The sequence below is a fragment of the Arachis stenosperma genome, chromosome 4, assembly GCF_014773155.1.
Source record: "Arachis stenosperma cultivar V10309 chromosome 4, arast.V10309.gnm1.PFL2, whole genome shotgun sequence".
In the NCBI taxonomy this organism is placed as follows: domain Eukaryota; kingdom Viridiplantae; phylum Streptophyta; class Magnoliopsida; order Fabales; family Fabaceae; genus Arachis; species Arachis stenosperma.
The window spans coordinates 89,143,469-89,215,557 of NC_080380.1; the positions used below are offsets into that span (position 1 = coordinate 89,143,469).

General features: G+C 38.6%; 1 protein-coding gene and 1 non-coding gene across 3 annotated transcripts; both read left to right on the forward strand.

Moving 5' to 3' along the window:
• The first annotated feature begins 36,531 nt into the window (after nucleotides 1–36,531).
• On the forward strand, nucleotides 36,532–49,357 carry LOC130974234 (pectin acetylesterase 5-like). Of its 2 annotated transcripts, XM_057899023.1 has the most exons (12): nucleotides 36,532–36,813; nucleotides 36,911–36,993; nucleotides 37,141–37,270; nucleotides 38,029–38,108; nucleotides 38,247–38,336; nucleotides 39,499–39,623; nucleotides 39,918–39,978; nucleotides 40,110–40,163; nucleotides 40,277–40,354; nucleotides 40,439–40,544; nucleotides 46,883–47,028; nucleotides 48,621–49,344. In XM_057899023.1, exons 1-12 carry the CDS (start codon nucleotides 36,588–36,590, stop codon nucleotides 48,732–48,734), a joined length of 1,293 nt encoding a protein of 430 aa, XP_057755006.1. In that variant the 5' UTR covers nucleotides 36,532–36,587; the 3' UTR covers nucleotides 48,735–49,344. The 2 variants fall into 2 exon arrangements, with proteins under 2 accessions (XP_057755006.1, XP_057755007.1); XM_057899024.1 differs by lacking the exon at nucleotides 46,883–47,028 and having other exon boundaries at nucleotides 48,621–49,357.
• Nucleotides 49,358–71,180: 21,823 nt separating this feature from the next.
• LOC130977284 (small nucleolar RNA R71) lies at nucleotides 71,181–71,288 on the forward strand. The gene has a single exon (XR_009084984.1). It is a non-coding gene; the product is annotated as a small nucleolar RNA R71 (small nucleolar RNA).
• The last annotated feature ends 801 nt before the right edge of the window (nucleotides 71,289–72,089 follow it).

Here is a 72,089-nt window from a genome sequence, read left to right on the forward strand (position 1 = left end):
TTAGTAAGTATCTTTGAAAAAGGAAAGAAATTGATTTTGAAAACATTTGATTGAAAAGATATGATTTGAAAAAGATTTGATTTTGAAAAACTTTGAAAACTTGAAAAAAAATTGATTTTGAAAACAAAATCCTCCCCCTTGTGCCATCCTGGCGTTAAACGCCCAGAATGGTGCACATTCTGGCGTTTAACGCCCAAAACTCTACCCTTTTGGGCGTTAAACGCCCAGCCAGGTACCCTGGCTGGCGTTTAAACGCCAGTCTGTCTTCTTCACTGGTCATTTTTGAATGCCCAGCTTTTTCTGTATAATTCCTCTGCAGTATGTTCTGAATCTTCAATTCTCTGTATTATTGACTTGAAAAGACACAAATTAAAAATATTTTTTTGGATTTTTAATAATGAGGAATAATCAAAATGCAACTAATAATCAAATAAACAATGCATGCAAGACACCAAACTTAGCAGTTTGTATACTACTGACACTAACAAGATGAGAATGCATATGAGAAACAACAAAAATACTCAAGTCAATAGAATTCAAAGATCAAAACAAGAGAATCATCAAGAACAACTTGAAGATTAATGAAGACACATGCATAAATTCGAAAAATGCAAGAAGAACAGAAACATGCAATTGACACCAAACTTAAAATGAGACACTAGACTTAAACAAGAAATATTTTTTTGTTTTTATGATTTTGTAATTTTTTGGATTTTTCGAAAATTAAGTGGAAGAAGAAAATAAAGGTATCAAAATTCTTAATGAGAATTCCAGGAATCATGCAATGTTAGTCTAAAGCTTTAGTCTAAAGGAATTAGACATTGCTAGCTAAGCTTCAGCAGGACATTGCATTCAAGAGCTAAATTGATGATGATAAATCAGCTTTGGTGATGATAAGAACATCACCTTGAAACACTAGAATTCATTCTTAAGAACTCTGAAGAAAAATAATACCTAATCTAAGCAACAAGATGAACCGTCAGTTGTCCATACACAAACAATCCCCGGCAACGGCGCCAAAAACTTGGTGCACGAAATTGTGATCAATACTTTTCACAGCTCAAATAATCCCCGGTAATGAATCCAAAAACTTGGTGTTCAATACCATGGCATAAACACAACTTCGCACAACTAACCAGCAAGTGCACTGGGTAGTCCAAGTAATACCTTACGCGAGTAAAGATCGATCCCACGGAGATTGTTGGTATGAAGCAAGCTATGGTCACCTTGTAAATCTCAGTCAGGCAGACTCAAATGGGTATAGATGATGAATAAAACAAAGATAAAGATAGAGATACTTATGTATATCATTGATGAGAGCTTCAGATAAGCGTATGAAGATGCCTTCCCTTCCGTCTCTCTGCTTTCCTACAGTCTTCATCCAATCCTTCTTACTCCTTTCCATGGCAAGCTCATGTAGGGTTTCACCGTTGTCAGTGGCTACCTCCCATCCTCTCAGTGAAAACGTTGCCTATGCTCTGTCACAGCATGGGTAATCAGCTGTCGGTTCTCGGTCAGGCCGGAATAAAATCCATCGATTCTTTTGCGTCTGTCACTAACGCCCCGCCTGCTAGGAGTTTGAAGCGCGTCACAGTCATTCAATCATTGAATCCTACTCAGAATACCACAGACAAGGTTAGACCTTCCGGATTCTCTTGAATGCTGCCATCAGTTCTCGCCTATACCACGAAGATTCCGATTAAAGAATCCAAGAGATATTCACTAGAGCCTCGTATGCTTGTAGAACAAGAGTGGTTGTCAGTCACCTTGTTCATAGGTGAGAATGGTGATGAGTGTCACGGATCATCACATTCATCAAGTTGAAGAACAAGTGATATCTTGGACAAAGAACAAGCGGAATTGAATAGAAGAACAATAGTAATTGCATTAATACTCGAGGTACAGCAGAGCTCCACACCTTAATCTATGGTGTGTAGAAACTCCACCATTGAAAATACATAAGAACAAAAGTGATCATTGGTTTCGGCCCCAAAGAGGGAACCAGAAGAACCAAGATGAAAATACAATAGTAAAAGGTCTTACTTATAGGAAACTAGTAGCTTAAGAATTACAAAGGTGAGTAAAAGACATAAAAATCCACTTCCGGGCCCACTTGGTGTGTGCTTGGGCTGAGCAATGAAGCATTTTTCGTGTAGAGACTCTTCTTGGAGTTAAACGCCAGCTTTTATGCCAGTTTGGGCGTTTAACTCCCATTTAGGTGCCAGTTCCGGCGTTTAACGCTGGAAATTCTGAGGGTGACTTTGGACGCCGGTTTGGGCCATCAAATCTTGGGCAAAGTATGGACTATCATATATTGCTGGAAAGCCCAGGATGTCTACTTTCCAACGCCGTTGAGAGCGCGCCAATTGGGATTCTGTAGCTCCAGAAAATCTACTTCGAGTGCAGGGAGGTCAGAATCCAACAGCATCTGCAGTCCTTTTCAGTCTCTGGATCAGATTTTTGCTCAGGTCCCTCAATTTCAGCCAGAAAATACCTGAAATCACAGAAAAACACACAAACTCATAGTAAAGTCCAGAAAAGTGAATTTTAACTAAAAACTAATAAAAATATACTAAAAACTAACTAGATCATACTAAAAACATACTAAAAACAATGCCAAAAAGCGTATAAATTATCCGCTCATCAAGAAACTTCATCAAATCCCTCCGAATGCTACCTAAAATAAATAAAATTGCATAAAACTCAAAATAGCATCCATAGTGGCTAAAATATAATTAATTCTTAATTAAACTCAACAAATTAGATGCAAATTCACTAGGAAAAGATAGATAAGATGCTCACGCATCACAATACCAAACTTAAACTGTTGCTTGTCCTCAAGCAACCAAGGCTAATATAAGCTTATGATGTGAATTTGCATGAGAATGAGAGTTCGATTAAACTCATGTCTCTTTTTATAGTGGGGTTTATAACTGTAATCCTGAATAGGTTTGGCATCTCACTCTCCTTTGAATCAAGAATGTTATTGTCATTCAGAATTAGAATCCGGATGATATTATGAATTCTCTGATCTTTACATTTCAGTTTAATCCTTGAACACAGCAACATTTACTTTAATTTATTTTTCTTTGGTGCTTTGTACCTTGAGCCTAGCCGTGACTTTAAATGTTTTGTCTCAAGAGTTACTTGACACAAAAACACCACAAGCACTTAATTGGGGAACTCTCTTTGAGTTCTGATTTTTCTTTTAATTACTCCCAGACAGTGGTGCTCAAAGCCTTTGGCATACTCTGTTAAATGTAATTGATCTCGACTCTAAGTGTTCTGTCTCAAGGATTATTTGACACAATCACACCACAAGCATATGACTAGGGAAACAACTCTTTGAGCTTTTAATCATGTCTGACCTCCCTAGTCATTGATGCTCAGAGCCTTGGACCTTGTTTTTATTTTATTTTATTTTATTTTATTTTCGCTGTTTCTTTTGCCTCAAGGATTAAATTTTTATTTATTTCAGAGAAGGCATAATAATTCTCTAAATTCCTGTTCCTTATACATCAACATCCCTTGATTCAAATTCAAATATACACTGTTCATATCATGCATTCAAAAATCACAGAAAATACCACCACATTTAAGTAAATAAGACTATTCTTAAAATTAAACTCAATTTCTCATGCAATACATCACTTTTTTTTTCTTTTTAGATTCAAGTTCAGTGAGTGGTACATGAAACATCTTTTTAGCATTAAAGAAATTAAAAAAAACTAGTCCTAGAATTCTAACTAATAAAAGATCCTGCAACAAACAAAGTAAAATAGCAGAAAATCGGAACATAACATAGAAAAAGAAAGGAGGAATAAAAATGAAAGGAACTCAACCACCTTAGTTATCCTAGCGGTCGCTTTATTTTTTAGGTTGTGATCCTCCATGAAGATGATTCGCCTCCCTTTTGGTGCCAGAAAACCAATACGCGCAGCGTCAACACCAAACTTAAAGGTTTGCTTGTCCTCAAGCAAAGAAGTACTGAAAATAGAAGAAACAATTATTAAGAGGTGAGAAAAATAAGAGGAGAAAAGAATAAGAGAGAATTAGGATTGGGAGAGAGAGAGAAAGAAATCTGGGCGGCGCAAGTGATGCGGCCGCGTGGGGCACGCGTTCGCGTGGGGCACGCGTTCGCGTGATTGCGTTTTAGTTAGTTGACGCGGTCGCATCGATCATGCGGTCGCGTAACCCATGTTATGCTTTGGGCACGAGTGCAGCCTCGCACCTGCACAACTCTCTATTCGAATTTAAATATTTGCCAAATCTGGGGTGACCCGATCGCGTGGGGCATGCGATCGTGTGAGTGGCTTCAGAAGGAAATGACACGGATGCGTCGGCGATGCATTCGCGTGATAGGGATTATGCGTCTAGCACCAAGCCAGCACCACTCCAGCACAATATTTGGTTGTGCACCCTTATTACGTCGAAAATCAAGGCACGCGGCCGCGTGGGTCACGCGGTCGCGTGGGAGGCTAATATTCCCACATGACGCGGACGCGTCGGCGATGCGGTCGCGTGGGGTGATTTGTGCCACTGGCACGCCTCCAGCCACGCTCCAGCGTGACTCGCTATTTGTTTTTATTTTCTCCCCTCTCCTTGCGACGCGGACGCGTCGCTGATGTGGTAGCGTCGCGTGGCATTTTTTTATATAGCTTGAGGTGTTCGGTTCCTGAGATATAATAGCTGCATGATCAGAAAATTAGTAAAAACTCAATAAAAATAAAATAAATGCAAAAACTACTACTACGAAAAACAACTAAGAATGCAAAGAAATGATCATACCACGGTGGGTTGTTTCCCACCAAGCACTTTTAGTTAAAGTCCTTAAGTTGGACATGTGGTGAGCTCCTTGTCATGGTGGCTTGTGCTTGTACTGATCTAGGAATCTCCACCAATGTTTGTAATTCCAATGGCTACCGAGATCCCAAACCAGGCGTATAACGCCTTTGAGCAAATTGAAGCAAGTGACAAGGCCCCAAGAGAGTTTATTATGGGGATGAATTCCAGGGTCCCAAATCTTGCTTTTACGTCCGTCTTCTTGTGGATCACCATTATTTTCACCTGGTGGCAAGCAATCTGAATTCTCACAGAGACATCCAAACAACCTTCTAGACCCATTCAATTTAGATCTATACAAATCCTTGCACTTTAATTTGGAGCATGCAACCATATTGAACCTTGCTTGATAACTCTTACCATTAACCATCTTCTTCTTACTCTTAATGCCACAAAGAGCTCTAAGTTGACCATCCGTCTCTAGTAGCCCATATTCAAGTGGGAAGGTAAGGATTAAGGATAGGAATTTTACCCACTTGAATGTTGTATTGGATGGTGATGGCTTTGGAAGAGGTCTTGCAAGCTCCACTCCCTTGTGTTCTTCTTTGAATTCTTCTACCTCTTTGCAAGCTTCCTCAATTTCAACCTCTTCCTCTTGGTAGCTTTCTTCTAATGCAATCTCTTCTTCATTACTTACCAAGGGCATTGGAGGTTGTGCATCTTCCTCTTCTTCTAATTTCTTGCTTATTTGGCTCATTTGCACTTCCAAGTTTCTTATTGAGGCTCTGGTTTCATGCATAAAACTTTTCAAGATTGCTTCTAAATCATTGTTCTGTTGGGACTGAGAAGACTGAAACTGGTGGTTATTAGAATTATTCTGTTGAAAAATACCCTGAGAACTATGATTAAAATTATGTGGTCTCTGAGGTTGCTCTCCCCACTCAAAATTTGGGTGTTGGGTGTTGATAGTTGGGACTTGCATGCCACTCATCTGTTGAGTAAGTAGACTTAATTGCTGAGTCATAAGCTTGTTCTGGGCAAGAATAGCATTAAGAGTTTCTACTTCCATAACATTCTTCTTCTGAGAAGTCTCAATATCTGATGGCTATTGACATGGGTAGAAAGATGATGGTTCTTGGTAGTTGGAACATGGAGCACTGAAGTTTCTTTGGTTTTGGCTTTGCCAACCAAAATTTTGATAGTTCCTCCATCCACCATAGTATGAATCACTACTTGGATGTAAGTAGTAACCCATGTGATCTCTTTCCATTATTTTTCCTTAACTCAAAACACCAAAAAGGATTAAACGCACCATGTGGTAAACAGGAAAGCAAAGAAGACAAAACAGAAATATTTTTTTTTAGAGAAAAATCACTACGAGAACACCAAACTTAATTTCAAAAATTACCAAAAATATTAGTGTTATTAAATAAGTTTTTTTTTAATTTATTTTTAAAAAAAAAAACTAAATAATAAAGGAAAAGGAAAGGGGAACGAATCAGAGGAGGGGGTTAAATGAAAAGGGGTAAAAGAAAAGGAAAAAAAAATAATGTAAAGGAAAAAGAAAAAATAACATTAAAGAAAAAAAAATACCGTGAAAGATTTTTTTTTTTGAAAATTCAAAGCAAAATTTTTAAATAAAAATAAAACTAAAACGCCTAATCTAAGCAATCAAACAACTAATAGTTGTTAATCACTATCAATCCCCGTCAACGGCGCCAAAAACTTGGTGCGGTATTTTACAACCCACACTTACTAACCGGCAAGTGCACCGGGTCGTACCAAGTAATACCTTACGTGAGTAAGGGTCGATCCCACGAGAATTGATGGATCAAGCAACAATGATTGATTGATTGGATTAGTTAGGCAAGCAAAAATTAGTTTTGAGATGTTCAAAAGGTTTAAGTGCAAATTCAGAATATCAAAGACAGGCAGATAAATAAATTGGGAATAAAATATGGAGAAAACAGTTAAGGTTTCAGAGTTATCTATTTTTCAAATTAACTTTTATTACTAATGATGAGCGGATAATTTATACGCTTTTTGGCATTGTTTTGAGTATGTTTTTAGTATATTTTGGTTAGTTTTTATTATATTTTTATTAGTTTTTAGTTAAAATTCACTTTTCTGGACTTTACTATGAGTTTGTGTGTTTTTCTGTGATTTCAGGTATTTTCTGGCTGAAATTGAGGGTCCTGAGCAAAAATCTGATTTAGAGGCTGAAAAGGGCTGCAGATGCTGTTGGATTCTGACCTCCCTGCACTCGAAGTGGATTTTCTGGAGCTACAGAAGCCCAATTAGCGCGCTCTTAATGGCGTTGGAAAGTAGACATCCTGGGCTTTCCAGCAATGTATAGTAGTCCATACTTTGCCCGAGATTTGATGGCCCAAAACTGCGTTGCAAATCAGCTTCAGAGTTCCCAGCGTTTAACGCTGGAACTGGCATAAGAATTGGAGTTAAACGCCCAAACTGGCATAAAAGCTGGCGTTTAACTCCAGAAAGAGTCTCTATACGAAAATGCTTCAATGCTCAGCCCAAGCACACACCAAGTGGGCCCAGAAGTGGATTTTTCTGTCATTTACTCAATTCTGTAAACCCTAGGTTACTAGTTCACTATTAATAGGATCTTTTGACATTGTATCTGTACCTCATGACACTTTACACGTTTCTCATTGTATCTTCTACGGCATGAGTCTCTGAACCCCATGGTTGGGGGTGAGGAGCTCTGCTGTGTCTTGATGGATTAATGCAATTACTACTATTTTTCATTCAATCATGCTTGCTTCTATTCTAAGATATCACTTGTTCCTAAACCTGATGAATGTGATGATCCGTGACACTCATCATCATTCTCAACTATGAACGTGTGCCTGACAACCACCTCCGTTCTACCTTAGATTGAGTAGATATCTCTTGGATTCTTTAATCGGAATCTTCGTGGTATAAGCTAGAATTGATGGCGGCATTCAAGAGAATTCGGAAGGTCTAAACCTTGTCTGTGGTATTCTGAGTAGGATTCAATGATTGAATGACTGTGACGAGCTTCAAACTCGCGATTATGGGGCATTAGTGACAGATGCAAAAGAATCACTGGATTCTATTCCGACATGATCGAGAACCGACAGCTGGATAGCCGTGCTGTGACAGGGTGCGTTGAACATTTCCACTGAGAGGATGGGAGGTAGCCATTGACAACGGTGAAATCCTACATACAGCTTGCCATGGAAGGAGCCTTGCATGTTTGAAGAAGAAGACAGTAGGAAAGCAGAGGTTCAGAAGACAAAGCATCTCCAAAACCTCAACCTAGTCTCCATTACTGCAAAACAAGTACTTATTTCATGTTCTTTTGCTTTTCACAATCAATCCTGATAATTTTTGATATCCTGACTAAGAGTTACAAGATAACCATAGCTTGCTTCAAGCCGACAATCTCCATGGGATCGACCCTTACTCACGTAAGGTATTACTTGGACGACCCAGTGCACTTGCTGGTTAGTTGTGTGGGATTGCAAAAGTGTGATTGCAATTTCGTGCACCAAGTTTTTGGCGTCGTTGCCGGGGATTGTTCGAGTTTGGACAACTGACGGTCTATCTTGTTGCTTAGATTAGGACTGTTTTATTTTTGTTGGTTTAGAGTCTTTTATTTGAGTGTAGTTTCATATTTTAAGTTTGGTGTCAATTGCATGCTTTTGTTTTTCTTTTAATTTTCGAATTTGCATGTCCTTAGTCCCTTTTTGATCTTTTAAAAATTCTAAGTTTGGTGTCTTCTTTGTGTTTTTCTTTAGGTTTTCGAAAATTCATGTTTGATTTTCTGAAAAATTTTAAGTTTGGTTTCCCTTTGTTGTTTTTATCTTTCCTCTTTTCAAAAAAATATATATACATATATATCTTGATTACTATTCACATCAATTCCCTTTTCTCCATCATGGACATAAGTGGGAATGAACAGTCCAAAAGGACTCTGGGGTCATATGCTAACCCCATTACAGCTGCATATGGGAGTAGCATCTGTATACCTCCCATCAAAGCAAGCAGCTTTGAGCTAAACCCTCAACTCATTATCATGGTACAGCAAAATTGCCAGTATTCCGGTCTTCCACAGGAAGAACCTACTGATTTTCTGGCACAATTCTTACAACTTGCTGACACAGTACGTGATAAAGAGGTGGATCAGGATGTCTACAGATTATTACTGTTTCCATTTGCTGTAAAAGATCAAGCTAAGAGGTGGTTAAATAACCAACCTACAGCAAGCATAAAGACATGGAAACAGTTATCAGACAAATTCCTGAATCAATTTTACCCTCCAAAAAGGATGACACAGCTAAGGCTGGACATCCAAGGCTTTAAACAAGAGGATAATGAATCCCTTTATAATGCCTGGGAGAGGTATAGAGGTATGCTAAGAAAATGCCCCTCTGAAATGTTTTCAGAGTGGGTACAGTTAGACATCTTCTACTATGGGCTTACAGAAAAAGCTCAGATGTCTCTAGACTACTCAGCTGGTGGATCTATACATATGAGGAAGACGATTGAGGAGGCTCAAGAGCTTATAGATACTGTGGTTAGAAATCAACATTTGTACTCTAGCAAGGAGTCCTCTACACAAAAGGAAGTTATGGCATTAGCCACTGATCCTAATCCTCAAGAACAAATGGTTGAGCTTAATCAACAATTACACCTGATGACAAAACAGTTAGCAGAATTTAAAGAGATGCTCCAAGAGAAATAAATTGCTAACAAGAACATAGAATCACAGTTGAATCAGGCAAAATAGCAGCTATCTAAACAGATAATAGAAGAATGCCAAGCAGTTGACAGATGATGGACAAACCACTATCCAAAAAGTCAATAAAGGAGCAATTGACAGAGGATGGACAAACCACTATCCAAAATCCCTCTAAGGACAGTAAGAGCCCAGAGAGGAATACTATTGGCGTTCAAACGCCAGAAAAGGAGGGAAAGCTGGCGTTAAACGCCCATTCCCTGCCCAGTTCTGGAGTTCAAACGCTAGAAAAGGGGGAAAAGTTGGCGTTAAACACCCATTTTCCACCCAATCCTGGCGTTCAAACGCCAGAGGGGAACCAGACACCTGCAAGTGCTGATAGTAACACCTCTAAAAAGGCTTCTCCAACCACTTCTGTAAGGAATAAACCTGCAGCAACCAAGGTTGAAGAATATAAAGCCAAGATGCCTTATCCTCAGAAACTCCGCCAAGCGGAACAGGATAAGCAATTTGCCCGCTTTGTAGACTATCTAAGGACTCTTGAAATAAAGATTCCGTTTGCAGAGGCACTTGAGCAAATACCTTCTTATGCTAAATTCATGAAGGAAATCTTAAGCCATAAGAAGGATTGGAGAGAAACTGAAAAAGTGTTTCTCACTGAAGAATGCAGTGCAGTCATTCTGAAAAGCTTACCAGAAAAGCTTCAAGATCCAGGAAGCTTTATGATACCATGCACATTAGAAGGTGCTTGCACCAAGACAGCCCTGTGTGACCTTGGAGCAAGCATCAATCTAATACCTGCATCCATTATCAGGAAGCTTGGGTTGACTGAAGAAGTCAAACCAACCCGGATATGCCTCCAACTTGCTGATGGCTCCATTAAATATCCATCAGGCATAATTGAGGACATGATTGTCAAGGTTGGGCCATTTGCCTTTCCAACTGACTTTGTAGTGCTGGAAATGGAAGAGCACAAGAGTGCAACTCTCATTCTAGGAAGACCTTTCCTAGCAACTGGACGAACTCTCATTGACGTACAAAAATGGGAAGTAACCCTGAGAGTCAATGAGGATGAGTTCAAGTTGAATGCTGTAAAAGCTATGCAGCATCCAAACACATCAAATGACTGCATGGGCGCTGACATTATTGACTCTTTAGTGGAAGAGGTCAATATGACTGAAAGTCTAGAATCAGAGCTTGAGAACATCTTCAAGGATGCTCAGCCTGATCAAGAAGAGCTAGAGGAAACAAAAGAATTTTTGAAAATTCCTCAAGAGGAGGATAAGCCTCCCAAACTTGAACTCAAACCACTACCACCATCCCTGAAGTATGCGTTTCTGGGAGAAGGTGACACTTTTCCAGTGATTATAAGCTCTGCTTTAAATCCACAGGAAGAGGAAGCACTGATTCAAGTGCTAAGGACACACAAGACAGCTCTTGGGTGGTCCATAAGTGATCTTAAGGGCATTAGCCCAGCAAGGTGCATGCACAAGATCCTATTGGAGGATAATGCCAAACCAGTGGTCCAACCACAAAGGCGGCTAAATCCAGCCATGAAGGAGGTAGTGCAGAAAGAGGTCACTAAATTACTAGAGGCTGGGATTATTTATCCTATTTCTGATAGCCCCTGGGTGAGCCCTGTTCAAGTTGTCCCCAAAAAGGGAGGCATGACAGTAGTTCATAATGAAAAAAATGAACTGGTTCCTACAAGAACAGTCACTGGGTGGCGCATGTGTATTGACTATAGAAGGCTCAATACAGCCACCAGAAAGGATCATTTTCCTTTGCCATTCATAGACCAAATGCTAGAAAGACTAGCTGGTCATGATTATTATTGCTTTTTGGATGGCTATTCAGGCTACAACCAAATTGCAGTAGACCCTCAGGACCAAGAGAAAACAGCATTCACTTGCCCTTCTGGCATGTTTGCCTACAGAAGAATGCCTTTTGGTCTGTGTAATGCACCTGCAACCTTTCAGAGATGCATGCTATCCATCTTCTCTGATATGGTAGAGAAATTCCTGGAAGTCTTCATGGATGACTTCTCAGTATATGGAGACTTATTCAGCTCCTGTTTTAACCACCTAGCACTTGTCCTGAAAAGGTGCCAAGAGACTAACCTGGTTTTAAACTGGGAGAAATGTCACTTTATGGTGACTGAAGGAATTGTCCTTGGGCACAAAATTTCAAGCAGGGGAATAGAGGTGGATAAGGCAAAAGTAGAGGTAATTGAAAAATTACCACCACCTGCCAATGTTAAGGCAATCAGAAGCTTTCTGGGGCATGCAAGATTCTACAGAAGGTTTATAAAGGATTTTTCAAAAATTGCAAAACCTCTGAGCAACCTGCTAGCTGCTGACACACCATTTGTGTTTGACACATAGTGTTTGCAGGCATTTGAGACCCTGAAAGCCAAGCTGGTCACAGCACCAGTCATCTCTACACCAGACTGGACATTACTATTCGAATTAATGTGTGATGCCAGTGACCATGCCATTGGTGCAGTGTTGGGACAGAGGCATAACAAGCTTCTGCACGTCATTTATTATGCCAGCCATGTTCTAAATGACGCACAGAAGAAGTACACAACCACAGAAAAAGAGTTACTTGCAGTGGTCTATGCCATTGACAAGTTTAGATCCTATTTGGTAGGATCAAAGGTGATTGTGTACACTGACCATGCTGCTCTTAAATACTTACTCACAAAGCAGGATTCAAAACCCAGGCTCATAAGATGGGTGTTGCTTCTGCAAGAGTTTGATATAGAAATAAGAGACAGAAAAGGGACAGAGAATCAAGTAGCTGATCATCTGTCCCGAATAGAACCAGTAGTTGGGGCTTCCCTCCCTCCTACTGAGATCTCTGAGACCTTTCCAGATGAGCAACTTTTCGCCATTCAGGAAGCTCCATGGTTTGCAGATATTGCAAATTACAAAGCTGTGAGATTCATACCCCAGGAGTACAGCAGAGTGCAAAAAAAGAAATTAATTTCAGATGCCAAGTACTACCTATGGGATGAGCCATATCTCTTTAAGAGATGCGCAGACGGAATAATCCGCAGATGTGTACCCAGAGAGGAAGCACAAAGAATCCTATGGCATTGCCATGGATCACAATATGGAGGACATTTTGGAGGTGAGCGAACAGCAACCAAGGTCCTCCAATGCGGATTCTACTGGCCTACTCTTTATAGAGATGCCCGAGAGTTTGTGCGTAACTGTGACAGTTGCCAAAGAACTGGTAACTTGCCTCATGGTTACGCCATGCCTCAGTAAGGGATCTTAGAGATTGAATTGTTTGATGTATGGGGAATTGACTTCATGGGTCCCTTCCCACCATCATACTCAAACACTTATATTCTAGTGGCAGTAGACTATGTATCTAAATGGGTGGAAGCAATTGCCACACCCAATAATGATACCAAAACCGTGCTGAAATTCCTCCAGAAACACATCTTCAGCAGGTTTGGTGTTCCCAGAGTACTGATCAGTGATGGAGGCACCCATTTCTGCAATAAACAACTGTACTCTGCTATGGTTAGATATGGAATTAGCCACAAAGTAGCAACTCCGTATCATCCACAGACAAATGGGCAAGCTGAGGTCTCTAACAGAGAGCTCAAAAGAATCCTGGAACGGACTGTTATTGCCCGTAGAAAGGATTGGGCAAAGAGCTTGGATGATGCTCTGTGGGCATACAGAACAGCATACAAGACTCCTATAGGAACCTCTCCATACCAACTGGTGTATGGGAAGGCCTGTCATCTGCCCGTGGAACTGGAACATAAAGCCTATTGGGCAACCAGATTCCTAAACATGGATGCTAAGTTAGCTGGTGAAAAAAGATTGCTCCAGCTAAATGAGCTAGAGGAATTCAGACTCAATTCCTTTGAAAATGCAAAAATTTATAAGGAAAAGGCAAAGAAGTGGCATGACAAGAAATTGTCATCCAGAGTCTTTGAGCCAGGACAAAAGGTCCTGCTCTTCAACTCTAGGCTCAGATTGTTCCCAGGAAAGCTTAAGTCCCGCTGGAGGGGTCCGTATGTGATTACAGGAGTATCACCATATGGATCTGTTGAGCTTCAGGATAATGATTCTGACAAAAAGTTCATTGTCAATGGACAGAGGATCAAGCATTATCTTGAAAGCAATTTTGAGCAAGAATGCTCAAAACTGAGACTTGAGTGATTTCCAGTGAAGGTCCAGCTAAAGACAATAAAGAAGCGCTTGCTGGGAGGCAACCCAGTGATTAGAAGGGTATCTGTTCTGTCTAATCAAGATTTAATACATATTCCTAAAGGGCAATCATCAAATTTGAAGGAATTCACAGAGTTACAGAAGGATTCAGTGCAAAAAGCAGAGAAAAAGAGCTTACTGGCGAAAAAACGCCAGTAAGGGGTACTTTGGGCGTTAAACGCCAGTAATTGTGCCATTTTGGGCGTTAAACGCCAGAATGGGCACCATTCTGGGCGTTTAACGCCAGGTGTGCAGCATCCTGGGCGTTTAGCAAAACGCCCAGTGATAAAGGGATTTCTGGCGTTTAACGCCAGCCAGGATACCTGGCTGGGCGTTAAACGCCCAATTAGGCCACCAAATGGGCGTTAAACGCCAGAATGGATACCATTCTGAGCGTTTAACGCCAGAAAGGCAGGGGGAGGAGATTTTGTTCCCACTTCAAATTTTTTTCAAACTTTCTTGTTTTAATCCATATCTTTTTACATAAACACATTACAAACTTTCATCATTCACCTTCCAATTTCAAAAATTAGAATCTTGTTCAAATCTATTTCAAATCCTTTCATAGACTCTTTCAAAAAAAAAAACTCAATCATCTCCTCGAAATTTTTCCATATCTTCTCAAATCTCCTCCAAATTTTTGAAAATCTCTCCTCCTCTCCTATTTAAACACGTTCGGCCACCCTCCTTCCCCACACCATTCGAATTTGCTCTACTCTTCTCTCCCCTCTTTGCCTTCTTTTGCTTGAGGACAAGCAAACCTCTAAGTTTGGTGTGCTTTCCGTGATCACTAGGCCAAGATTTATCAAGATCATGGCTCCTAGAGGAAAACAAACTAATTCAAGAGGCAAGAAAGAGAATAATCCAAAGGATGTTTGGAGTCAAGAGAAGTTCTTAACCAAAGAACATGCAGACCATTACCACAAAATAATGGGTCTGAGGTCAGTGATCCCAGAAGTCAAATTCAATCTGAAAGAAGATGAATATCCGGAGATCCAAAAGCGAATTCGAAACAGAGGATGGGAAGTTCTAACCAACCCTGAGACAAAGGTTGGAAGGAACATGGTTCAGGAATTCTACTCAAATATGTGGCTGACAGATAAGCAGAGAATGACTGGAACTGCTTTTCATACCTACAGAACCATGGTCAGAGGGAGAATTATTTACTTCCATCTGGACAAAATAAGAGAGGTCTTCAAATTGCCTCAACTGCAAGATGATCCTGAATCCTTTAATAGGAGGATGGTGAGAGCAGATAAAGGGTTGGATCAAGTTCTAGAGGACATATGCCTCCCTGGAACTAAATGGATAACCTATTCAAAAGGTGTCCCAAACCAACTCAAGAGGGGAGACCTCAAACCAATTGCAAGAGGTTGGCTAGACTTTATTGGGCGTTCCATATTGCCCACTAGCAACCGTTCTGAGGTCACCATCAAGAGAGCAGTGATGATTCATTGCATTATGCTTGGAAAAAAAGTGGAGGTTCATCATCTGATTGCTTGTGAGATCTACACAATTGCAAATAAGAATTCCACTGAAGCAAAACTGGCTTACCCAAGCTTGATCTCCTTGCTCTGTAAAGAGGCTGGGGTGAAGATGGGAGTAGATGAATTCATACCCATTGAACATCCAATCACCAAGAAGTCAATGGAAGGACAAATGCAAGACAATTCTATCAAAAAGAGGGCGCAGGAGTTCCTCCCTGAATTTCCTGAAATTGACTACTGGGCCAGCCTAGAAGCATCTATCACCAAGTTGCAAGAAACTATGGAGCAACTTAAGGAAGAACAGCAGAATCAGAACTGCATGCTTTGCAAATTGCTGAAGGAACAAGAGAAGCAGGGGCGTGAACTTCAAGAGATGAAACGCCAAAAGCTCTCCCCTCAAGTGGAGGGAGCATCAACTTCTCAAATCAAGGTTGTTGAGTCCTAACTCTGTGATAACCTCTATCATTAGGAGCCTATTTAAATTTTTTTGTTTTCTATTATTATTAGTCTTATCTTATATCTATTTTTGAGTCTTGTTCTTAGTTCATGATTAATAAAATTTAAAGTTCATGCCTTAAAGCTATAAATGTCCTATGAATCCATCACCTCTCTTAAATGAAAAATGCTTTAATCACAAAAGAACAAGAAGTACAGGATTTCGAATTCATCTCTGAAACTAGTTGAATTAGTTTGATGTGGTGACAATACTTTTTATTTTCTGAATGAATGCTTGAACAGTGCATATGTCTTTTGAATTTGTTGTTTTAAGAATGTTAAAATTATTGGCTCTTGAAAGAATGATGGAAAGGGAGAACTGTTATTGAGGATCTAAAAAATCATCAAATTGATTCTTGAAGCAAGAAAAAGAAAAAAAAACGAAAAAAAAGAAGAGAAAAAGAAAAAGAAAGAAATAAAGTTGTGATCCAAGGCAAAAAGAGTGTGCTTAAGAACCCTGGGCACCTCTAACTGGGGACTCTAGCAAAGCTGAGTCACAATCTGAAAAGGTTCACCCAATTATGTGTCTGTGGCATGTATGTATCCGGTGGTAATACTGGAAGACAGAGTGCTTTGGGCCACAGCCTAGACTCATAAAGTAGCTATGTTCAAGAATCATCATACTTAACTAGGAGAATCAATAACACTATCTGAGTTCTGAGTTCTTATAGATGCCAATCATTCTAAACTTCAAAGGATAAAGCGAGATGCCAAAACTGTTCGGAAGCAAAAAGCTACTAGTCCCGCTCATCTAATTGGAGCTAAGTTTCTTTGATATTTTGGAGTCTATAGTATATTCTCTTCTTTTTATTCTATTTTGATTTTCAGTTGCTTGGGGACAAGCAACAATTTAAGTTTGGTGTTGTGATGAGCGGATAATTTATACGCTTTTTGGCATTGTTTTGAGTATGTTTTTAGTATATTTTGGTTAGTTTTTATTATATTTTTATTAGTTTTTAGTTAAAATTCACTTTTCTGGACTTTACTATGAGTTTGTGTGTTTTTCTGTGATTTCAGGTATTTTCTGGCTGAAATTGAGGGTCCTGAGCAAAAATCTGATTTAGAGGCTGAAAAGGGCTGCAGATGCTGTTGGATTCTGACCTCCCTGCACTCGAAGTAGATTTTCTAGAGCTACAGAAGCCCAATTGGCGCGCTCTCAATGGCGTTGGAAAGTAGACATCCGGAGCTTTCCAGCAATGTATAATAGTCCATACTTTGCCCGAGATTTGATGGCCCAAACCTGCGTTGCAAATCAGCTTTAGAGTTCCCAGCGTTTAACGCTGGAACTGGCATAAGAATTGGAGTTAAACGCCCAAACTGGCATAAAAGCTGGCGTTTAACTCCAGAAAGAGTCTCTACATGAAAATGCTTCAATGCTCAGCCCAAGCACACACCAAGTGGGCTCGGAAGTGGATTTTTCTGTCATTTACTCAATTTTGTAAACCCTAGGTTACTAGTTCACTATTAATAGGATCTTTTGACATTGTATCTGTACCTCATGACACTTTACATGTTTCTCATTGTATCTTCTACAGCATGAGTCTCTGAACCCCATGGTTGGGGGTGAGGAGCTCTGCTGTGTCTTGATGGATTAATGCAATTACTACTGTTTTTCATTCAATCATGCTTGCTTCTATTCTAAGATATCACTTGTTCCTAAACCTGATGAATGTGATGATCCGTGACACTCATCATCATTCTCAACTATGAACGTGTGCCTGACAACCACCTCCGTTCTACCTTAGATTGAGTAGATATCTCTTGGATTCTTTAATCGGAATCTTCGTGGTATAAGCTAGAATTGATGGCGGCATTCAAGAGAATCCGGAAGGTCTAAACCTTGTCTGTGGTCTAAACCTTAACAATGAAGGATTAGTTGCTCATGGTTCAAAAAAGAAAAATAAGGGTTCTCCTAACAATCTGTTCCCTGTCTAAATGTACAGAGTTTCTATTTATTACTAATCCTAATAGGTTTAAAATAAAAAATTAAAAATAATATCTTTTCCTAAAAGATAAGATTTGAATTTAAATTCGAATTAATTAATAGATCTTCAGTTGATGGTTGGGGACCACTTGATTTATCCATTCTGCAGCTTCTAATTTGTGTTTTCTGGGCTGGAAAGTGGGTCAAAACAGCCCAAAATTCGTAACCAGCGTTTTTTGAATTATTGCAGACCGCGCATGTGACGCGTCCACGTCGTCCACACGCTCACGTCATTTGTGCAGATTCCAATCCACGCGTTCGTGTCAGGCACGCGATCGCATCATTGCGATTTCTCCATTCCGCGCGGTCGCGTGAGCCATGCGTCCGCGTCGGTCTTCGCTGGTCATCTCTTTGGTTTCTTCTGTTTCTCTGCAGAAACTTCATCAAATTCCTCCGAATGCTACCTAAAATAAATAAAATTGCACAAAACTCAAAATAGCAACCATAGTGGCTAAAATATAATTAATTCTTAATTAAACTCAACAAATTAGATGCAAATTCACTAGAAAAAGATAGATAAGATGCTCACGCATCATCTCACCTCACTCAACCCAGAAACCTACCACCCAACGTTTTGTAGGGTTAAACCCCATATCCTCTTACAACATACAAACCTGTCGTCATCTGCAGTGGTCGCGGCGCCTCCAATTCGTTCAACTGGTGAATTTTCTGACAATCGAATAACAAGTTAAGGTTTTGCCCTAACTGTTGCAGTCCCAATACAATCTTTTGTTCACTCTTTTTTCTTTTGCTTTTCTTTTCATTTTTGGTAACTTTTCTTTGGGTGATTTCATCAAGTAAAGTTTTGGCTTCTGAAAATATCGAGTTAATACGTTTATATGAATGGGCTCAGTTCAAGTATCTTTTCTGATTATTTTTTTCCTAAAACTAACATTTCTTTTGGTCTCACATGTTACTGAATCTTAATGTGAACCAATATAAGATATTTTCATATATTTGGACATGCATGTATCATTCAAGGAAACCTTCGTTCCTAATTTAAAAAGAAATAAAGAAGTATTTAATTTCCAAAATAAGGCATCTCTCATACTTGGTTGAGTGCAACATCTCATTCTTATTAACTTCTTTTTTTTATGCTTTTTGTTACCAGGTTGTGACACGTGGATAGGAGCTAATTTTGGTAATCATCTTGATTAGTAAGCTACATTTAAGGTAACATACTAAAATGTAAGTTACTAACATGAGAGAAGTTCAAAGGATAATAAGAGAAAGCTATTTTTTATTAATTTCTTTTTACCAAGTTAATTAATTCTGTTTCATTGAGGTTGCATTGGCTGTGTGAAATTCACTAATTTGGTATTACTATATTGTATCCAATAAGAAAAAATATTGAACAGATAATTTAAAACATTTTTAACAGTAAAAAAAATCATAGTAAAGGTAGCAGAAAGTTTCAAGGCTCTAGAGCCACTTTAGTTATACTGTTTTCCATAACCATGGCTTTATAGAATACATTGTGCTTGATTATCTCCCATGATAACTCTTCTTGACAACATGTTCTATCAGGGAACAAAAGATACTAATTTTGAACTATTAGACACCACATTAATCAAAAGCTCTGTAACTAAAGATTGTGCAATATCTTAAGATTTATACCTGGTTACTCTTTTTGTTACCGTGCATCATTATTTTTTTCCTGCTCTGGTTCTTCCCAGTCTGCAGGATTATATATTTTTAAGCAATACTCTTATTCTTTTTTTTTTGTATCTATTTGCAGATAGCTGAAACAGATTTTTTGCGAACTATTTTCCTACGATGAGTCTTGTTGCATGTAGAACTGATCGCAAAAGGTCGAGATTATATTGTTTTTGTTTTCTATTAAGGATTTCTTATTATATATGTTGTAAACATACTGAATTGAGTTGATTTAGGCGTTTTTTTGGCACAAGAGAGCATTGGCGAAATGATAAAGAAGACAGAATTATGTTTCGCGCATACAGAGGATGGGTACATATTTAGATTAATATATGATTTGCGGATTTTTTTTAATAGCCATGTGATCAACAGATAAATCATATATAACTGAATTAATAAAATTTATGATAAAAATTAAATGTATGTGATAAGTCTCTTTTTGATTTTAGGATGATATTTTGGTTTCGGAGATAATAATTGCTAGACATGGTGCCTAGCTGAAACATGAAATTGTCCTAATTGATTTTTGTGACAATTTGACAAACCCCATTTTGAGGGCTTGTCTGGTGCTAATTTCAAAGGGTTTATCAATGATTTCACACACTTTCTGCATGAAAATACAAGGATTTGCATTCCTTTCCTAGTTTTGTCTCATGAATGAAAACATGCTTATTTTGCACTAAAATAGATACATTTCTAATCTTCTCTTGATGCCATTCGATGCCGTGACTTGTGTGCTAAGTGGTTTCAGAATATAGGGTAGGAATGGACAGGAAAAGAGAAGGAAGACAGGTGCAAAGGAAGGAAGCATGAGAAGTGAGCTTTGGGAATTTCCGCATGGGCGCGTGCGCGCACTTGACGCGCCCGCGCGGATGAGAGTAATGTGAAGCCGAGACTAAAAGCCAAACCACGAGCCGACTAGAGTAGCGGCTGAGCCAGGATCCTCATGGACGCGTACGCGTACACTCCGCTTCCGCGCATACTCCAGAGCCGCATCCAGAGCGCGTACGCGTACCTTGCGCGTGCGCGCCGATGTTCGAAATTGATTTTTTAAAAGTCACGTGACTTAGGCGTGGAGTTGGTTAGAGATCCCAACTTTTGAGGAGTGCTTTGGCGGGAAAAGACTTAAGAGGACCAAGGGGGCAAAGGTTGAGGACACTTAGTTCATTTTCTAGTTTTGGGGAGATTTTTTAGTTAGTTACATTGTTAGAGAGAGAAACTCCAACTTCTCTCTAGGATTCATCAACTTCTCTCAAGTTCTCACTAGGGTTCTTCTTCATCAAAATTCTGGATTTTTACTCATTCCTTGGTGAGATCCATTGCAACTTTCATTTCACTTTATTCATGTAATAGGTTTTCTCTTCCAATTTTAAGTGTAGTTGTAATTGTTGACATTCCTTGGTTCTAGGTTTCAATTCTATGATTTCTGGATTCCATTGATATTTTGAGATTTTGATTCTCCTTGTTGTTCCTTGATATTTGTTGCTGATTCCTTGTGTTGCTATATTTCTAATTTCATCATGACTTTCCTTTTTGCTCATTACATGTTTGATAAAATGTCAATACTAGCTATGGAGTAGAATTTTTGTGCTTGGCATAGGGTTTGGATATTGGGAGGAATTGAATAGTCATCTCAATAGTTGATTAAGAGTTAGGGATTGCCAATTGACTTGGAGAGCACTAAAGCTAGCTTCCCCTAAGGTGAAGCTAGGACTTGTGACTCAAGTTGATTGTTTTCATTTGATTTCCCTCTATACTTAGGGGATAACTAAATGAAGCAAGGCCTAATAGTTGTCAACGTTGAATGAGCTATGAGGATAGAATTTCCAATACCAACCCTAAGTCAAGTCCCTTTGATAATTGACTGTTTGTTTCTCATTACTTGCTAAAACCTTCAAAGAACCCAACCAAAGCTTACTAAATCAATAAGATGCATACTTTGGCAATTCCAAGGGAGAACGACTCGGGAGCTTAATACTCTCGGATATAGATTGTAGATTTGTTTGATGATGGATTTTGCGTTGGTTTAGACTATACTACGATTGATCACTTGATAAATTCTATACCAACAAAAATTCATTTGTCAAAATGGCGCCGTTGCCGGGGAACTTTGCTTTGTGTGCCATGTTATTGTTTGGATTAAGCATGTATAGATGTACATAGTTGCATTCCATTGTGAATAATTCAAGTGACTAACCCCTCATTCATTACAATGAATTCCATTTTCCCTTCATTGCATGATGCGTTCACAACCAAATCCGAGCTTAGTCCCTTTTGATCCGGAAATAGAACGAACTTTGCTTCATATTAGACAAGCTCGGAGGCGGCTTAAGTTTGGAAAAGGGGAAGAGGCTTTCACCACCTCAACCACCTTACTAGAAGTGAACATTGAACCGTCACTCAAAGAAGGCACTAATTCTACTCCCATCAATCTCACTAATCTTTCTTCTTTTGCTTTAGGTACTAATACTATGGATGCTCCGAGGAGAGTTACCATCAAGGAAGCGGGTGCACCGGATTATGTCCTTCAACCCCTTCACGTAACTCACCCCAACTTGAATGCTAACTTTGAATTGAAGACCGCTTTGATCAACCTCCTACCTAAGTTTCATGGGCTTCCCGCACAAGATCCTATTAGACATCTCAAGGATTTCCATCGCATATGTTCAACTACTAGACGGGAAGGGTCCGATGAAGTTGCTATATGGTTGTTTGCTTTCCCTTTCTCTCTTGAGGACAAGGCTAAAGAATGGTTCTACACCCTCTCTAGTGAAGTTACCTCCGATTGGGACTTACTTAGAAGAGGATTCTTGGACAAATTCCTACCTCCGGAAAAGATGGATAGGTTAAGGAAGGAAATGTCTTGCATTGTGCAAGGTGAAACGGAACCACTCTATGAGTATTGGGAACGGTTTCGCAAACTACTAGATGCATGCCCAAATCACATGATTGACACTCAAGTATTGCTTGGATACATATGTCAAGGGATGCGAGAGCAAGATAGAACACTCTTGGACACTTCTAGCAATGGTTCTTTGTCCAAATATAAAACCGCGGAGGAGGCATGGCAACTTATTATTGACTTGGCCGAATCCAATCAACATATGAGGCGAAGAGTCAACCGTCCAAGGACCGTGAATGAGGTATCAACTAGTAGTGAAACCACCGCTCTAACTCAATCCTTGAATGAGATGACATCTATCTTGAAGCAACTCCAATTGAACCAACAACAACCACAACCTCAATCATATCAACAACAACACCCTCCACCACCTCAACAACATAACCAACAATTGGTTCCTCAAAGAGTATGTGGCATTTGCTCTTGCTACTCTCACTACACGGATGAGTGCCCAAGCCTTCAAGAAGACAATACCTTGGCGGCTACCCACAACTTCTATGATCGTCCCAACCAAGGATACTACCAAGGTGGTAATCCCAACCAAGGGTACTCTTATCAAGGAGGAGGAAGCCACAACCAAGGAAGTGGATACAATAATCAAAATTGGAGAGACAACCATCAACAAGGGAATAGGGACAACAATAACAATAATGGAGGAGGTCAAAGATGGGGTAACAATTCACAAAACTTTTCACAAAACCGACCATACAACTCACAAAATCAACCATACAACCAACAAAACCCACAAAGAAACTACCAAACATATCAACCACCACATCAAAGACCACCACCCAACCAATCACAAGCTCCTCAACTCACATACGCAACCACTCCCTCTAACCAAGATGAAACACTCCGCACCATTATCCAAGGCCAAAAGGAACTACAAAACACACTTGCTTCCGGTCTCACCGGTCTCACCTCTACACTACAAGCTCTTCTTGCACGCATGGATACACCATCAACTCCCACTCTTCAACCTCCAATCCAAAGTGCCATTCCTTCTCAACCTCAACCAAATCCAAAGGGAGGCATCAATGCCATCACCCTTAGATCCGGTACGCAACTAAAAGGGAAGGAAGCAAAGGATTCAAGCCCTATCACAATCGCTCAAGAAGAGGAGAGAATAGACATAGAAGAGATAGTGGAAGAGGAGACACCACAAGCCATAGTTGAGGATGAGGTCCAACCAACAAGAGAGACAACCAAGGCCAAAAGACCCTTGGAAGAAGAAGTTGCTCAACCACTTCCATTCCCAACACTTGCAAAGAAAGCTAAAAAGCGCATAGAACTTGACCCCAAAATGGTGGAAGTATTCAAGAAAGTTGAGGTAACCATCCCCCTCTTTGATGCTATCCATCAAGTTCCTAGATATGCTAAATTCCTCAAAGACTTATGCACACATAAGGATAGAATTCTTGAATTGGAAACCATTCCATTGGGGAGTTCTATTTCCGCTTTAATGGGAGCATTGCCCGAGAAGTGTGATGATCCGGGCCCTTGTATGGTCACTTGCACCGTTAATGGAGTTCAATCTATAGATTGCATGTGTGACCTAGGAGCATGTGTTAGCATCATGCCGCTTTCCGTCTACCGGGTATTGAAGTTGCCACCACTAAAAAGGTCGACGGCAAGATTTGTTCTAGCGGATAAAAGCATAATAACCGTGATGGGTGTTGCGGAAGACGTATTGGTGAACATAAAAGGATTGGTGTTTCCGATTGACTTTTATGTCCTTGAAATGCCATCAAGCGAAACCGAGAGAGCATCATCTATTCTCCTTGGAAGACCATTTTTGAGAACTTCTAGATTCAAGCTAGATGCCTACTCGGGGACCTACTCTTTTGAAATAGATGGGAGAGTTGTGAGTTTTAGCCTAGAAGAAGCAATGAAGCATCCACCGGAGGATCACTCTCTATTCCGGTGTGATCCAATTGATAACATTGTTGCCGAAGTGCATCTTGCAAAGTTAAATGAGAAGTATATGGTTGAAGAAGCAAATGGAAGTTCAAATGAACTAAACACCACACATCATACAAACCATCCGGAAACTCATACTCCGGAGAATGAAAAGAAGATGGAATTGAAGCCACTACCACCTCACTTAAGGTATTCATACCTTGATGAGGCCCAAAAGCTACCCGTAATAATTGCACAAGAGTTAACTCCTCAACAAGAAGAAAAATTGCTGAATGTATTAAGGAAAAACAAAAGGGCAATTGGGTGGAGTTTGGCGGACCTAGTGGGAATAAGCCTCCAAGTATGCGAGCACCGCATATTCCTTGAAGAAGGAGCAAGACCGGTCCGACAACCTCAAAGGAGACTTAACCCCACCATTCTTGAGGTAGTAAAGAAAGAAGTCACCAAGCTACTTGAAGCGGACATCATCTATCCTATCTCGGATAGCGAATGGGTAAGCCCGGTCCAAGTAGTGCCAAAGAAATCCGGGGTGACAACAATCAAAAACGAAAGTGGTGAACTTATAGCAACAAGAGTGCAAAATTCTTGGAGAGTATGCATAGACTACCGAAGATTGAATGCGGCCACAAGAAAAGATCACTTTCCACTACCATTTATTGATCAAATGCTTGATCGATTAGCCGGTAAATCATATTATTGTTTTCTTGATGGCTACTCCGGATACTTCCAAATCCATATTGCTCTAGAGGACCAAGAAAAAACCACATTTACTTGCCCCTTTGGAACGTATGCTTACAAGCGTATGCCGTTTGGCCTATGCAATGCACCGGCAACGTTCCAAAGATGCATGATGAGCCTATTTGCGGACCTTCTAGAGCAATCAATGGAAGTTTTCATGGATGATTTCAGTGTGTATGGTGATTCATTTGAGCATTGTTTGGATAACCTTGAAAAAGTCTTGGAGAGATGCACCAAAACAAACCTTGTTTTAAATTTTGAAAAATGTCATTTCATGGTCAAACAAGGCATTGTTTTGGGACACATAGTCTCAAAAGAAGGTATCTCCGTAGATCCGGCAAAGATAAATGTCATATCTAGTTTACCTTACCCCTCCTCCGAGAGGGAAGTCCGTTCTTTTCTTGGACATGCAGGATTCTACCGGAGATTCATCAAGGACTTTAGCAAGGTGGCCTTACCTCTCTCTCGATTACTACAAAAAAGACACCGAATTTGAGATGAGCAAGGAATGTATGGAAGCATATGACAAACTCAAAGTAGCATTGACACAAGCCCCTATAGTGCGAGGCCCCAATTGGACTCAACCTTTTGAAATCATGTGTGATGCTTCAAATTATGCGATAGGAGCCGCGTTAGCACAACGCGAAGGTAAGATTCCCTATGTCATAGCTTATGCTTCCAAAACATTAGATGGAGCCCAATCCAACTACACTACCACCGAAAAGGAACTACTAGCTATTGTTTTTGCTTTGGACAAGTTCCGGGCCTATCTTCTTGGGTCCAAGGTTGTAGTGTACTCGGATCATGCGGCACTAAAGTACTTGTTGGCCAAAAAGGAATCAAAACCGAGATTAATTCGTTGGGTGCTTTTACTACAAGAATTTGACTTAGAAATCAAAGATAGGAGCGGGTCCCAAAACCTAGTGGCGGACCATTTAAGTCGCCTCGAACACACAAAAAGCGACACCACTCCTATCAATGATTCCTTTCCTTTAGATGCCTTGCATGCAATCTCGGAAGTGGTTCCTTGGTATGCCCCAATAGCAAACTATTTGGTTTCACACACTCTTCCTCCCAATCTCGACAAAAACAAAAAGGATAAGCTGAAAAGCGAATCCAAATACTATATTTGGGATGATCCCTATTTGTGGAGGTGTGGAGCGGACCAAATAGTGCGACGGTGCATACCTCAAACCGAATTCCAAGCAATCTTGGACGCTTGCCATGCTTCCGAAGGAGGTGGTCACTATGGGCCCCAAAGAACGGCAAGAAAGGTCCTTGATTGTGGATTTTGGTGGCCAACTCTTCTCAAAGATGCTTCTCTCTATTGCAAATCTTGCCCCCAATGTATGAGGTTTGGAGATATTTCCAAGAAGGACGAAATCCCCCAACAAAATATGCTTTTTTGTGAAATCTTTGACGTGTGGGGAATCGACTTCATGGGACCATTTCCAAACTCCAATGGCTTTCTCTACATCTTGTTAGCCGTCGATTATGTGTCAAAATGGGTGGAGGCAATCCCCACCCGAACGGATGACGCTAATGTGGTGTATTCTTTTGTGAGGAATAATATCATTTGCCGTTTTGGAGCCCCAAGAGCAATCATAAGTGACCAAGGATCACACTTTTGCAACAAGAAAATAGACGGCCTCATGAGGAAATATGGCATCATCCACAAAGTCGCCACAGCTTATCACCCTCAAACAAACGGCCAAGCCGAAGTCTCAAACCGGGAAATCAAGCATGTTTTGGAAAGGGTTGTGAAACCGAATAGGAAGGATTGGAGCAATAAACTCTCCGATGCACTTTAGGCGTATCGGACGGCCTACAAGACACCGATCGGGATGAGCCCCTTCCGGCTTGTATATGGTAAAGCATGCCACTTACCGGTGGAGATTGAGCACAAAGCATATTGGGCCGTAAAGGAGTGTAATATGAACTTGGGTGGGGCCGGCATAGAAAGAAAGCTTCAATTGGCGGAATTGGAATGTTTGAGACAAGAAGCCTACGACAATGCTAGGCTCTACAAAGAAAAGTTAAAAGCCATCCATGACAAAAACATTAGAAGAAAGGAGTTCCAACCCGGTGACTTAGTGCTTCTCTACAATTCAAGGTTGAGACTACTACCTGGAAAGCTAAGATCAAGGTGGGACGGACCATACCAAGTGGAGAAGGTAGAACCCTATGGGGTCTACCACTTGCGCCACCCAACAAGCCCGGACATCTTCAAGGTAAACGGGCACCGTCTCAAATTGTATCATGGTGAGCAACGAAAGAACTCCAAGGAATTTAAAGTGTTCCTCTTGAAGGATGCAACTCTTGAACAAGCACCATGAGCTGCTGAAAGTCCAACTTAAGGACGTTAAACAAAAGTGCTAGGTGGGAGACACCCCACCATGGTAAGATCTTCCTTTGAGCTTTGTACATAGACACTTGACTTTATGTTTCTTAGATAGATTTTATTGTCAATTCTCCATCAATTGTTCAATTCCTTGCTGATGTGCCAAGGAAAATGCCCTGATCTAGTGCTTAGGCAGTTGTGTGGATAAGGGAGGTTGTAATGTCAAAAGTGGTATAGACACATGCATAATTAGGAAAAACAACCCTAAGGTACTCGAAGGTCACCCACGCGAACACGCACCGTGCGCGCACGCGTGGATCGCAAAACATAGCCCCCATACATTTACCCGAGAGTTAGGCCCACACCATGCCAGAACCATGCCTAAAGCACAGGAAGCTCGCGCGCAAGCGCACATGGCGCGTCCGCGCCCCTGGGCAAAGCCTGCCAATTGACGCGCGGGCGTGCTATGCGCGTCTGCGCCGACTGCCCTGCTGCACCCTTGGTACATATTCCAGAGAGTTAGGCCACTCTCAGGCCTATCTCACGCCCCAGGCCCAAAAACCTCTGCCGCGCACGCGCACTTGGCGCGCACGCGTCCTTACACTACAAGCTCGACACACGCGCGGGCGCCATAGCCGCGTGCGCACCCTTTGATCCTACACTCCTCTCTGAGCCATTTCACAGAGAGTTGAGCCCCCTCTGGGCCCCTCCCATGCCTGGGGCGCAACCACGCTGACGCGTGCGCGCACTGTGTGCGCGCGCGCCGAAGGTCCTGCAGCAACTTCTGGTACATATATCAGAGAGTTGTGCCAACCCTGTGCCTCCCTTGTGCCCCCAGCCCAAGCTCATGGGCGCGCTCGCGCAAACCGCGCGCGCGCGTCCCTTTCCACCTCGTCTCACTGCGCGAGCGCGCACTGTGCGCGCACGCGCGGATGACCGGCCCCCAAAACAAAAAGGGGCACACTCATATTTCCCCTCCCCCTTCTCACACCCTTCACTACACATCCAATTTGAAAAAGAGGCACACCCATTTCTCACCATAACCCCTCCATTCCCTCTTCTACACTTCACTCTACCACCCTCTACCTTCTCTACCACTCCCCATCAACCCACACCACAACCTCACCTCCCATTTTTCCTCATCATCTCACAAGGTAACATACTAAGCCACCATATCTTGTGGCTCTCACTCATTCAGTTTCAACCTCTTTTACTTAGCTTCTTTTCTTCTTTCACTTTAGTTACTTCCTTAAGAGGTTTTTGTTTTTCTTTTCTCTTCTTTTCCTTTTCTCTCTACCCCTCAACTTAACTCTTCCTGAGCATTTAGGTTTCCATTTCACTTGCATTGGTAGATGAGTTGTGTTGCTTGCTTTTCCTACTATTACTGTGCACTGTAATCATTCTTAGTGGATTGTGAACTATTACATTGCTCTCACCATCTTGTATTCACACACTACAGCAGGATGCACACCAAGTGTTCGATGAAAGGCATACTTGACTTTTGAGCCCACTTTGACTAAATTGCCTCTCATCTTACCACTTTTAAGCGCATCCTCCTTTTCTTAGCTTGCTTTCTATTTATGATCCTTAAGGGTATGTGCTTCTCATGCTCCTTTACTTGCATGCTTAAATTGCCCTTGCACCTTATGACAATGATTTGCCTTGCTTTTCTCATGTTATCATAGTTACATGTTGCAGCTGTCATGTGACAATGATACCCATATTCTATGGCATAACTTTTCATTGCATATTCGCACTTACTTTCATTCATTTGGGTTTGATGTTTTCCCTTTCCTTGTTCTCATAGGATGGTGATCAAAAGAAACAAAGGGAAAGCCCCCAAGAGGCAAGCCTCCAATAAAGCGCACCACGACCTAACGGCCAAGCCACTCTTAAAGAAAACTAAGGGCCCCGTTGATGTTCTAGAGAAGGATAACCCTCCTAAAGATTCGAACAAGTTTCCCAACCGTTATTGCGAACTTGTTTACTCAAGAATGATTGAAAGAAACTACCATCCGGAACCCCTCCTAGTCTTACCGGCTCACCTCCATCCGCTTATCATGCCACACATTGACCGGAGACAATGGAGGTTCCTCTTGAGGCAACCAAAGGAGGCCAATCTCTCATGGGTAGTAGAATTCTACTCCAACTACCACTCTCCCCTTCTCGCATCAATATTTGTGCGCCGAAAGCAAGTGTCGGTCACAGTGGAAACCATCCATGAAGTCCTTGGGATTGAACCATCAACGGATGTATACGACGCCTACGAAGAAGCTTTGGCTACATGTGATGACCGTGCATTCGATTGGCGCGCGATCCTTCGCGTCATTGCTTTACCCGACGCATATTGGATCCGAGGGACCATAAAGCAAAGACCCAAGGGTTTAGATGTCCGCCACCTCACTCAAGAAGCCACGGCATGGGCCCAAATTCTGGCTCACTATGTGCTCCCAAGTACACATGGGTCATCTATCACCGCCGAGTTAGCCTTATTAATATGGTGCATCTTAACCGAGAAGCCGGTCAACATTTCGCGTGTCATCCGCCAATCCATGGTGCGCATTCATGCAAAAGGGAATCTACCATTCCCCGCTTTGGTGACCGAACTAGTTGCAAAAGCCGGCGTCAACCGGGAGGCTAAAGATAGGAGAACCTCAATTTCGGTCGAGGGTGATATAATTCCGACCAAGAGATGCCTCAAGCCTCCGGAAGCCCCCAAGGACACCGGACTAGCCACACCGACTCGCAACACCACCACTTCATCTACATCACAAAAGACGGCCGCTCAACGCCTTGAGGACCTTCACAAGAAATTGGACCGTTATGAGCGGCGTAACCAACGCCGCTATGCTCATGTGAAGAAACTTCTGAGCGTAGTCACCCCACCTATGGAGGAACCCGATATCTCCACATCCACCGCAACTTCAAGCGGCGAAAGCTTTGATATCGGAGATGTGGGAAACTCGGAGCTCGACCAACCACTGCGCCTAACCTATAGCACGGAGGACCGTGCTAAGTTTTAAGTGTGGGGAGGTCGGCCAACCGATCTCCGCAGGTAACATTTGAATAAATCTGAATACATTAGGATAGGTTGCATGATTAGGTTTTAGTTGACACCATTTGCATGATAAATTTACTTGGTTGGACAATGAAATTCTTTCTTAGGAAACCAATACTTTGGGGCAACCATGGGACAGTGCAAAAACTTTAAATGCTTTGATGCCAAAATTGCATGAAGAATTATATTTTGGAACATGGGTTTGAGTTAAGAACACAAGCTAGCGAGTTTTGAGCCTAATTGCGTGGTCACATCTTATGACCATTTATTCCCCTTCTTGTGTGCATTATTCTCTTCCTATAATTGTAATCCTTGATTTGTTTGATTCTTTATATCCATTGTTTTGTGCATTCATGCATTTATATGATTGAGGCCATCATTTCATTAGCTCACTTACCCAAATAGCCTTACCTTTTATTCCCCCTTGTTAGCCAACTTTGAGCCTACGCTTAACCCACCTATTCTTATTATTAGCACATTACAAGCCTTAAAGCGGAAAACAATGACTGTCCTTTATTTGGATCTTTGATTGGCTTAGGCTAGTGAATGTGAGTGCCATCCAAGAGTGGGAAGACTTTAGGACGTTGGTCGGGATAAAAGGGTGATTGTGTTTTGTATTCCTATATTGGGAAATTGGGTACATGCTCATGTATTGACTAAATGTATAGATCTTATGCATTGATGCTCTAGTGTAAAGTTTGAAAGAAAAAAAAAAAGAGAGAAAAGAATGACAAGAAAAAGAAATAAAAGTGAAAAAAAAAATATATATATATATAATAAAATAAAATAATATAGAAAAGAAAGAAAAAGAAAAGCAATAAAGGGGACAAAATGCCCCAAAGTAAAGTTCAAATAAGATCAATGCATAAGTATTGTGAAGTGGATGGAAAATACATGAGTATGTGGAAAAGTGAGGAATGGGTAGTTAGGTTAGTATTCAATTGTATAGGTCATTATATAGGTTAGGTGGGGAAGTTTAAGTTAATCAAAGATTCAAATCCCAAGTCCACTAGCCATATATGATCCTACCTTGACCCCAACCCCATTACAACCTAAGGAAAGACCTCATGATAATTGTATGCATGCATTGGATAATTGTTGATTGTTAGATGAAGAACAAATCTTGGAAAGCATGATTAGGGGAGAATTGAGTGAATCAACCCCAAACACCGAGTGACTAGAGCGCAAACACTTCCGGTAAGGGTTCGACGCTCAATCCTTTGATTCCCGGCTCTCGCGAGCATTCCTCATGCAAGGTTGCATAAATTGCATTTGATGCTTAGAATTTGGCAAGATCTATGCATTGACCACCATTGTACCCCATGAGCTTGCACATGTCATAAGGAAGCTAATTTGTTCCCAACCAAGTAGATAACGGCATTAGTTGTAGTTGCATGCATATAAGTAGGTTGCATTTCATGAGTCTTATGCGTTTGTGACCCTCGGTCCTCTATGTTTTCATTGCATTTTCCTAAGCATGAGGACATGCTAGAATCTAAGTGTGGGGAGGTTGACAAACCCCATTTTGAGGGCTTGTCTGGTGCTAATTTCAAAGGGTTTATCAATGATTTCACACACTTTCTGCATGAAAATACAAGGATTTGCATTCCTTTCCTAGTTTTGTCTCATGAATGAAAACATGCTTATTTTGCACTAAAATAGATACATTTCTAATCTTCTCTTGATGCCATTCGATGCCGTGACTTGTGTGCTAAGTGGTTTCAGAATATAGGGTAGGAATGGACAGGAAAAGAGAAGGAAGACAGGTGCAAAGGAAGGAAGCATGAGAAGTGAGCTTTGGGAATTTCCGCATGGGCGCGTGCGCGCACTTGACGCGCCCGCGCGGATGAGAGTAATGTGAAGCCGAGACTAAAAGCCAAACCACGAGCCGACTAGAGTAGCGGCTGAGCCAGGATCCTCATGGACGCGTACGCGTACACTCCGCTTCCGCGCATACTCCAGAGCCGCATCCAGAGCGCGTACGCGTACCTTGCGCGTGCGCGCCGATGTTCGAAATTGATTTTTTAAAAGTCACGTGACTTAGGCGTGGAGTTGGTTAGAGATCCCAACTTTTGAGGAGTGCTTTGGCGGGAAAAGACTTAAGAGGACCAAGGGGGCAAAGGTTGAGGACACTTAGTTCATTTTCTAGTTTTGGGGAGATTTTTTTAGTTAGTTACATTGTTAGAGAGAGAAACTCCAACTTCTCTCTAGGATTCATCAACTTCTCTCAAGTTCTCACTAGGGTTCTTCTTCATCAAAATTCTGGATTTTTACTCATTCCTTGGTGAGATCCATTGCAACTTTCATTTCACTTTATTCATGTAATAGGTTTTCTCTTCCAATTTTAAGTGTAGTTGTAATTGTTGACATTCCTTGGTTCTAGGTTTCAATTCTATGATTTCTGGATTCCATTGATATTTTGAGATTTTTGATTCTCCTTGTTGTTCCTTGATATTTGTTGCTGATTCCTTGTGTTGCTATATTTCTAATTTCATCATGACTTTCCTTTTTGCTCATTACATGTTTGATAAAATGTCAATACTAGCTATGGAGTAGAATTTTTGTGCTTGGCATAGGGTTTGGATATTGGGAGGAATTGAATAGTCATCTCAATAGTTGATTAAGAGTTAGGGATTGCCAATTGACTTGGAGAGCACTAAAGCTAGCTTCCCCTAAGGTGAAGCTAGGACTTGTGACTCAAGTTGATTGTTTTCATTTGATTTCCCTCTATACTTAGGGGATAACTAAATGAAGCAAGGCCTAATAGTTGTCAACGTTGAATGAGCTATGAGGATAGAATTTCCAATACCAACCCTAAGTCAAGTCCCTTTGATAATTGACTGTTTGTTTCTCATTACTTGCTAAAACCTTCAAAGAACCCAACCAAAGCTTACTAAATCAATAAGATGCATACTTTGGCAATTCCAAGGGAGAACGACTCGGGAGCTTAATACTCTCGGATATAGATTGTAGATTTGTTTGATGATGGATTTTGCGTTGGTTTAGACTATACTACGATTGATCACTTGATAAATTCTATACCAACAAAAATTCATTTGTCACAATTGTATCAAGCTTAAATTTAAAAATCGGGGAAACAAAATCTAGATACCTTTAGATGAGATAGATAAGTTATTTGCTTTCTATAAGTTCAAAAGCATGGTCAAGATTGGTTTAATATATGTCACAAGTGGCATATTTTTTGTGGCTCCTATGGATAGGCGAAATAATCCAATCTATATGGATTTTTATGCATCTCACTGTGTTAAAGATATTCTTGGTATATCTTTGTTAAAAGTAATCCAAAATAAGTTGGGGTTGAACTTCTTTAATGAATTGGATGATGTTGCATATGGTAAACAAGATAATAGGATCCATGGGAATATGAAAAGGTTAGAGTTTACAATTTTCCGTTTTTTATTCTTAATTATTGTTAGTTTTATACATGTTATATTTTAATTACTGTATTTATTAACATATTTATTTCAATATATATCTATAATTTATTGTATAATATAATGTTATTATTTGCTTCTTCTATTCTCTATCTATTTTTTTATTGTTTTTTAATTTAATTTTTTTTTTGTTAATGACATTTGAAGTTCTGGTGTGCAAAAGATTGGGAAGAACAATTCCAATGAAACTACTATCAAGAAGAGGTCAATAACAAAAAAAGGGTATGCTAATTTTTTTCTGGTATAATATTAGATTGGTGTTTCATGTGTTGTTGATTTTGTCACTCTTGCTATAATCTAATTGGTTGATAAGTTTGTTACATTCAAAGTGTATTGATTTCAAAAATTAATTTTCTTTTCACGGTGTCTGTATAAGCTTATCTTACATATTTCATTGTTATCGTGTTCATTTTTCTTATATTTTTCTATAAATTAACATTGAAATATATAGATATGTTGCTGTACATCACAGCAAGAGGTTGACTAAGTATGATGTGAAAGCTGATCGATTTGTAAGTTTGTATAATTATTGTTTCATACTTATTGGTTAATTTATTTTTTATAAACTATTTCTAACTTTTTCTTTTTTACACAGTATATTCCCTATGAGTTTGCTAGGTTGCTACTTAAAGTGGAGGATATAAACATTGAAAGTTTACTGTTAAGGACTCAGAGATTACTAAAACCTTTGCAATGCGTGTCTTAAAAAGTAAAGGTAGGAATCGAGAGTACAAAATTGGTTCTAAATGGAAAGATTTTATTTGCATAAACTTAAAATTGGATATTTATGTGTATTTGGGAGTGTTTCGAAAGAAGATCATTTAATTCAGATTTTATCTCCATAAACTTTTTTTTGTTGGTTTTGGGATATGTATTCTATTTTGGACCCTATGCATTTCATGATCTAAAATTCAAAATATGTATGGGATGTGAACTTCTTAGTTAACCTATGTACTTTTTGATATCAGATGTGAACAATTGCTGTAAGCAAATATTTACTACTTGGTTATGTTTCTTCTTTTTCTGTTAACAATCAAATTAATATGCTGTCTTTTTTTTAATTATAGTGTTAATTAACATTCTGAATGATTGCTATATCTTATGAGTCTACTTTGATATGATATTACTTTTTTTATTATTCAAATATTAAACAATTTATGTTTTTAAGATTGTACATAATAGTAAACTACATATCTGTTGGACTTTTTTTTTTCTTTTTCTTAGTATCAAATAATTTTATTATATTTTATTATCTTGAAAAACATTTTATAGCATTTATTGACATATTGAATAATTATTGTATTCTATTATTTTATTTTAAGGTTGTGATAATTTTGTTATTATTGAAATTTAATACAACATATGTATCTTTATAGAATATATTTTAGTTATATCTTAGTATTTTTTCTTTTAAAAATCTTTAAATTACATGAGTCCCGTGCATTGCACGAGTTATCACGCTAGTGCGACAATAAATTGAATCAAATAAGATATATTTGAAGTAATTAAATTAAATAATCAACATAATAAAATAATTATGATGGTTTGGCTCAATAAAATAAGTTAAATAAATAAAAATATATTATAAATAGACCATGTAAAAATTATAACACTTTTAAAATCATTAGTCAAAACACATAAAATAAAAAAATTAATAAAAATTAAAATAAAATCAATTTATTTATTGCAATAAATCAAATAATTAATATAATTGATTAGTTATAGTTAATGTGATCAAATAAATTATTAAATAATTTAATATTTATCTCAATTAAATTAAATAAATGATTAATTATGATATTTTAAAATTCATTAATCAAAATACATAAAATGAGAAATTCATAAAATTAAAACAAAATTAATTTATTTATTTCAGTCAAATTAAATAATTATTGCAATTAATTGGTTATAGTTAATACAGTCAAACAAAATATTAAATAATTTAATATTTTTTAATTAAATTAAATAATTAATTAATGCATTTAAATAAATAAAATAAAATAAATTAAAAAATATTTTCAAGAACATACAACATTAGTTATGTTATTAATTAAATAAACTCGATTTTAATAATAGAATAATAGATATAATAGATGATAGATAATAGATAACACTAACAAACTCTAATTTTTTTTAATTACTCATAATATTTTCTAACTTGATAGGCTAAAAACTAATTTCTAAGTTCTATTTAAGAATTTATTGCCGATCAATAGGTTGCTGCATATACAAACCAGTAAAATCTAAATTGTTGTAAGTACTAATAACTAATATCTAAGTATAAGCTAAGACTTAGTTTGATAAAACTTTTCAAAGAGATGTTTATCCTTTTAAAAAGCACAAATACCTTATTTTATATTTGGTAAATTAAAAAACTCATAAATTAATATCTCAGCAAAAATTTTTAAAGTTGACTTATTCTTATCAAAATTAAAAAGTTTAATATAACTTCATTCATTAATTAATATTCATAGTTATTTCTTATATTAATGATTATTATAATATTTTTAAATTTTAAAAATAATTTTACCAAATGTATTTATATTTACTTTTATTTATTAAAAATTATTTTTAATTTAATTTATCAAACAGAAATACTACAATTTTTTAAAAGCTAACTTTTAAAAAATAAAAATGTCACCAAACTATATTTAAAACTAATAAATCACTTTATACACCAACGATTTATTCATTTATTTATTTTTGTTTACAATAAACACAATTTTTTTGCAACAGGCATTGACTTCTCACTACCACAATCAACTGAATTCCAAAACCAAACGGCAAAACCAACTAAACCCAATCAAAATGCCTTCACCTCCCTCATCCTTCGCAACCATTTCTCGTAACCGCACTGTCTTCTCTAGAAAATGGACCAACAAGGAATACGCAATCGCATTCACAAGCTTCTCCTTCACACTCATCCTCTTCTCTCTCACTCGCCGCCCAAACCTCCAAGAACCTTCTAGAGTCTCTTCCTCCAATCACCTTGTTCCCTTGACCCTCCTCTCAAATGCCACCCAAAGAGGCGCACGTTCGTAACGTTAACGTTCCCACATATTAGAATTACAACGCGTTCAACTTTCTCTCTTCATTGCGTAACTCGAATTTTTATTGTATTGCTTGTCCAGTTTGCTTGGATGGGAGTGCCCCTGGGTACCACTTTCAGAAGGGATTCGGGTCCGGATATCAAAATTGGCTACTTCACATTGAGGTTTCTTATTTTTATTTCTTTTCATTTTAAGAATTGCAATTGTAATTAGTATTGTTTTATCTCTGTTTTTTTCTTTATGAATTTTGTTTTTCTAAAAAAAAGGAATGCTGATGTTGGTTCTGGCTGATTTTCAATTGTGGGGTTCAGGGAGGTGGGTGGTGTGATTCGGTAGCTTCGTGTTATCAGCGAAAAATGACTGCGTTGGGTTCGTCCAAGCACATGGAAACAGAGGTTCCTTTCTCTGGAATATTAAGCTCTGACCCTTCTCAAAATCCTTGTATGTTTTTCTATACTTTCAAGTAGTAGCATTTCAGTACTTCAGTCGCACTATGATAACTTCGTACTGTTACTGATTACTAATGTACAAATATCCTGATGTTTCTATATGGATACGGTGATGGTGATTATGGATATGGTGGCTAAAAAATTGTAACAACACTTTTTAAGTGTTGCTAAAATTAAAGTCACATTTATTTTTATATTTTGGTAACACTTTTATTTTTAAAAAAAATATTGTTCAATAGTAAAAAAATGTTAGTTTAATTATAGCAATACTCTTTCAAGTGTTGGTAAAGTTCTATAGCCACTGTAGTCACCGTAACTACAAGCACCATAGCATGCATCATATATATATTTGTTTTAGTTTTGTAGTATTTGCAAGTTTTTATTAATAAGGGATTTTAATTTTTCTGAACAATGTAAAACTCTTCTATGCTAACATCAAATCAGGTTTACCACGAACATAGAAGTGGTTTTTGTCCATGTCTTCGGGAACACCTGATCGGAATTCGGTGTTGCTGTGTATGTGCATAGAAATTAAACTCATATAGGGATCATAAGCGTCCGTTAAAGTTGTGTTCTTGTTTTGAGATTTGATATTAATATAGGGCCTGTGGAGTATAGTAGGGAAAATATGGCCGTGGTTGCTGGATTTAGAGATTTTACCTCAAACCTGGCTTATTGTGTTTTAGGCTATGGATTTTTTATATTTTTAATAAGTGATGTTACTTAGTTTGATGTGTCAAATTTATTCAGATTTCTTTAACTGGAACAAGGTGAGGGTACGCTATTGTGATGGTGCATCTTTTGCTGGCCACCAAGAAAGTGAGATTAAGGTTGACCTTTTCTTTTTTGACTTTAGGGGCTTTAGGTTTCCTTGGTATTAGTTGATGTTACCTCTTAACCCTCTTGCATATCAAGATAAAAAACTCATGTATTCGTTTTGTGAAAAAATAAATTATAATATATTGTAGGATGGAAATGGGTTGTTCTTCAGAGGCCAGATCATTTGGGAAGCTATTATGGATGAACTCTTATCAATTGGCATGTCTAAAGCAAAACAGGTGATACTTTCATTATGTGCCAGTTGGTGATTTGTTCTGCAGTTATTATCCTTAGTGGATGTTCACTTGAAAAGATTATCTATATCTGATGTGTGTGAAACATTTTAATACCTGGTATTATGCAAGTCTATGTAAGGAAAACAAAATGGGGGCACTGGGCCATGTGATAGCCATTACAATTTTTTTTCTTAATTTTTTATTTTATTTTACTTTTTTTTGTGTGTGTGTTTTTTTTTTCCCCGGGCCGGGGGGGGGGGGGGGGGTGTTGATTATTCTAGAGAGAAAATTATGTTGGGTAATCACATTTTGGAAGGAAATTATTTTGTTGGGGAAAGTTTGTTACAAATAATGACGACATTTGTATACTTGTGAGATTGCGGAGAGGGGCTTTCAATCACATGCTCCATACCTGTTTTACTCTTGTTGGTTTCCAAGGAGTTCCCATGTGATTGGACATCAGGAATATAACAGGAGGCGAGCTTTGACAAAATTGTATGATCCCACCCTATCATTTAAGGGGTACTAAAATCAATGCCTCAATCATCAAAATCTTGTTTAGAAATCAAGATGGGATGAACACTATTTAGATATCCCCCTGTTTTTGGTCATGAAGGTGTTACTAGCCCTACTGAAACTGGTCTGTCTGTACTAACCATTCCAATACCTTTCCTGGCTTGGTCAAGAATCACAATAGTCAGTAATAGTGTTCTTTAACTTTTTGTACCTTTCAGTTTGCTATCAAGTCTCATCACAGTGAAAGTTATATCTTGTCATATTTCTGTTGGGTTATAATTGTAGGAAATTTTGTTTTTTTCAACTATTGGTTGAGTTGCTTGATAGGAGACAGTTGTTGTAAGTGATAATTAAACTGACTTGGAGATAGACTGTATCTATATTATCTTATCAAATAATTTCAATTGACTAATTAATAATCCTAGTATGAAATTGTACAGATGGTAATGTGGAAGCTTAGATTATTTTATTGCTGTTTCAAGTGAGGGAAAAAAATTCAGTTTAAATGTTCATTTGTCTTCTATTAGACATTTAGATGCAATTTGCCCCAGAGAATATGCTTTGGCATAAACAGTTGTTGGTGAGTTTTGATGCATCAGACTTGCCCTATAACCTTCTATGTATTATGATAAATAGGCTACTTTTGCAGGCACTGCTTTCAGGATGCTCTGCTGGAGGGTTGGCAACTCTAATACATTGTGATGACTTCCGAAAATATTTTTCGAAAGACATAAATGTTAAATGTCTTGCTGATGCTGGGTTTTTCCTAGACGAGTAAGTTTGTATCCGGTATCTCATTTGCTTTTCTTGCCATGATATTTTCTGTTAAATTGAATGGTGCATGAGGTACTTCTAACATACCGGGTGATATTTCTTCAGGACAGAAGTTTGTTACTGAAATATTTTAACATTTTCTTTTTAATTGCTACCAGAGGTTTAAAAACTATGGACATGGTGCATTGACTACTTTTATGTACTTGTTTGTTGCACTTTATCCATCTTTCTTGGTTTGTGCCACCACTTACTAATCAAAACAAATAGGTATAATCTTTATATTATAAATTTCAGGGAGGATGTTCTTCGAAATAGGACAATGAGATCTTTCTATCATGACGTTGTTCAGCTTCAGGTAATGCATTCCTTGCTTAAATGGATGCGTTGTCTTTAGATTATTGAGTTTGATGATCACATTTATAGATTGAAGAGAGAATTAATGTTTTCAACACTATCCTATATATTTTATCGCATAACACTTGCCAGGGTGTTGCAAAAAGTTTACACAAAGATTGCATTGCTAGAATTGAACCATTTAAGGTAGGTTTTCGGTTTCTCTAGCCTTTTTGCCGCACCCTCCTCTGTTATAAGTTACATTGTAAATTTTTTCATGTATTTCAGCTGAAACAACCAACTATTGATTTGTATTGCAGTGTCTTTTTCCATTAGAAATTGTTAAGAACATAAAGACTCCAGTGTTTTTTGTCCACCCTGCTTATGATTTTTGGCAGGTAAGTTTCTTCAGTAGGCTTTCATTATTTTCAGGTGTTTGTTATTTAACCTATTACATCCATCTTATGTTAAATTATATTTAGATACAAAATATTTTGGTACCTCATGGTTCAGACCCCCATGGTTACTGGAAAAGCTGCAGATTGAACATTCCCAATTGCAATGCTGATCAGTTTGATGTACTTCATGGTATGTATAATCCATCTTTCCAATTTTGACATCAATCTAGAATTGAAATTTTTATAATTTAGATTCTTTAGAATACTTCTATACACCTTCTATGGGATTACGTTTAGATGTTGGATTAAAATTGAACATATGATGATGACAATCCAACCCAAGCGAATGTAGTAGATTGTTAGCTTTAGGGATTAAGACCCTGAAGGGCTTTAGGCATATAGGCGCAAAAGGTTCAGGGACCATTTTGGAGTTAAGCAGAATCAGGAGTGAAGAAATTCAGTGGGTCCTCAAGTCCTAACTTGTGCAGAAATCAACTATTGAGAGCAAGGGAATGTGATGTTGGCATGTGGGTGTGCATATAGCACTTGTGTAATTGTTGTTAGGGGAAAGAGGGATATAAGGGGTAGAGAGTGAGGAAAGGAAAGGCAGGTTGAATTTGGTAATTGGCTTGGGAGAGTGGGGCTGCCATTTCCCTCGGTTGGTTGCTAATTCTCTTCTATTTTCTCTTCAATTGTAAGTTGAGATCTAGACCATTAGTGTGAATAATACAATAATACTACTCCTTCTAGTCTGTGTTTGGTTTCTTACAAACTGGCATTAGAGCTCTCGTTTTTGGGAGTTCTGTGAGCCTTCTTGCTGCCACTGCCATGGTGGAAAGGGTTGATAGCTTGGAGAGGAAGTTCGATGAGATGATGCGACTTGGGAAGGGTTGGCAACAAGGATGTTACCCTACTCAGAGGGGCAACCAAAAGGGTGAACTCGGAGGACCAGTGGAATAGGGTCCAAGGCACAGGGAGGAGATTGACTCCGCACATCACCTCCAAAGAGCACCGTGACTCTCACTCCCATCACCGAGAGGAGTGGCACTCCCCCCATTCCCATGGAGGCCAAATGTTGCACTCATTGCCCTCATTGTCGGCAACACAAACAATATCGAAAGATGGAGTGCCAATTTTCGTTGGTGAGGACACATTAGGGTGGTTAGTGAAGATTGAATGTTACTTTGTGGTAAAAAGCTTGAATATCTTGGCCACATCATATCCGATGACGGGGCAGCTGCAGATTTGGAAAAGGTTGAAGCCATGTTAAGGGGATGAGAGGGTTCTTAGCTCTAATGCAGTATTATTGAAGATTTGTAAAAGGGTATGGTAAGATTGCATGGCCGCTGATACATTTGTTATAGAAGGACCAATTTCAGTGTGGTTTAGAGAAGCAACTTGCATTTGACAGGTTGAAGGAAGCCATGACAGCTAGACCTATCCTTGCCGTGTCTTTTATTAATGAGGAATTTGTAATCAAAACTGCTGCGCCAAGGAAAGGTTTGGAAGCTGTACTTTTGCAAGTAGGGAAACTCATGGCATACATGAGAGTCCTACATTATTTGACAGGGATCAGTTAAAATTAGTGTATGAATGAGAACTAACGGCAATAGTGCTCGAGGTTCAGAAGTGGAGGCACTAAACTTCTGGGTAGGAAACTTGTGGTACACTGATCAGAAAAGTTTGAAATTCTTCATTGACCAGTGAATAACATGGGATGAACAAAAGTGGGTTGCAAGCTACTGGCTTTTGTTTTCAAAATTAAATACAAGCCTGGAGAGGACAATAGAGTGGCTGATGTACTCTCTTGGAAGGCTTATTTTGGGGCTATCTCTGCAGTCACCTTGTATGAGTAGGAAGCATTAGAGGCTGAATTGCAGCATGATGTTAAGCTAAAGTCTATTATTGAAAATTAATTCAAGGGAATATTTCCCATGATGGCTTTGAGCTCAAAGGTGGAAGTTTGTGCTACAAGGGAAGGCTGGTCTTACCCAATAATTCATCAAGCATTCTATGATTCTGCAAGAATTATTCAGTTCAATGTTAGGGGAATATTTTGGGTTTCTCAGAACATACAAAAGGATTTCTGCACTTCTATGGTAGGAGGGTATGCAAGGGGCCATCTAGAGGTTGATCTGAAGTTGTGATACGTGCAACCGGAACAAATATGAAACTCTATCTTCTACGGGTCTGCTGCAACCACTTCCCATTCCTTCACAAATTTGGGAAGACATTCCAGTGGATTTCATAGAAGGGCTTGACACTAGCTTTGTAGGGGTTGATAGGCTCACTAAATATTCCCACTTTCTTGGCTTCTCACACCCATAGAATTGTGGAATGGCATGGCAGATTTTGCATCCAGCCATCCACAACCGTTTGGGGATGCTGTGTTGTAGAAATGGCGGTGGCCGCAATTCTGGCAATGCCATGCTGTTCCGCGCGTGAATGGTGGAAGTGGCCTGTCTGGGGGTAATATTTTTTGCTCTGAGGGTTATTTTGGTTATTTAGAAAATCCTAATAGCCAAGTTAAGAGCCGACATTCTCACTTACATTTGCAGTTTTTTTGCATGTTTTTTGTGCATATACATGTATCGTCAGTGCATCCGCCATTTCTGCCATTTTCCACAACGTCATACGACATAATCCTATGGCAGATTTTTGGCTCTCTTTCATGAGCCACCATCCACAATAAAAATAAAAAATTATGCATACAAAGCAAAAGATGTGGCTTCCTTGTTCGTTTCGAGAGGTGGTTCAGCAACATGGGTTCCCAAAGTCTATTATTGTCACTGATTATGATACTTTTGAGTTCGTTCCAGTTGGAGTTGTTTAAGCAAAGTATGAACTAAGCTAAAATACAGCTCTGCACACCACCCTCAAACTGGTGGCCAAACCGAAAGGGTGAATAAGTTCTTCTAGACATGTTTACAGTGTTTTTGTGGGTATAGAACCCAGGCAGTGGTCCAAACTTCTCTGCTGGGCAGAATTGTGGTTCAACATCACCTACAATGCTTTTGCTAAGACAACTCAATTCAAGGCCGTATATGGAAGAGTCCCTTCCATTCTCCTCGGAAAGGGGGATAAACCCTCTGTGATAGAGGAAGTTAACGAAATGATGGTAGAAAGGGATGTTGTCCTGGATGAATGAAAGTGGCTGCTGACTCAGGCGCAAAACCGCATGAAGAATCGTAGGGTTGGGGTCACTTGAAGTGTCTGAATATTATGTATATTCAAATGTACAGGAAATCATTTCTTTATAGAGGAATTACAGAAATAGAAATAACTAGAAAATGGAAAAAATACTAGCCTAAAATAAGGAAAGATTTCTAATCATAAAATCCCTAAAAATAAGCTAAACTAAAACTGGAAATGATATTATAATTAATTCTATTTACAGAAAAGATTCATGAAATAAATTAGGAATCTGATTTTGATTTGATCTAGTCAACACTCCCCCGCAAGCTGGCTTGAAGATATCCTTCATTGACAGCTTGCTTATTATGCTATCAAAGGTCTTCTTGGGTAATCCTTTAGTTAGAACATCTGCCAATTGTTCCGTGGTCGGAACATATGGGATACAAATCTGTCCTCTCTCAATCTTTTCCTTTATAAAATGCTTGTCAACTTCAACATGTTTAGTTCTATCATGCAGAACTGGATTATGGGCAATAGAAATTGCAGATTTGTTGTCACAATACAACCTTATTGGTGGAGAAATGGGAACCTTTAGTTCTTGTAGGATTTTCTCTACCCATAGTGCTTCACATATTCCATGAGCCACTGCTCTAAACTCAGCTTCTGCACTACTTCGTGCCACAACACTCTGCTTTTTACTCCTCCAACTAACCAGGTTTCCTCCAACAAAGGTGCAATACCCAGATGTTGACCTTCTATCCATGACATTCCCAGCCCAATCTGCATCCGTATAGATTTCTACTTGAAGATGTCCATAGTTTTTGTAGAGTAACCCTTTCCCAGGCGACCCCTTCAAGTACCTTAGGATTCTAAAGACAGCATCCATGTGTTCTCGGCCAGGTGAATGCATAAACTGGCTTACCATGCTCACAGCAAAGGCTATATCCGGGCGTGTATGGGATAAATAGATTAGCCTCCCCACTAAGCGCTGATATCTCCCTTTGTCCATTACATTTTCTGGTTCAGCTGGCTTCAATTTTAAGTTAGGCTCTATAGGTGTTTCAGCAGCTTTACAACCAAGTAATCCCGTCTCTTTTAAAAGATCTAGGATGTACTTTCGTTGGTTCATAAAAATGCCTTCCTTAGACCTTGCAAATTCAATTCCAAGGAAGTATTTTAATGAGCCAAGCTCTTTGATTTCAAAAGCTTTGGCAAGCTTTTCTTTCAAGTCTTTTAGCTCCAAGCTATCATCACCTGTCAGAATAATGTCATCCACATATACAATTAAGATGGCAGTTTTATTAACTGCTGAGTGTTTATAGAAAAGCGTATGGTCAGCTTGGCTTTGAGTATAACCAAGTCCCTTCACCACCGTTCCAAGTCGTTCAAACCAAGCTCTTGGGGATTGTTTCAATCCATAGAGAGATTTCTTTAGTTTGCACACTTTATTCCTCCCTAATTCAGCCTCAAATCCAGGTGGAAGTTTCATGAACACCTCTTCCTCTAGCTCCCCATTCAAGAAAGCATTCTTTACATCCAATTGATGTAAAGGCCAATTGTAATTCGCAGCAAGAGATAAGAGAATCCGCACAGAGTTGAGTTTAGCAACTGGAGCAAAGGTCTCTCGATAATCTACTCCATAGGTTTGTGTAAATCCCCTAGCTACTAACCTAGCCTTATACCTCTCTATGCTTCCATCAGCATTGCACTTGATGTTGAAAACCCACCTGCAGCCAACCAATTTTGCATTCTGTGGCAGATCTACAATCTCCCAAGTTTCATTCTTCTTGAGTGCATGCCACTCTTCCATCACTGCTAATTTCCAATTGGGATCATCTAGTGCTTCCTCTATATTCCTAGGCTCAAACAGATTTGTAATTTTAGAAGTAAAAGCTCGATGTTTTTGAGAGAGATTTTGGTAAGAGACATAATTGGAAATAGGATGGTTGGTGCTGGTTTTAAGTACCTTTTTGGTGCAGGTTCTGGTTTCTTTCCTAAGGGCTATTGGCAAATTATTATTAGAAGTGACAATTTCAGATTTACCTGGAAGATCTTCAGGTACTACAGTTGGGCCGTCTTCCGGGTTTTCAGATTGGGTTGGTACAGAGATGATGGGCTGGTCTCTATTCTTCTTGGGATATTTCCGAACATAACATCGAAGCTCCTTTTCTGATTGTGGTATTTCTTTTTCTATTTGTATTCCAACTAGTTCTGGCACAATTTCAGAATTGATTTCCACATCTTTTTTTGCAATTATTTCAGAATTTGTTTGATCAGTGAAAGTTGTATCCTCAATATGTAAGATAGGAGTGGGTAAAGGTTCATGCAAAAAATTTTCTCCCCTTAAACTCTCCCCCTGAAGAAATTTTTTCTGAAAAAAATGTTTCATGTTCCAAAAAAGTAACATCCATGCTTACATGACATTTTTTTGTGTGTGGATTGAAACATTTATAACCCTTTTGACTTGGGGAATAGCCAATAAAAATGCATTTTTCTGCCCTTGGATCAAGTTTACTTCGGGGTGAAGGTGTATGCAAAAATACAGTACAACCAAATACTTTTAAAGATAAATCAGAATACAATCTACATGTTGGAAAATTCATGAATCCTTGGTTCTATGGCCAGTTTAGGGTTGGGGCAGTGGCACATAAGTTATAACTCCCTCATGGTGCAAGAATACACCATGTTTCATGTATCCTTGCTGAAAAATTGCATTGCTGAGAATGTCCACTGCAATCCCTTATCCAAAGATCATGCATAGAATTGGCAATTGCAAGTCTATCCTCCTGAAATTTTGGTAGTGTGGCAGAACACTCAGAGTGAGGTAGAGGTTCTAGTGAAATGGCAGAGCAGGCCAGAGTTTGAAAGTTCTTGGGAACTGGCAGCTGATATTAAGCTCAGTTTCCCTGCAAGGAGGAAGTATTGTTAGCTTTAAGGATAAATACCGCAAAAGGCTGCAGGTATTAGACGCAAAACGTTCAGTGACAGTTTTGGAATTAAGCAGAATCAAGGAGTGGAAAAGTTGAGTGGGTCCTCAAGTCCTAACTAACTAGTGCAGAAATTGAGAGCAAGGGAATGCCATGCTGGCATGTGGGTGTACGCATATAGTGCTTGTGTAATTTCTGTTAGAAGAAAGAGGGATATAACGGGTAGAGAGTGAGGATAGGGAAAAGTAAGCCGAATTTGGGAGGCCTGGAAGAGTGGGGCTGCTATAGTGCCCTGTTTCTCTTGGCTTGTTGCTATTTTTATTCGATTTTTTCTCTTCAACTTGAGCTGAAATCCAGACTCATCAACATGAATAATACAATTGCACTACTACTTCTAGCCTTTGTGTTTGGTTTCTTACATAGACAACATATGAGCTTGAATGACTTGAAAAATTGTCACTTCCAGGTTTCCGTAAATCATTGCTGAAGAGACTCGACGAGTTCCAGCAACGAAAGGAGATTGGAATGTTCATAAATTCCTGCTTTATTCATTGCCAGACAGGGATGGGAGAGACATGGCACTCCCACAATTCCCCTAAAATAAATGATAAGGTAATTAAAGTTTGTGCTTCTCATACGTACTGTGGAGATCATAATTATTCAATTCAACTAACTGCATGAGTTTGAGTAAATTAACCCTTCTTCACTTTGCTTCAAGGTAATAGTCTAAAACTAATTGAGTAAATTGCGTCCCTTCCCTTAAGAAATGCTTCAATTACATTGTCCTCCCAGTTCCTTCTCTTGAGAGATGATATTCCACTACAATTAGTCCAGTTTAATGTGAATAAACCTCTCAGCGTTGCAGAGCAACTATGTGGGAGCACGAGGGATAGTTCTCTTTCTGCTCCTTATAACTCCTAGTATAAATGGTAGCTAGTTTTGGATATTGAACCAATGTTTTTGGTTAAATCCTGAAGTTGATAGTGGGCATGTTCAAAGTTCAAATGTTCATTTCATCTTCAAAGTCCCGAATTGAATAGACAGTAGGGAGTATTCAAAACTAACTGTGGAAGATAGACCACCCCTTAGAGGCTTTTACTCACTGCTCATTGCCGCTAAAGATTCATTCACATTAAAATTGATTAAAAGTTTACCACATCTCATCTTTCAAAAGAGGGAAGTGTAATTTCAAAAAACAAGACGGGGCTAAGCTTCCTTCATAAGATTGCCCAAATTAGCATGTTCTAGCTGTGATTTTGACAATTCAATTTAAACTCCAAATTGCAGTCCCAATATTATTGAGATGCTTGACTTAGGTAGTCAAGAAGTGATTAATTTTAATATTGTGGTTTTGTTAATGAATGTTTATTGCTATGAATTTTGACGTGTTTTCTATTCTTTACGGATGTATATTGATCTGTACATGTGTAAAAGATTTAAGGTTCATAAAGATGAGAAAATATAGGGATTAATTACGTTGACCTTGAAATTAATTATTATTTTGCTCTTTTTGTTGGAGAAAGTACATAAATATGACATATGATAGATCACTTTAGCACAATCTACTTTATATACTCCCATCGCATACTTTATATACTGATACTTTGAAGACCTTCCTTTCTTTAAAAATTATACATAGCTAACCTACTTTATGAACGGTCTTGTACAAAGTCATACTGGAAATAAAAAAGCAGAGGAAACGGGTGTAATTTACCACAAGGGTATATACCCTGCAAAGTGCTAACCTCTAGCGAAGTAAGTTTCCTGTAATATAGTTCTGTCAAATTAACATTAATGAATGCGTAGTAAGATATGATGCACATCCAGTTGGTTATGTAACTTGTATGTCAATTATGTTAGATGTACACTAAATATCAGCTATCCGCATATAATATATATTGGAATACAAAATATTCATTGAAAAATAAAAATGATTTAAATAATAAATGTATTAATATACAAATATATAGAGACTGATTTTTGTGTGCACATAGCTTTTTCTATTCTTCTATAGTTCTATTGTTACATCTTTATTTATTTATTGAAATACTTACAGTTCAATTTTTGTTGTGACTTGAAATTTATGAATTACAACAAAGAATCAGCAAACTCCAACTCTACCATGTCTGGTTGCTAGTTTTCTAATATTCACATCCCTAACCTAACTGTTCTCTTGGCTGCATATCATGTTGCTTCTGGAGCAGACAATTGCTGAAACTGTTGCTGATTGGTACTTTGACCGCAAAGTTCTCAAGCTAATTGACTGCCCTTATCCATGCAATCCCACTTGCCGCAATATGGATTTCACCAGAAAATAGAAAAGCTTAGGGAACCAGGTTTAATTTTGCCAGTTTTATCTCTTAATTGCATTCTTTTATGTTGAAGAAATATCTTCCCTTTAATGTCCATACAACGACCGAGTTAGAGAATATTTTGGGGCATTTCATCTTATGCATTCACTTGAACGATATTGTCCTTACCTTTGTTCTATAGCCATGCAGCAGGAGTTTTCCCCTAGACTAGGTTCCATCCTTGTAAAATGCTATCGTTTAAAGTTTTTAATGATAACTTTGATCAAAAGAGAATAAGTTTTATACAATCTTGCTTTAAACTAAGAACTTTTTAGTGTTCCTTCTTTCCTTCCTTTTGTGTATACATATTTCCCATGTGTGGAACACTTGAACTTTGTATATTGATAATACATGCAATGCTAAATTGCTAATGATGGTGTGATTATTGTTAGCGTTCTTTTTATGTGACAAAAATATCTTTAAAACTCTTATCGCACTTTCATTAAACTAGCTATGCTACATGGAACGAAATACTGGAGGATGGTAAACATGAGCATTAGCTTAATGTGGTAGAAATGAAGATGCTTTGATGGATGAAAAAATAGACAAATTCATAGGGTTAATAGTCAAATTAGTCCTCAAAGATAAAGAATTCTTTAGATTTGTTTATGAAAGATTTTTTTTAATCAAATTGGTCCTTAAAAGATTAAGTAGTCATATTTATCATTCAGTTATTTCACTCATAATTTTGGTCAACCATTAATAATGTAAAATGTTAACTGATAGCATACATGACACATAACATGTAATTGAATGTTGAGTAAATATGTTTACAAAAATCTATCAAAATTTAGTCACTAAGTTATATTGGAATAGAATTTTCGTAATTGGAAAAAATGACTAAATTAATAAATTTTCATGAACATGTTTGGTCAATTTTCAATTAGACATATTAGGTATTATATATGTTAACAATTAACAATTTACGACTTCAATCTTTGAAAAAATTGTTAATTGAGTGACTGGAGAATAAATATAATTAATTCATAATTTTTGAAGAACCAATTTGATTGAAAAAATCTAAGGGATAAATTTAAAAAATATTTTATTTTTTAAGGACTAATTTGACTATTAACCCCAAATACATATGAACAAAATAAAAATCCAGAATATAAGAGAGAAAGTTATAGTAACGCATATTGTTGAAAAGATGATAGAATTCCGGAAAAAAATATTTGTACCTATGAACTCTATGAATGTTGACAAAAGTATCCATCAAATAAAGAAACTAACATTATACCCATAAAAGATGGATTTCGTGTGACAAAAGTATTCAAATCCTAATTTTTTGTTGACATTTTAATAAAATTCTCAAATTATCCACACCTTTTGTCTTCAATTGCAACTCCAACTCTACAATATCTCGTCTTCAAATTTCAAACTTTCGCAACCCTCCATTTCTACCATCTTAACCATATTTTCTCTTTTTTGCTACACAACCACTAGCACCATGACGATGTCGACATCAACTATCTCAACAAATCTACAGTTATGTTGAAGCAGAGCAAAACGAACGAAGGTATAACTTGGATTTGGCGGCAAGTTGGAGTTGGTGGCGGTACTGGACAGCGACATCAACGACGGCAACAACATCTCATCTATCTATTGTCATATTCTCCCTCAGCGACCATCCCCTTAGCAGCGAACCCCAAAATCATTGAAATTAACCATAATCAAAGTTTATTCCAATTTCATACAAAATTAATAAAAAGAAAAAATTATAACAAAACAATTAGAAACTCATAATCATAAACATTATTCCAAATTACAGAATCATATAATCAGAAAGACAGAAACTCAAAATTATCAAAATTAAGTAATTAACAAAAGAAAAAAGCAAACAAGTACTACTTACTAGCAATGAGGGAGGCATGAAACTAATGACAAGACAAGAACAAAACAGACAACGAGGGAGGGAGGAACAAAACAGAACTGTCGGTGAGAGAGGAACGATGAGATAGAGACGCATAGTGAATAGCTTAAAGAAAGAGAAGAGGAGAAGAGGATCTAGCAACTGTAAATGAGAAGAGTAAAAGAGCTTGTGCGAGAGAGAAGTGGGACAAATGTGACGATGTAAAGGAGAAGATGATGGTGGAAAAGAGGCCGAGCAGAGCTTCTAGAGCCAACGACAACTCTTGGCAGGACGGTACCCTCTGGCCAAAGAGAAGAGTTCGGCGACGGTGGGTTGGGCACTGACTTAGTGGTATTTGTAAAATCCGAAAAATTTATTAGCCAATTATATAATTTAAATTTGAGTTAAGAGGGTTTAAACCGTCCGATTTGAATTAAAAATTTATAGTCCTGAATTTAGAGATTCACAGATAAGATTTGAACTCAGAAAATTATTGGAGTGCCAAAGTGCAATTGTTTTTGAAAAAACGTGCACGCGTGTCATAATTAGCTGTAGACGCTTATCTTAGTCTGGTACTTCATATGAGAAAAGTAAAAAATTAAAAGTAACCAGAAAAATATTTTGGACACAAATCAAAACATATATCTTTAAAAATTGGTCCCGAGGTTGGAGTATGGACAAAAGGACAAAAATATCCCTCACCCTTACTTATTAAGTCTTATGGCATATCTCTCTATTCATCTCTTCATTTTCAAAGAAGAAAGCTCGAGAGTGAGAGAGGAGAGAAAGAAAAAAAGGATTTTTACTATTGATCATCACTTTTAAAAACATGTTTCTTGCAAACCAGAGCTCCGATTGACAACCCATTTGCGGCTACGTGCTTCTCTTATCTCCCTCTCTATTTCTATACAACATTTGCAGTGAGTAATGACGAGAACTCCTTTCTGTTTCTCATTTATTACTGTTTTCGTGTTTTGGGGGTGAGGTACGAAAGTGTATGATTTTGATTCCTTAGGAGAAGCTCTAGCACGAATTCTAGAGGGGTTTTATCCAAGTTCACATGGTATAAAATAGAAAAATCCTATCCTTCCATTTTACCCTAATTTGAGAGAAAATCCTAAGTATGAATATAGTAAAATTGAGTGAAGTTATAGAGTTGATTGAGGCTTGGATTGGCCGGAGAAAAGCTCAAGAAGTTTGGGATCATCATCGCATGATGAAGAGGAAAATTGTGTGTTGGAAAAGAATTTCACAAATGAATTCTAGTTGCAAGTATAGTTCTAAACCAACAAACAATTTCTCAATAAAAAATTTGGTTGTCACAAGTAACAAACCCCAATAAAAATAATAACCGAAGTATTTAAACCTCGGGTCGTCTCTCAAGAAATTGCAGGGAAGTGTTCTTGTAATTGGTTATGGGACAAGTATTTTTGGGGTTTTGAATAAGGGACAAGAAAAGTAAGTAACAAAAGAAATAAGCTAATAACTAAGAAAGCTCTTGACAAGGAATGAGAATTAGAAGTCCTATCCTCATTATCATCATTAATTGTGACAAGAATTGTCCATTGCTCCACTTAGTTAACCTCTAACTATGAAGGAAAGTCAAGTGGATATTAACTTGAGACCACAAGTCCTAGTCAAATCATAATGAAAGACTAGCTTTAGTGGCATTCAAGTCAACTAGCAACTTCCAATTACCAATCAACAAGAGAGTTTGATAACTTAAGAGTCACCAATTACTCAACACAAGCCAAGAGAAGGAAAATCTAAGCTATGACTAAAAGAGACATTTCATCAAACACATAGAAGGCAATAAGAGTAAACATCACAAATTGCAAGAATTAAAGGAAGCTATGACTACAAAGGCAAGAAATCAACAATAGAAAACTAAAGCAAAGATAAGAAGACATGGAAATCATAAATTGCATCAAAAGAAAATGTAAATCAACAAAAGATCAAATACTAAAATTAACAAAATAAGGGAACTACAAGAGAAGTAAAATGCTAAAACAAGTAAAGATAAAAGGAAAATTAAAGTAAAGGAAGAAATAGATCTAGATCTAAAAAGGAAACAAAACTAAGAACTCTAATCTAGAGAGAGGAAAGAGCCTCCCTCTCTGAAATTCTACATCTCTCTCTAAAACTAAGTGTATGTAATAGGCTCAGAGATGAGTTGGATTTGGGCTTGGGAAGCTCAGAAATCGCCCCCAGCGTTTTCACTTTAATGAGGTCACGTGCGAGTATTGACGTGTACGCATGGGTCACACGTACGCGTCGCTTGACATTTTTTCATCTACGCATATGCGTATGTCACGCGTACGCGTCGCCATGCGACCTTGTATCCACGCGTGCGCGTCGGTGGTGCATTCTACATCCTTTATTTTCCATGAGTTCTCCACTTTGCATGCTTTTCTCTTCACTCCTTTGATCCATTCCTAGCCATTTCAACCTGAATTCACTAACAAACACATCAAGGCATCTAGTGGAATCAAAGGTGGATTAAAATTAGCAATTTAAAGGCGTAAAGAGTATGTTTTCACACTTAAGAATAAATTGGAAGAAAATTACGAAACCATGCTATTTCATTGAATAAATGTGAGAAAAGGTGATAAAATCTCCCAAATTAAGCACAAGATAAACCCTAAAAATGGGGTTTATCAACCTCCCCACGCTTAAACCAAGCATGTCCTCATGATAGAATCAAGAAAGAAACAAAGGGTATCAACATTTATTCAATGCAAACTAACTAAATGCAACCTACCAAAATGAATGTAACTACTTGGTCAAAACAAATCAACTTCCCAAGAAAACATATATAAGCACAAGGGCTTAAAGTAATAGCAATCAGATCAAATTCACAATTGAATTGAGTTATCAAAAGATATTTACAAACTTGCAAGACAAGTGATGATCATAGGTAAAAACATGTAATTGAGCAATCGAACCCTCACCGGATGTGTATCCACTCTAGTCACTCAAGTGTATGGGGTTGATTCACTCAATTCTTCCCTAATCATGCTTTCCAAGATTTGTTTTTCATCTAACAATCAACAATTATTCAATGCGTGCATACAAATATCATGAGGTCTTTCCACAAGGTTGTAATGGGGCTAGGTTCAAGGTAGGATGCATATGGTCAAGTGAGCTTGAAATTTGAATCTTTGATTAACTTAAGCTTCCCACCTAACTTATGACAACCTATACAATTTAAGTGCTAGCCTAACTACCCATTCTTCACTTTTTCACATACTCATGCATTCTCCCTTTGATCACCACACATACGCATTGATTTTATTGAACTTTACTTTGGGGAATTTTGTCCCTTTTTTGTTGCATTTCTCTTTTCTTTTATTTTCTTTTTATTTATTTATTTATTTTTTTTCTTTTTCTTTTTCTTTTATTTTTTGATGCAATTATATACAAAGGTATCAATGCATATGATTTAAATATTTAATTAACACATGAGTATGTACCCAATTTCTAATATTTCTAACAAAGAACAAAAACACCCTTTTACCTCAACCAATGTCCCAAGTTTTCCCACATTTGAATGATACACATACTCACTAGCCTAAGCTAATCAAAGATCCAAATTAAGGACATTTATTGTTTTTTGCTTTAAGGCTTGTAATGTGCTAAATTAAAGAACAAAGTGGGTTAATCGTAGGCTCAAAGTTGGCTAACAATGGAAGATAAAAGGTAGGCTATTTGGGTAAGTAAGCTAAATGAAACAATGACCTCAATCATATAAATGCATGTATACATGGAATAATGGACATAAAGAATCAAACAAATCAAAGATTACAATCATAGAAAGAGAATAATACACACAAGAATGGAAATAAGTGGTTATAAGATGTAACCACGCAGTTAGGCTCAAATCTCTCATGCTTGTGCTCTTAGCTCAAAAATCATGTTCCATAATGTATAGTTCAAGCAAGTTCAATGAGAAATTTTCACTCAAATCAATTGGGATGTTAATGCCCTATAAAGAATGTTTTTCTTGGAAAATTTCATTATTTTAACTAAACTTATTATATATATATATATATATATATATATATATATATATATATATATATATATATATATATATATATGCAACAAAAAATCCTAAAAGACCAAAAAAAATGAAATGCAAAAGTGTTGGGATTAGAAACTTGTCACCCAAAAATGTCGAGTGGTTGTACGACCTCTTCACACTTAAAAGTTTGCACCGTCCTCGGTGCATCCAAAGATGAACAAGGGGGTACGGCAACTCTCCGAGTTGCTACCTTCAGCTGGTAGGTCAACCAGTTGCTGCATGTTCTTTTCCTGCTTCCATTTTTGCTTACGACAAAACATCCTGAAAATAAAAAACAGGATAAGAGGACAAGTAAATACAAAAGCGAGGAAACCTAAATTATTGGAATGAGGTAATGATCACTAGAATGAAGTGAGTGAATAAGTGTGACATTGAAGAAAAAGAGTGTGTCAGTTCTAAATCGCGCGCGGTTTAGAACATACGCACACTAGCATAAAAAACAACTTTGTCACAATTTACACAAAAGAAGCAAGTACTTCATTTAGTCTAGTGTATTTGAAACACTCTAAACTCGTAGGTTAAGACAACCAAACAAGCAATAAAGAAGCATGAAAGAATTCAAGCAAATATATAACATATGGATGCATATGATCTAGAAGCACAATGCATTAAGGTAAATGCACAACATCCATCACAAAAGTGCCTAATCAAAGAAAATGATTCAAATCACATGGTGGCTAGCTACAACGTGCAATTCAAAAAGGTTTAAGATACTTAAAGGCAATTTTCATTCACTTGGTATTCAAAAATTTTCAACAAAGAAACTCAAAACCAAGTAGCAAAATATAACATCAGCAATGATTAGCAGTAATAAATAGCAAACAATATTAATAATCCAACACTTATAATGAAAACAAAAAATTAGATGAAAATTAAACTAACTAAACAACTAACTAACTGACTAACTAACTAAAAAAATAGTTATGGATGGTGTTTGGTAGCATTGGATGATGATTGAAAGAAGGAAAGAAGAGAGGAGAGTGGAAGAATTGGAAAGAAGAGAAGAAAAGAAAAGTTTTGAAACAGGGCAATGCATGCGCACGCGTTCAGCGACGCGTAAGCGTGGATGGGTGAAATGGCGGCGACGTGTATAGTGGGTCACGCGAATGCGTGGTGAGTTATTTAGAGCAGCGATGCGTACGCATGGGGCATGCGTACGCGTGGGTTGGTTTGTGCTAGAGGCACAACTCTGGCCTGAAACTTGCACAACTCTCGGGTTAGTGTATGGAGGAGTGAAACTTCTGGATCCACGTGTACGCGTGAGGCACGCATGCACGTGGATGGTCAAAAAGCTTGCGGCCACACGTACGTGTGGGTGACGCATATATGTGGGTTGGTGCTCTGTTTTTTAAAATTTTTCCAAGCTTTTGCACCAAACCAAGCATTCCAAACCTCCAAATAGTTACCAAAACACCACAAAATCCTATTTAACATACTAAACTACCAAATAAACTCAACAAACTAACAAAACATGAAATCAAACTAATTTCTACCCATATATACGAAAGAGAAAAGTGAAAAGATGTTACCATGGTGGGGTGTCTCCCACCTAGCACTTTTGTTTATTGTCCTTAAGTTGGACTTATGGCGAGCTCCTCATCAAGGTGGCTTGTGCTTGAATCCATCCTTGAACATCCACCAATGTTTGAATTTCCAATAAGCTCCATCATTCAAAAGTAATGCCTCCAAGCCTTGATGGAGTTCTTCACAAGCCAAGGGCTCCCAAATTTGATTCTCCTTGTGCGATCCGGGATCCCACACTTTATTTTCACACCCGTCTTCAAGTTGATCATCATTAATCCATCCGGGTGGCAAGCAAGAGGAATTCTCAATGAAGTGCCTCACTCTCCTCATAGACCCGTCCAATTTAGCACTAGCCCAACCTTTGTATCCCACAGTTGATGTGTCAACCAAAATGAACCTTGATTTGTAACGCCAACCACAAAACATCTTTCTCTTACGCTTCATCCCGCAAAATTCCCTAAGTTGACCATCCATTTCAAGCAAGCCATACTCGAGTGGAATAATAAAGCTAATAGAGATGACTTTTACCCACTCAAATGAAGGAGTAGATGACAACCTAGGTAAAGAAGCTTCCAAGGATCTTAACAAAGCGTATTCAACTCCCGTTCCTTTCTTTCTAAAGACTTCCACCTCTTTACAAGATTTCTCAAATTCAATCCTTTGTTCATGAATTTTATCTAACTTTTTTCCCTTACTAAAACTATAAGTGGGAGGATGAGAGAAGTCTACCTCCACAACACTTTCAAATTCACCAGGAGAAGGTTCTTCAAGTTCAAAAGATTCTTCACCACTAAGATTTGATGCTTGATCTTCATTGCCATGGGAACTCAATTCTTGTTCTATCCCGTCCAATTCTTCGTATGGGATATGCCTTGGAGGTTGTGCACATTCCTCTTTGACATCAAATTCAATCTTCTTGGAGGGGTTTTCCTCAACTTTAGGTTCCTATAGCGGTTCCGCATCTCCTAAGTCTTCAACCATTTCTTCCTTTTCTTCAACAATCATGGCTTCCTCTAATTGTTCCAACACAAAGCAACATTCCTCATCATCCACCGGAGTTTCCAATCTCTCCTTCATGCTATGTTCTTCATTAGATTCTCCTGATGAGCGGATATTTTGTACGCTTTTTGGGGGTAATTTCATGTAGATTTTAGCATGTTTCAGTTAGTTTTTAGTAAAATAATATTAGTTTTTAGGCAAAAATCATATTTCTGGACTTTACTATGAGTTAGTGTGTTTTTCTGTGATTTCAGGTATTTTCTGGCTGAAATTGAGGGAGCTGAGCAAAAATCTGACTTAGGCTGAAAAAGGACTGCTGATGCTGTTGGATCCTGACCTCCCTGCACTCGAAACGGATTTTCTGGAGCTACAGGAGTCCAATTGGCGCGCTCTCAACGGCGTTGGAAAGTAGACATCCAGGGCTTTCCAGCAATATATAATAGTCCATACTTTGCGCAAGGATAGACGACGTAACTTGGCGTTAAACGCCAAGTTCATGCTGCTGTCTGGAGTTAAACGCCAGAAAAACGTCATGATCCGGAGTTGAACGCCCAAAACACGTCATAACCTGAAGTTTGATGCCAAGAAAGGTCTTTACACGTGGAAAGCTTTAGTCTCAGCCCCAGCACACACCAAGTGGGCCCCAGAAGTGGATTTCTGCACCAATTATCTTAGTTTATTCATTTTCTGTAAACCTAGGTTACTAGTTTACTATTTAAACAACTTTTACAGACTTATCTTGTACCTCATGACATTTTCAGATCTGAATTACATACTTTTGACGGCATGAGTCTCTAAACTCCATTGTTGGGGGTGAGGAGCTCTGCAGCGTCTCGATGATTTAATACAATTCCTTTGTTTTCCATTCAAACACGCTTGTTCTTATCTAAGATGTTTATTCGCGCTTAATTGTGAAGAAGGTGATGATCCGTGACACTCATCACCTTCCTCAATCCATGAACGTGTGCCTGACAACCACATCCGTTCTACATCAGACTGAATGAATATCTCTTAGATTCCCCAACAGAATCTTCGTGGTATAGGCCGGATTGATGGCGGCATTCATGAGAATCCGGAAAGTCTAAACCTTGTCTGTGGTATTTCGAGTAGGATTCCGGGATTGAATGACTGTGACGTGCTTCAAACTCTTGAGGGCTGGGCGTTAGTGACGGACGCAAAAGAATCAAGGGATTCTATTCCAACCTGATTGAGAACCGACAGATGATTAGCCGTGCTGTGACAGAGCATAGGAACGTTTTCACTGAGAGGATGGGAGGTAGCCATTGACAACGGTGACACCCTACAGAGAGCTTGCCATGGAAGGAACCTGCGTGTGAGAAGAGGATTTCAAGGAAGGGTTGAAGTCAAAGGACAAAGCATCTCCAAAACTCCAACATATTCCACAATCCTTTATAAACAAGTAACTCTATTGTTCAAGTAATCCAAACAATTTTCTTTGACATCCTGACTAAGACAAATAGAATAAATATTGATTGCTTTAAGCCAATAATCTCCGTGGGATCGACCCTTACTCACGTAAGGTATTACTTGGACGACCCAGTGCACTTGCTGGTTAGTTGTGCGAATCACAAATTCGTGCACCATCTCCACATGTAGCCGTGGGAGTTCCTTGAGTGTCCAAACGTTGGGAAGCTAATCGGTTTACCACCTTGTCCAAGGCAGTTGTGAATTTTTGCACATCCCTTTTCATCTCCTCTTGCCCTTGAAGAAGAACACCAAGGATGTCATCCATTGGAGGTTGGGGTAGATGGGAAGGTTCATTGTCTTGAAGGAAGGGTTTATAACAGGAAGGTGGTTCATCATAATAAGGATGTGGTGGTTCAATATTCTCCATTTGTTCTACTTGTTGCACAAAACACTCCAATCCTTTGTCCTCAAGTTGAGATTCTACAAACCCCTTCATATCCCTCTCTTTGGTTGCTCCTCCACAATCATCCTTGGACATGCGGCAAGAATCCAATGAGTCCAGCATTTGACGGCAGTTGCTTGAAACCGATCCATTGTTTCCTTGAGACGATCCTTTGATTCTTGTTCCACTTTGCTAACATAAGTAGGATCATATTGCTCTTGCATTGATGGAGATGGATATTCTTCCTTGGAGGGTTATGGTGGAAAATAGAATTCATCTTGTGGTTGAAAATTTTCATACATTGGAGGTGATTCATCTTGTCATAGTATGGAGGAGGTGGTTCTTGGAAGAGTTGATATTGTGGTGGTTCCATATATGGTTCATATGGCTCAAAAGGTGGTTGGTACGGTGGATATGAATTAGGATCATATGGAGTTGTTTGGTGGAAAGGGGCTTGTGAGTATGGTTGATGGCTATGTTGAGGATATGGTTCATAGGCATATGGTGGTGGTTCTTGATAGTCACAAGGAGGATCACCATAGTCATTTGATTGATATGCGACATAGAATGGCTCTTGTTTATAGTGCATTGGTAGAGGTTGTTGCCAAAAGGATTGATCATATGCATATGGCTCCTCCCACCCTTGATTGTTCCATCCTTGATGCATCTCTCCATTGTAGCTCCCATCTCCTACAACATAGTCAGAACCGAACTCATAGCCAAAGTGAGAACTCATAATGAAAAGAGAAAATCAAAACAAAAGCTAACCAGAAATAATGAAATAAAGTCCTAAAACTAGTAAAACTAACAAGCAATCAAAAAATCAAGCTATTCACAATATTAACATATGTACAATAACCAATAACAAGGCACACAATTGCAATTCCCCGGCAACAGCGCCATTTTAATGAAGAGGAAAATTGTGTGTCGGTAAAGAATTTCACAAATGAATTCTCGTTGCAAGTATAGTTCTAAACCAACAAACAATTCCTCAATAAAAAATTTGGTTGTCACAAGTAACAAACCACAATAAAAACAATAACTGAAGTATTTAAACCTCGGGTTGTCTCTCAATGAATTGCAGGAAAGTGTTCTTGTTATTGGTTATGGGACAAGTATTTTTGGGGTTTTGAATAAGGGACAAGAAAAGTAAGTGGCAAAAGAAATAAGCTAATAACTAAGAAAGCTCTTGGCAAGGAATGAGAACTAGAAGTCTTATCCTCATTATCATCATCAATTGTGACAGGAATTGTCCATTGCTCTACTTAGTTAACCTCTAACTATGAAGAAAACTCAAGTGGATATCAACTTGAGACCACAAGTCCTAGTCAAATCATAATGAAAGACTAGCTTTAGTGGCATTCAAGTCAACTAGCAACTTCCAATTACCAATCAACAAGAGAGTTTGATAACTCAAGAGTCACCAATTACTCAACACAAGCCAAGAGAAGGAAAATCTAAGCTATGACTAAAGGAGACATTTTATCAAACACATAGAAGGCAATAAGGATAAACATCACAAATTGCAAGAATTAAAAGGAAGCTATGACTACAAAGGCAAGAAATCAACAATAAAAAACTAAAGCAAGGATAAGAAGACATGGAAATCATAATTGCATTAAAAGAAAATGTAAATCAACAAAAGAGTTCATAAACTAAAATTAACAAAATAAGGGAACTATAAGAGAAGTAAAATGCTAGAACAAGTAAAGATAAAAGGAAAATTAAAGCAAAGGAAGAAATAGATCTAGATCTAAAAAGGAGACAAAACTAAGAACCCTAATCTAGAGAGAGGAGAGAGCCTCCCTCTCTAGAATTCTACATCTCTCTCTAAAACTAAGTGTATGAATGATCCCCCTTCCACTCCCATTGAATCCTGCATGCAATAGGCTCAGAGATGAGTTGGATTTGGGTCTGGGAAGCTCAGAAATCGCCCCCAGTGTTTTCACTTTAATGATGTCACGTGCGAGCATCGACGCGTACGCATGATCGCTTGACATTTTTCCATCCACGCGTACGCGTATGTCACGCGTACGAGTTGCCATGCAACCTTGTATCCACGCGTGCGAGTCGGTGGTGCATTCCAAATCCTTTATTTTCCATGAGTTCTCTACTTTGCATGCTTTTCTCTTCACTCCTTTGATCCATTCCTAGCCTTTTCAACTTGAATTCACTAACAAACACATCAAGGCATCTAGTGGAATCAAAGGTGGATTAAAATTAGCAATTTAAAGGCCTAAAGAGCATGTTTTCGCACTTAAGCACAAATTGAGAGAAAATTATGAAATCATGCTATTTCATTGAATAAATACGAGAAAAGGTGATAAAATCTCCCAAATTAAGCACAAGATAAACCTTAAAAATGGGGTTTATTACCGCATTTGAGGTACAGATTTTGTTTTCAAATAACCATGATATAATGTTATGTGAAATCCTAGTCTAGTTGACATGAGGATATTGATGTATTGTTGTTGATGTTTGTTTAGCGAAATATATTGTCATGAATGATAATGAATTTGAATGAGAATGGCTGGACCTTGATTGTTTGATTTTCCTGTGACTTGGTATGATATTAGTGTGTATTATTTCCCAAAGTTGTTGAATATGAAAATTTGATTATTATGTTGGCCTAGAGTTGTTGGAAATAGAGTTTTATAGGGAGGAATTGATATGTAAATTATTGGTGATGAGGGTTTCCCTTCGATTGAGCTTTCATCATGTGTGATAAATTTGTGTTATTGAGGTATTATTTTAATGATTGAGTTTGATTGAGGATTAGGTTAATTCTTTGGGATGGTTAATTAAAGGAATTATAGTGTGGTATGATAAAGTAGATGGTGGTTCATTTGGATTGTATGTTGTTGGAAATTGTTGGATAAGAGGAAAATGAATAAAGAGAAGAGAGGAGGAGCAAATTCTGCAATTTTGTAGAATTTAACCCAACATTGGGCAGCCATAACTTGGTCCTCGAAACTTGAAATTTGATAGGATTTCTTTTGTTATCAAATTCATGATGTCTAGTTTATTTTCTTCGAAGAACAAAGGAAAAATGATATTTGTTAAAAAATTTATAGATTTTAGAACTTTGGGGTCAAAGCTGGAATTCTGCAAAACATCAGTGTTTAAGCTAATGTGCGTGGGAACAGGGTGCTGCATGCACACCAAACTGGTTTCTTTCAAAACGCTAATTTTGAGCTGTTGGGCCTTTTCGGTGAGCTTATATCGTCCTGTAACCTCCATGTTGAGTCTAAAAACCATTCTAAAGGTTTTTAAATAATTAGGGATGGATTTTATGAATTTATTATGAATAATCTCCCGTTAATGGTTGTGATTGATGGATGATGGATATTGTTATTATAAGATTGGATAAGGAAAAATGACTTAGATTAAGTAAGACTTAGGAAAATTATATTCATTGTTATTATGAGCGAGTTAAGGCCTCGTCAAGGATGATGAGAAGGTTCAAGCTTCTGAATATTACAATTGTTAAATGAGATGTGATTTGTGTGGGGTTGTTGCTTTCATCCCGCTCATAGTGAGAACGGTGGTATGATCCCACTCACAGTTTAATGATAATGATTGTGCTAATGATGAATGTGATTACGAGAAACTATAAGTGTGGCTATGGTGATGGATAATTATAATTATGATTGAGGTATGATTACTGATTGGCAAGGACGTGGGTTTTATCCTACTTGCATCATTGATGAAATACTTACACTTGGCAAGGATGATGGGTTTGTCCCACTTTTCAGTGCTACGGTGGATATGTGGGGATGGTGGTTTTGTCCTGTCCACATTTTCTCTGATCGTAAGAAATGAAAGACACTATCCTGAATAGCACTGCCTAGTTGAAAAATAACTATTTAACTATTCCTTTTATCTTAATATTTTTGTTTTTGGGATTTTTTAAATAAATAAAATAAATATTTTAATTGTTGTAATAGGTAATTTCGATAGGTTTTATCGATTTCTGTAACATGATTTATCTCATTTACAGTGTAAAGAACATAAGTATAGCCGTATCTCATATACACTGCAAACGACATAAGGCACAAACTCAGGCACACGTATCATGTGTGCACACATGTTATGACACAAACCTTAGTAAATGAGATACAGCTATACTTATCTCGTTTATACTGTAAATGAGATAAGGCTGGGGCGCGCCTATAAGAATAACTTGCTCATAGCGCCACCTGGCCCACATCCCCATTAACCTTTATTTCTCCCTTTTCTCGAACGTTATGGTGTGCGTTGTCGCACAGGATCCTGACATCAACTGCCTGAATGATAGTTGGCACATTACAAAGCCACAACTCGGCAAGTGCAACGAATCGTATCAAGTAATACCACAGTGAGTGGGTTATGGTTCCCATGAGGATTAACGGACTGAGCAAGCAATGGTTAATTGATTATCTAGTCAGAAATCAAAACTTGAATTGTGATGAATTAAATACTAAAACAGAAACAGAAATAAAGGTTGTAGTACATAAGTAGAAAAAGTGATATAAGTAAAATGTTTAGGTTTCAGAGATGCTAAGACTTTCAAGATAAATGCTTTTCACTTTATATCTTAATTATGCAAAGATGTATCTCACGGTGAACCTCAATTAACCAAATGCCAATTCTTTGGTGATTCAATTTCTATTTAACCTAATTAATTACTAATTCTTTTGTCAATTATTTAAGAAAAATGATTAAGCACGTTCACTGATGCAAAAATCACACAATTCTTAAGCTTCAACTTTAGTTGATTTGATGTCACTTATTAAGCTAGTTTCAAAACCCAGAGGATTATGAGAAGAAGTTTTTAAGCTTAATTCTAAAAACATATTTTTCAAGATGAATATAGAATTCAATTCAGATTCAAACTATTTTCCAATATATTTAAATCCTTGTGATAAAGAATGGAAACTTTTTTCTTAAGAAAATATCAAAGCATAAATCAAGAATAGAAAAGTAATAACATTAATCCATAAGAATTAGCAGAGCTCGTAACCTTAATAAAGGAGATTAGTTGCTTATGATGCAAAGTACACATTCAGGCTTCAAAAGTGTACGGGAGTAACTAGGTCCTCAATTCAGGGCTTTTTGAACCCTTAAATACATCTAAATTAAAACAAATTAAAACCTAATAATCAAACTTAATTAAAATAGAATCAAATAATATCTTTTCCTAATTAACTATTAATCAAACAATCATTCTCCCTGTGATTAAAGATATGGCTTTAGTAACTTCATTCATTAACATTCTTGAGCCTTAGGTACACCTCCTAAGGGCCTTGACGTGTGAGCCAAGTGAGGCACGTGGGACATGGATGGAGGTTGAGACTTTGCGTGGCTGGATCTCCTTCCACATGGGACGTCTTTCATGAAGCAAGGAGGCCCAACATGGGATGTTGGAGGCTTCTTGTGGAACGTCTTTGTGTGTCCTGGAAGGGGACCTACTGGGCACAAGCACAATGAGGGACGCGGACATGGTGGCGTGCGACGTGCTTGTGAATGGAGGGAGCTAGACGTGCGACATGAGGACCTCAACATGGGACCTCCATGCATGCAAGGAACCAATATAGGACGTGGACTTTCAGGATGCGACATCTTCGATCTTTGAAGGCTTGGGGGCTGCTGCCTCTTGGCCCAACATGGGATGTTGGCTCCTCTACGTCCAACATCTCCAAGGTTAAGAAGTTGGTGTGACTTAACGTGCGATGTGGGAAGCTTGGTGAAGAGGGACGTGCGATGTGAGCTCCCCAAGTGTGACGTCTACAATGGAAGGAAGGATAAGCCCACTGGCCTTTGGCCCAATGGTGCACGAAATTGTGATCATCAATGGCGCCATCAACATGGTACGCTCAATTGCAATCTCAACTCTTTATCACAACTTCGCACAACTAACCAGCAAGTGCACTGGGTCGTCCAAGTAATAAACCTTACGCGAGTAAGGGTCGATCCCACGGAGATTGTTGGTATGAAGCAAGCTATGGTCATCTTGTAAATCTCAGTCAGGCAGATTCAAATGGTTATGGATGATTTATGAATAAAGCATAAAATAAAGATAGAGATACTTATGTAATTCATTGGTGAGAATTTCAGATAAGCGTACGGAGATGCTTTGTCCCTTCTGTCTCTCTGCTTTCCTACTGTCTTCATCCAATCCTTCTTACTCCTTTCCATGGCAAGATGTATGTTGGGCATTACCATTGTCAGTGGCTACAATCCCGTCCTCTTAGTGAAAATGTTCAACGCGCTCTGTCACAGCACGGCTAATCATCTGTTGGTTCTCAATCAGGTTGGAATAGAATCCAGTGATTCTTTTGCGTCTGTCACTAACGCCCAGCCTTCAGGAGTTTGAAGCTCGTCACAGTCACTCAATCCTTGAATCCTACTCAGAATATCACAGACAAGGTTTAGACCTTCCAGATTCTCTTGAATGCCGCCATCAATTCTAGCTTATACCACGAAGATTCCGATTAAGGGATCCAAGAGATATCCACTCAATCTAAGGTAGAACGGAGGTGGTTGTCAGGCACACGTTCATAGGTGAGAATGATGATGAGTGTCACGGATCATCACATTCATCAAGTTGAGGAACAAGTGATATCTTAGAACAAGAATAAGCTGAATTGAATAGAAGAACAATAGTAATTACATTAATACTCGAGGTACAGCAGAGCTCCACACCTTAATCTATGGTGTGTAGAAACTCCACTGTTGAAAATACATAAGAACAAGGTTCAGGCTTGGCCGAGTGGCCAGCCCCCCCAATGATCTAAGAACTAGACGTCCAAAAATGATCAAAAGATCTAAAGTGATCTAAAGATGAAAATACAATAGTGAAAGGTCCTATTTGTAGATAACTAGTAGCTTAGGGTTTACAAAGATGAGTAAATGACATAAAAATCCACTTCCGGGCCCACTTGGTGTGTGCTTGGGCTGAGCAATGAAGCTTTCATGTGTAGAGACTTTTCTTGGAGTTAAACGCCAACTTTTGTGCCTGTTTGGGAGTTTAACTCCCATTCTTGTGTCAGTTCCGGCGTTTAACGCCAGAATTCTTGAGCTGATTTGGAACGTCTGTTTGGGCCATCAAATCTCGGGCAAAGTATGGACTATTATACATTGCTGGAAAGCCCAGGATGTCTACTTTCCAACGCAATTGAGAGCGTGCCAATTGGGCTTCTGTAGCTCCAGAAAATCGACTTCGAGTGCAGGGAGGTCTGAATCCAACAGCATCTGCAGTCCTTTTTAGCCTCTGAATCAGATTTTTGCTCAGGTCCCTCAATTTCAGCCAGAAAATACCTGAAATCAAAGAAAAACACACAAACTCATAGTAAAGTCCAGAAAAGTAAATTTTAACTAAAAACTAATAAAAATATAATAAAAACTAACTAAAATATACTAAAAACATACTAAAAACAATGCCAAAAAGCGTATAAATTATCCGCTCATCACAACACCAAACTTAAATTGTTGCATGTCCCTGGCAACTGAAAATCAAATAGGATAAAAAGAAGAAAATATGCAATAAATTCCAAAAACATCTATGAAGATCAGTATTAATTATATGAGCGGGGCTTTTAGCTTTTTACCTCTGAACAGTTTTGGTATCTCACTCTATCCTTTGAAATTCAGAATGATTGGCTTCTATAGGAACCCAGAATCCAGATAGTGTTATTGATTCTCCTAGTTAAGTATGATGATTCTTGAACACAGCTACTTTATGAGTCTTGGCCGTGGCCCAAAGCACTCTGTCTTCCAGTATTACCACCGGATACATACATGCCACAGACACATAACTGGGTGAACCTTTTCAGATTGTTACTCAGCTTTGCTAGAGTCCCCAATTAGAGGTGTCTAGGGTTCTTAAGCACACTCTTTTTGCCTTGGATTACGACTTTATTTTTACCCTTGCCTTTTGGTTTAAAGGGCTATTGGCTTTTTTTGCTTGCTTTCTCTCTTTTCTCTCTTTTTTTCGCACATAATCTCTCTCTCTCTTTTTTTGTATTCACTGCTTTTTCTTGCATCAATAATCATTTTTATGATTTTTTCAGATCCTCTGTAACATGTCTCCTTTTTCATCATTCTTTCAAGAGCCAACATTCATGAACAACAAATTCAAAAGACATATGCACTGTTCAAGCATACATTCAGAAGTCAAAGTATTGCCACCACATCAAAAAAATTAATCTGTTATAAAATTCAAAATTCATGCAATTCTTCTCTTTTTCAATTAAGAACATTTTTCATTTAAGAAAGGTTATGGATTCATAGGAAATTCATAACTTTAAGGCATAGACACTAAGACACTAATGATCATAAGACACAAACATAGATAAACATAAGCATGATTTTTCGAAAAACAGAAAAATAAAGAACAAGGAGATTAAAGAACTGGTCCACCTTAGTGATGGCGGCTTGTTCTTCCTCTTGAAGATCTTATGGAGTGCTTGAGCTCCTCAATGTCTCTTCCTTGCCTTTGTTGCTCCTCTCTCATGATTCTTTAATCTTCTCTAATTTCATGGAGGAGAATAGAATGTTCTTGGTGCTCCACCCTTAGCTGTCCCATGTTGGAACTCAATTCTCCTAGGGAGGTGTTGATTTGATCCCAGTAGTTTTGTGGAGGAAAGTGCATCCCTTGAGGCATCTCAGGGATTTCATGATGAGTGGGATCTCTTGTTTGCTCCATCCTCTTCTTAGTGATGGGCTTGTCCTCATCAATGAGGATGTCTCCCTATATGTTAATTCCAACTGAATAACAGAGGTGACAAATGAGATGAGGAAAGGCTAACCTTGCCAAGGTAGAGGACTTGTACGCCACCTTATAAAGTTCTTGGGCTATAACCTCATGAACTTCTACTTCCTCTCCAATCATGATGCTATGAATAATGATAGCCCGGTCTATAGTAACTTCGGACCGGTTGCTAGTTGGAATGATTGAGCGTTGGATAAACTTCAACCATCCCCTAGCCACGGGCTTGAGGTCATGCCTTCTCAGTTGAACCGGCTTCCCTCTTGAATCTCTCTTCCATTGAGCGCCCTCTTCACAAATGTCTATGAGGACTTGGTCCAACCTTTGATCAAAGTTGACCCTTCTAGTGTAAGGGTGTTCATCTCCTTGCATCATGGGCAAGTTGAATGCCAACCTTACATTTTCCGGACTAAAATCTAAGTATTTCCCCCGAACCATTGTAAGCCAATTCTTTGGATCCGGGTTCACACTTTGATCATGGTTCTTGGTGATCCATGCATTGGCATAGAACTTTTGAACCATTAAGATTCTGACTTGTTGAATGGGGTTGGTAAGAACTTCCCAACCTCTTCTTTGGATCTCATGTCGGATCTCCGGATATTCACTCTTTTTGAGTTTGAAAGGGACCTCGGGGAACACCTTCTTCATGGCCACAACTTCATAGAAGTGGTCTTGATGCACCCTTGAGATGAATCTCTCCATCTCCCATGACTCGGAGGTGGAAGCTTTTTCCTTCCCTTTTCTCTTTCTAGAGGTTTCTCCGGCCTTAGATGCCATAAATGGTTATAGAAAAACAAAAAGCAATGCTTTTACCACACCAAACTTAGAAGGTTTGCTCGTCCTCGAGCAAAAGAAGAAAGAAGAGACTAGAAGAAGAAGAAATAGAGGAGATGGAGGGGGCTTTGTGGTTCAGCCAAGGGGAGAAGTAGTGTTTAGGTTGTGTGAAAATGAGGGGGTGAAGATGGGTTTATATAGGGGTGGAGAGAGGGGTATGGTTCGGCCATTATGGGTGGGTTTGGGAGGGAAAGTGGTTTGAATTTGAATGGTGAGGTAGGTGGGGTTTTATGAAGGATTGATGTGAGTGGTGAAGAGAATGGTAGGATTTGATAGGTGAGGGGTTTTTGGGGAAGAGGTGTTGAGGTGATTGGTGAATGGGTGAAGAAGAGAGAGAGTAGTGGGGTAGGTGGGGATCCTGTGGGGTCCACAGATCCTGAGGTGTCAAGGATAATTCATCCCTGCACCAAGTGGCGAGCAAAAATGCTCCTTCTGCCAATCCTGGCGTTAAACGCCGGGGTGGTGCCCATTTCTGGTGTTTAACGCCAGCTTCTTGCCAATTCCTGGCGTTAAACGCCAGTCTGGTGCCCCTTTCTGGCGTTAAACGCCCAGAATGGTGCCAGACTGGGCGTTAAACGCCCATTTTGCTGTCTTCACTGGCGTTTAAACGCCAGCAAGTTTTCCTCTAGGGTGTGCTGTTTTTCTTTCTATTTTTTATTCTGTTTTTGCTTTTTCAATTGATTTTGTGACTTCACATGATCATCAACCTATAGAAAACATAAAATAACAATGGAAAATAGATAAATATAACACTGGGTTGCCTCCCAACAAGCACTTCTTTAATGTCAGTAGCTTGACAGTGGCATGGAGCCTCACAGATACTCAGAGCAATGTTGGAACCTCCCAACACCAAACTTAGAGTTTGAATGTGGGGGTTCAACACCAAACTTAGAATTTGGTTGTGGCCTCCCAACACCAAACTTAGAGTTTGACTATGGGGGCTCTATTTTACTCTGTTTTGAGAGAAGCTCTTCATGCTTCTTCTCCATGGTAACAAACGGATATCCTTGAGCCTTAAACACAAAGGATTCTTCATTCACTTGAATGATCAATTCTCCTCTGTCAACATCAATCACAGCCTTTGCTGTGGCTAGGAAGGGTCTGCCAAGGATGATGGATTCATCCATGCACTTCCTAGTCTCTAGGACTATGAAATCAGCAGGGATGTAATGGTCTTCAACCTTTACCAGAACATCCTCTACAAGTCCATAAGCTTGTTTTCTTGAATTGTCTGCCATCTCTAGTGAGATTCTTTCAGCTTGCACCTCAAAGATCCCTAGCTTTTCCATTACAGAGAGAGGCATGAGGTTTATGCTTGACCCTAGGTCACACAGAGCCTTCTCAAAGGTCATGGTGCCAATGGTACAAGGTATTGAGAACTTCCCAGGGTCCTGTCTCTTTTGAGGTAATCTCTGCCTAGTCAAGTCATCCAGTTCTTTGGTGAGCATAGGGGGTTCATCCTTCCAAGTCTCATTACCAAATAACTTGTCATTTAGCTTCATGATTGCTCCAAGGTATTTAGCAATTTGCTCTTCTGCGACATCTTCGTCCTCTTCTGAGGAAGAATACTCATCAGAGCTCATGAATGGCAGAAGTAAATCCAATGGAATCTATATGGTCTCAGTGTGAGCCTCAGATTCCCACGGTTCCTCATTAGGGAACTCATTGGAGGCTAGTGGACGTCCATTGAGGTCTTCCTCAGTGGCGATCACTGCCTCTTCCTCCTCTCCAAATTCGGCCATGTTGATGGCCTTACATTCTCCTTTTGGATTTTCTTCTGTATTGCTTGGAAGAGTACTAGGAGGGAGTTCAGTAACTTTCTTACTCAGCAGACCCACTTGTGCCTCCAAGTTTCTAATGGAGGACCTTGTTTCAGTCATGAAACTTTGAGTGGTTTTGATTAGATCAGAGACCATGGTTGCTAAGTCAGAGTGGCTCTGCTTAGAATTTTCTGTCTGTTGCTGAGAAGATGATGGAAAAGGCTTGCCATTGCCAAACCTGTTTCTTCCACCATTATTGTTGTTGAAATCTTGTTGAGGTCTCTGTTGATCCTTCCATGATAGATTTGGATGATTTCTCCATAAAGGATTATAGGTGTTTCCATAGGGTTCTCCCATGTAATTCACCTCTTCCATTGAAGGGTTCTCAGGATCATAAGCTTCTTCTTCAAATGAAGCATCCTTAGTACTGCCTGGTGCAGCTTGCATTCCAGACAGACTTTGAGAAATCATATTGACTTGCTGAGTCAATATTTTATTCTGAGCCAGTATGGCATTTAGAGTATCAATCTCAAGAACTCCTTTCTTCTAATTCGTCCCATTGTTCACAAGATTCCTTTCAGAAGTGTACATGAATTGGTTATTTGCAACCATTTCAATGAGTTCTTGAGCTTCTGCAGGTGTCTTCTTTAGATGAAGAGATCCTCCAGCAGAGCTGTCCAATGACATCTTGGATAGTTCAGACAGACCATCATAGAAGATACCTATGATGCTCCATTCAGAAAGCATGTCAGAGGGACACTTTCTGATCAATTGTTTGTATCTTTCCCAAGCTTCATAGAGGGATTCACCTTCCTTCTGTTAGAAGATTTGGACTTCCACTCTAAGCTTACTCAATTTTTGAGGTGGAAAGAACTTTGCCAAGAAGGCATTGACTAGCTTTTCCCAAGAGTTCAGGCTTTCTTTAGGTTGTGAGCCCAACCATATCCTAGCTCTGTCTCTTACAGCAAAAGGGAATAGCATAAGTCTGTAGACCTCAGGGTCAACCCCATTAGTCTTGACAGTGTCACGGATTTGCAAGAACTCAGCTAAAAACTGATGAGGATCTTCCAATGGAAGAACATGGAACTTGCAATTCTGTTGCATTAGAGAAACTAATTGAGGCTTAAGCTCAAAGTTGTTTGCTCCAATGGCAGGGATAGAGATGCTTCTCCCACAGAAGTCGGGAGTAGGTGCAGTAAAGTCACCCAGCACCTTCCTTGCATTGTTGGCATTATTATTGTTTTTGGCTGCCATGTCTTCTTCTTTGAAGATTTCTGTTAGGTCCTCTACAGAGAGTTGTGCTTTAGCTTCTCTTAGCTTTCGCTTCAAGGTCCTTTCAGGTTCAGGGTCAGCCTCAACAAGAATGCTTTTGTCTTTGCTCCTGCTCATATGAAAGAGAAGAGAACAAGAAAGTAAGGAATCCTCTATGTCACAGTATAGAGATTCCTTGAGGTGTCAGAGGAAAAGAAGAAGGAGAGGGTAGAAGAAGAATTCGAACTTATCTAGAGGGATAGAGTTCAAATTGTGCATTGAGGAGGAGTGTTAGTCCATAAGTAGAAGGATGTGAGAAGAGGGGAAGAATTTTCGAAAATAAAGTAAAAGATTTTAAAATAATTAAAAGAAATTTTGAAAAATTGAAGAATGATTTTC

What these genes read in the sequence shown, in the direction of transcription:
- LOC130974234 (XM_057899023.1), top strand. Translation starts at nt 36,588, where the DNA reads ATGCCTTCACCTCCCTCATCCTTCGCAACCATTTCTCGTAACCGCACT. An exon ending in ATTGGCTACTTCACATTGAG is followed by an intron (nt 36,994 to 37,140) that starts GTTTCTTATTTT and finishes TGTGGGGTTCAG; the next exon opens with GGAGGTGGGTGGTGTGATTC. An exon ending in ATGACGTTGTTCAGCTTCAG is followed by an intron (nt 39,979 to 40,109) that starts GTAATGCATTCC and finishes AACACTTGCCAG; the next exon opens with GGTGTTGCAAAAAGTTTACA.